The sequence below is a fragment of the Loxodonta africana genome, chromosome 18, assembly GCF_030014295.1.
Source record: "Loxodonta africana isolate mLoxAfr1 chromosome 18, mLoxAfr1.hap2, whole genome shotgun sequence".
In the NCBI taxonomy this organism is placed as follows: domain Eukaryota; kingdom Metazoa; phylum Chordata; class Mammalia; order Proboscidea; family Elephantidae; genus Loxodonta; species Loxodonta africana.
The window spans coordinates 34,690,550-34,760,002 of record NC_087359.1 but is presented as its reverse complement, the minus strand read 5'-3'; the positions used below and the strand labels follow the sequence as shown (position 1 = coordinate 34,760,002).

At 47.5% G+C, this 69,453-nt stretch overlaps 4 protein-coding genes across 4 annotated transcripts; all 4 read right to left on the bottom strand.

Annotated features, from left to right (window-relative positions):
- Window positions 1-10,132: 10,132 nt before the first annotated feature.
- Window positions 10,133-14,275, bottom strand: KRT38 (keratin 38). Its single transcript, XM_003414731.3, is given in 7 exon segments — window positions 10,133-10,265; window positions 11,044-11,264; window positions 11,695-11,820; window positions 11,909-12,070; window positions 12,415-12,569; window positions 13,493-13,577; window positions 13,772-14,275. Coding segments are annotated over 7 exon segments (1,359 nt in total). The 5' UTR covers window positions 14,249-14,275.
- Window positions 14,276-27,365: 13,090 nt separating this feature from the next.
- On the bottom strand, window positions 27,366-36,028 carry KRT32 (keratin 32). The gene is made up of 7 exons (XM_064270377.1): window positions 35,546-36,028; window positions 34,803-34,885; window positions 34,483-34,639; window positions 31,717-31,878; window positions 31,505-31,630; window positions 29,791-30,011; window positions 27,366-28,496 (listed from the first exon to the last, which is right to left on the bottom strand). The coding sequence occupies exons 1-7, from the start codon at window positions 36,026-36,028 to the stop codon at window positions 28,364-28,366; spliced, it is 1,365 nt and encodes a 454-aa protein (XP_064126447.1). The 3' UTR covers window positions 27,366-28,363.
- A 5,369-nt stretch (window positions 36,029-41,397) lies between these two features.
- On the bottom strand, window positions 41,398-45,380 carry KRT35 (keratin 35). The gene is made up of 7 exons (XM_003414732.3): window positions 44,873-45,380; window positions 43,973-44,055; window positions 43,601-43,757; window positions 43,096-43,257; window positions 42,679-42,804; window positions 41,955-42,175; window positions 41,398-41,675 (listed from the first exon to the last, which is right to left on the bottom strand). Exons 1-7 carry the CDS (start codon window positions 45,341-45,343, stop codon window positions 41,528-41,530), a joined length of 1,368 nt encoding a protein of 455 aa, XP_003414780.2. The 5' UTR covers window positions 45,344-45,380; the 3' UTR covers window positions 41,398-41,527.
- Window positions 45,381-51,631: 6,251 nt separating this feature from the next.
- On the bottom strand, window positions 51,632-55,216 carry KRT36 (keratin 36). Its single transcript, XM_003414733.3, has 7 exons — window positions 54,758-55,216; window positions 53,987-54,069; window positions 53,592-53,748; window positions 52,851-53,012; window positions 52,622-52,747; window positions 52,275-52,495; window positions 51,632-51,827 (listed from the first exon to the last, which is right to left on the bottom strand). The coding sequence occupies exons 1-7, from the start codon at window positions 55,214-55,216 to the stop codon at window positions 51,632-51,634; spliced, it is 1,404 nt and encodes a 467-aa protein (XP_003414781.1).
- Window positions 55,217-69,453: the final 14,237 nt, after the last annotated feature.

Below are 69,453 nucleotides of genomic sequence, written 5' to 3'. Positions count from 1 at the left end.
AAAAACTAGACAATGTCCAGCTACCACTATTGACCTTTCTGACAGGGACACAATAGAAGGTCCTGGATAGAATGGGAGAAAAATGTAGAAAAAAAACTCAAATGCCTAAAAAAGGCCAGACTTACTGCGTCGACAGAGACTGGAGGAACCCAAGACTCTCACCCTAAGATAATCTTCAAACTTGAATTTGAAGCTATTTCCATATATCACCTTTCAGCCAAATAATAGATACACTTATAAAATAAACAGTATCACCCATCAGTAATGTGCCCCCTCAAACAATTAACTACATGAGACCAAACAGACAACATTTACCCAAAACAAAGATGAGAAGGCAAGGAGGGGATGAGAAGCTAGATCAATGGAAACAGAACAAACAGAATGGAAATAATGAGAATCCTGACACATTGTAAGAATTGTAACCAATGGCTTAGAACAATTTGTATAAAAATTGTTAAAGGGGAAATAATTTTCTGTGTAAACTTTCACTTAATACACTATTAAATACTGTTTAAAAACAAAAATGGTTTCTGCAGTACATCGACAGGGAACTGCCAGAAATTCAAGCCAAGTTCATAAGAGGACGTGGAACAGGGGATATCATTGCTGATATCAGATGGATCTTGGCTGAGAAAAAAAGCAGAGAATAAAAAATGTTTACCTGTGTTTTACTGACTATGCAAAAACATTTGACTGTGTGGATCATAACAAATAATGGATAACATGGCAAAGAATGAGAATTCCAGAACACTTAATTGTACTCATGAGGAACCCGTACATAGACCAAGAGGCAGCCGTTCAAACAGAACAAGGAGATACCGCATGGTTTAAAATCAGGAAAGGTATGCATCAGGGTTGTAGCCTTTCACCATACTTATTCAATCTGCATGCTGAGCAAATAATCCAAGAAATTGGGCTATATGAAGAAGAACAGGGCATCGGGACTGGAAAAAGACTCATTAACAACCTGTGATATGCAGATGACACAACTTTGCATGCAGAAAGTGAAGAGGACTTGAAGCACTTACTGTTGAAGATCAAAGATCACAGCCTTCAGTATGGATTACAGGACAACATAAAACAAAAATCCTCACAACTGGACCAATAAGCGACATCACGAGAAACAGAGAAAAGGTTGAAGTTGTCAAGGATTTCATTTTACTTGGATCCACAATCAACAGCCATGGAAGCGGCAGTCAGGAAATCAAAAGACACATTGCACCTCGTATGCATACACCTCATATGCATAGAAAGCTGGACAATGAAAAAGGGAAACCAAAAAAGAGCCGAAGCCTTTGAGTTATGATGTTGGTGAAGAATACAGAATATACCGTGAATTGCCAGAAAAAGAAACAAACCTGTCTTGGAAGAAGTACAGCCAGAATGGTCCTTAGAAATGAGGATAGTGAGACGTCATCTCACATACTTTGGACATGTTAACAGAAGGGACCAGTCCCTGGATACAAACATCTTGCTTGGTAAAGTAGAGGGACAGCGAAAGAGAGGAAGACCCTCAGTGAGATGGACTGACACAGAGGCTGCAACAATGGGCTCAAACGATTGTAAGGGTGGCACAAGACCCAGCGCTGTTCCGTTCTGTTGTACACAGGGTCGCTATGAGTCAGAACCAACTCGACGGCACCTAACAACAACAAGGACTGAGGAAGATCACATGGGACAAGGCCTAGAAAGTACTAGTAGATCTTTGCTCTGAGCAAAGTTCAAGAACTAGCATCCCTGTGAAAACCAAATGAGAGGCAGTGGATGTTGAACACTGGCGAACCTTTCTCTTGGAATTCCTTTAGGAAGAAATAAAGGAATCTGAAATTCTTCCCAAGAGGAAAACCCACTCTGGGTCAGCTGTGGCTCTCATGGTTAAGCTGAGATTAGTGATGAATGACTCCTTACTGGGGCAATCCTCAGAAGGCATCTCCAGACCAGGCCATCCTTCAGAGGCTTCTGGGTGCAATCTGCGTATATGTTCCATCTTCATACACCCCTCCACCTCATCGTACAGCGTCACTATAAATCAGAAAATTAGACTATTAAGATTGTGTCCTTTGATTTGCTAAATAGGATTCATTTTTTGACCTTATTCCCAGGCAGGATTTGTTCCATTGGCTAAAATCAAAGCTCCTTCCACCTCAGAACACATGACACCTTAAGCATCACTGCTGAAGCTTGGCAACCCTGGCTGACACCCTCCCTTCTCAAGCTCGACCTGAGGCCCTAGCTTGGACTGCTGCACTGTTTTGCATAATGACACTGATGCTGCCTAGTTCTTTGTAAAGCAGTGAGTTCTGCTGATTTTCTTCTTCTTCAAAGGAACTGGAAGTGGAAAGCATGAGAACAGGGTTTGAGATGCACTCAGCTGTGTGGGTGGAGAGGAGCTATCCTTGACGCCAAATGCTGCCTCCTCTCGCTCTCCTTTAAAAACAGCTCCTGGCGCCTGAGAACAGCATTTGAGCCAGGTGGCGTGAAGGGAAGCATAGGAGATGAGGTGAACAGCATGGTAGTCCTGCAGCTCTTCTTTCTCCAGGAGTAAAAGTCCCCCAGCTGCAGTCCCTCTTCAGGAGGAGGTGGAACACTGGGGTCTACAACAGCCTCATTCAGGGCCATGACCTTGGGACATACTGATGCATCTTGGAGTAAGAGGGAAAGCAGTGGGGTTGGAGCTGCCCACAGGGTTTGAGCCTAATCAGCAGCTACCTTATCTGGCTGCTGGGGGAGATTGTTAAGATACCTAAGGAAACAGGGGCCACCCACTCACAGCCTCCACTCTGTGTATTGAAGCAGAAAAATGTTTCCAAACCCCAACTGACCCATCCTGGTATAGCTGTGTGTGTAAGGCTCTCAGACATGCTGCACAAGTTCGAGGGAGTTCAGGGGATGATACCCTGAAGAATCTTTAGGAAAGAAGACAAGCAGGAGATAAAATATATGACTTCAAGGCTTTGATAAAAGGAAAAGTCACCGTTTTCTTGCCTATTAAGTGGGATTTTATAATCTAGTTACTTGGGAACCTTGAGTTTGACTTTAAGTACTTTTTTTGTTATTCTGCTTTACTCTCATCCTAGATGCCAGGTCATTGGAGTCCAAATGATAAGAGAATTCTCTTTACTTCTCCTCTTCATTCCCCAATTTCAGAGTATCCGTTTCTATATTCTAAGACAGGATCTTTGCCCTTATTTATCTCATAGTAAGGCTCATTATAAACTCATTTAATGCAACATAGTAGAGTTGTTAAGGCCACAAACCCTACAGTCAGCCTAGCTAGATTCAGATTCTGCCCCTCTATTTACTAGCTGTGTGAACTTGAGCTAGTGACTTGACCTCTCTGTACCACTGTTTCTGCATATGCAAATTGCAGATAATAATAACGCCTAGCTCACTGATTTTTTTAAGTATTAAAGAAGTTGATATCCATAAAGCATTTAAGATAGGGTCTGGCACATAGTGCACAATAAGCCCTAAATAAATATTAGCAGTTTTTTTTTCTTAAATGGTTTATGAGTTTAGATGCTGACATCATTCATAATTTTAAAATGCTTATTAAAAACTAAATTGCCATGTTCTACACATTTAAGTTAATAAATATCAGAAAAGGTAATGTCACAATGTTGGCAATATATAGAAAAACAGACACCGTCATTCGCTGTTGGGGGAGGGAGAGAGTAAATTGTGTAACTTCTTTGCGAGGCAGTTCAGCAATATCTATTAAAACTACAAATGCACCTACCCTCTGACCCACCTATGATTCTACTTTTAGAAATTTATCCTATAGACATACTTGAATAGACACACACACAAGGTTAACAAGGATGTTCATTGCAGAAGCTTCACTGTCATTAGAAAGACTGGAAAGAAACTAAAAGCCCACCAACAGAGACTGGTTAGATGAATTGTAATACATCCATACAGCGAATATCTTGCAACCATTACAAATAACAAGTAGATCTACATATACTAAAATAGAAATGGCACCTAAGTGGGGGGGGGGCGGAGATCAAGTGAAGAACAGGATGCCCAGTACACTTCTTTTAAATTTTACAAAAAGGGGAACATACATAGGGTATTTCTAAAAAAAACGAAACTCAGTTCATAAATTCAGGCATGATAAATATATACCTTTATTTCCTTTTAATTGAACTAAACTGTAATTTTAGTCTCAATCCCCCATTATTTAAAAAAAAAAAAAACCCATTGCCGTCAAGTCAATTCTGACTCATAGCGACCCTGCAGAACAGAGTAGAACTGCCCCATCAGGTTTCCAAGGAGCACCTGGTAGATTCAAACTGCCAAACTTTTGGTTAACAGCCATAGCACTTAACCACTATGCCACCAGCATTTCCTGTCCCCCATTATATTAAGCAAGTTGCAAAACCTTAGTCTCGGTCACCTTGAGGGCCCCCTTTCCAAGGGGTCCCACCAAGTTTCAGAGACCTTTTTCCACTGTGTGGTGGGAAGAGGCGGGAAAGGATCTGTCCCTGGTGCTGTCGTCCATGCACACTCTAGCCAATGAAACCTATGGAAACCCCCTGCCTAGCTCCCAGGGTCAGGATACCCAGGTGCTGCCAGTTTATCCTCATTCTCACCATGGGCCCTGCAACTCTCAGGACTCCTTTACTACATCTGTGCTACTCTGATGCACTAGAGTATTTTTAACTTCTGTACCTTCTCTCTGAAGGATATTCAGATCCTTCCTGCCAGACACCTGTTACGTAAATGAGCCCAAGATGACCTCTGCATATGGGCCCCAAGTTGTTTCTTTATAGCAAACAGAGGCCTGTTAGCCCAAAAAGCCCACCAGCACCAAACTCAAATTTGTACATATCCAATTGTTTTAAAAACAGCCCAAATAAACAGCTTTTTAGCCACTTAGAGCCTGCCTGCTTTACATACCCTGCAAAACTGCACCCAACATCTGCTAGCCCCAGATAAGATCAAAACCTGTAGTTAAAAGGAACCTAAGATGTTACTGGGAGCCCTAATGGCACAGTGGTTAAGTGCTTGGCTGCAAACTGAAAGGTTGGCAGTTCGAACCCACCAGCCGCTCTGTGGGAGAAAGATATGACAGTCTGCTTCTGTAAAAATGTACAGCCTTGGAAACCCTGTGGGGCAGTTATACTCTGTCCTATAGGGTTGCTATGAGTCGGGATCGACTCGATGGCAGTGTGTCAGGTTTGGTTTTGGTAAGGTGCTGCTACCTTCAGAGACTCCCCACCTTGCTACAGGAGGGTGTCACCTAGGGACATGTAACCCTTCCCATCCTCCTTCATTCTCATCCCCAGGGTTTCATGCCGTCTTCCCCTTCTGGTGACGCCCTGCACCGCCCTTGCCTCTAGAAGACCTTCTGCTGTGGGGTACCACCCGTGCATGCAGCTGTCAATGCATCAGTCTCAATATACAGCTTGTTGTGCACAGCTGCTATCTCCTGGTCCCGTCTTTTTCCTTGATCACCCCAACCCCCCTCAGACCCACTAAAACACCCCTGGGTGTTTCTCATTTGAGATCTTGGTCCCTCTCCTTGGAGTCTGGGAATAGCCCTGCTCTACTAATGTCATATGCTCCCCTCAAGAATCACCCCTTACCCCTTCTCGCATACTGCTATTGGCCCATGAAATGTTCCACACAGACATGGCACTTAGCAAGAGGTACACAGCAATGAGCTGGGGGCAAAGTAGCTATGTCTTCATTATCTAGTGCTGCTGTAACAGAAATACCACAAGGAGATGGTATTAACAAACAAATTTATTCTCTCACAGTCTAGGGGTTAGAAGTCCAAATTCAGGGCACCAGCTCCTGGGGAAGGTTTTCTCTCTCTGTCAGCTCTAGGGAAAGGTCCTTTACATCAGTCTTCCCCTGGTCTAGGACCTTCTCAGTGCAGGGACCCTAGGGCCAAAGGACGCACTCCACTCCCAGCTCTTCTTTCTTGGTGGTATAAGGTCCTTATCTCTCTGCTTGATTCTCTCTCCTTTTATCTCTTGTAAGATAAAAAGTGGTACAGACCACACCCCAGGGAAACACCCCTTACATGGGATCAGGGTTGTGACCTGACTAGGGTATTGCATCCTACCCGAATCCTCTTCAACATAACCTAATCTTGCCTCATTAACCACAGGCAGAGATTAGGATTTACAACATAAAAAAATTACATCAAATCACAAAATGGAGGACAACCCCTCAATACTGGGAATCATGGCCTAGCCAAGTTGACACATATTTTGGGGGGACATGATTCAATCCATGACAAGCTGGTTCCAAGAACTCATTACTGTCCTCTATGAGGTTTGTGCTGAAGAAATCAAGGTTAGCCCCTTTCCAAAGTTTCATTGTGCCAGTGGCCCTGAGTATAAGAAACAGGGAAACCCAAGGTCCATATTGATGGGCCTCCCTTTAAAAGGCAGCTCAGAGCCACTCAGAGGAAGAGGAAATATCCAGGTGCTGTCATACAATGAGAGTTGCTTTGCAGCCAGAGCAATCTAGGTCCAAATCCTGGCTCAGCCACTGGCTGAATGCGTAAGCATGGTCAAGTTATTTAACCTCTGAAAGATTCAACTGCCTCATCTTTTAAAAGCAGTTATAATGTCTGCCCTACAAGAATGCTAGGAGCATTGTGTTCTTGGAGGGACAAGATAACATTTAACACAAGGTGGAAGGATACTGCTGATATATAAAACTTCATTTTAAAACTGAGAAGTTAGATTCAAATACTTATTTTAAAGATCAAAGAGGGGAAGAGCAAAAGCAGGCTCACTGTGATGTTGAGGTCCTTGTTCATAGTAATGTTGTTGTTGGGTGCCATCGAGTTTATTCAGACTCATAGCGACCCTATGCACAACAGAAGAAACACTGCCCAGTCCTGTGCCATACTCACAATTGTTGCTATGCTTGAGCCCATTGTTGCGGCCACTGTGTCAATCCATCTCATTGAGAGTCTTCCTCTTTTTTGCTGACCCTCTACTTTACCAAGCATGATGCCCTTCTCCAGTGGCTGATCCATCCTGATAACATGACCAAAGTACATGAGACATGGTCTCACCATCCTTGCTTCTAAGGAGCATTCTGGTTGTACTTCTTCCAAGACAGATTTGCTCTTTTGGGGGGCAGCCCATGGTATATTCAATATTCTTCGCCACCACCACAATTCAAAGGCATCAATTCTTCTTCGGTCCTCTTTAGCCATTGTCCAGCTTTCACATGCATATAAGGCAATTGAAAACACCATGGCTTGGGTTAGGTGCACGTTAGTCCTCAAGGTGACATCTTTGCTTTTTAACACTTTAAAGAAGTCTTTCGCAGCAGATTTGCCCAATGCAATGCGTCTTTTGATTTCTTGACTGCTGCTTCTATGGCTGTTGATTGTGAATCCAAGTAAAATGAAATCCTTGACAACCTCAATCTTTTCTCTGTTCATCATGATATTGCTTATTGGTCCGGTTGTGAGGATTTTTGTTTTATGTTAAGGTGTAATACATACTGAAGGCTGTGGTCTTTGATCTTCATCAGTAAGTGCTTCAAGCCCTCTTCACTTTCAACAAGCAAGGTTGTGTATTACACATAATGCAGGTCGTTAATGAATTTTCCTCCAATCCTGATACCCCATTGTTCTTCATATAGTCCAGCTTCTCAGATTATTTGTTCAGCATACAAATTGAATAGGTATGGTGAAAGGATACAACCCTGACGCACACCTTTCTGACTTTAAACCATGCAGTATCCCATTGTTCTGTTCGAACGGCTGCCTCTTAATCCATGTACAGATTCCTCATGAGCACAGTTAAGTGGTCTGGAATTCCCATTCTCCGCAATGTAACACATAATTTGTAATGGTCCACACAGTAGAATGCCTTAGCATAGCCAATAAAACACAGGTTCATAGCAATAGAGGAAGGAAATTCACCAGGCACAGAATCAGGGGATAAAGTTGGACTGAACAGGGGGCTGAGGCTTTCCTGAAGGGCATTGCCCCCAAGGCAGGGACCAACACAGCAGAAATTTCTCAAAATCCACCCCCCCCCACCACCACGCCTTTTTTCTTAGAAAAAGTCGACCCTACAAAGGGAACTTTCCAGCTGAGATCACGGGAAAAAACCAAGTCAATTTCTTGAAAAACTCATGTTCCTGTCCCCTAAGACAGCCCAGTCAATCAACTTCAGACAAAAAGGCAACTCGATATTATGAAGGGCTCTTCCAAAAAATAATTCTCACCACCAGGCCTACCCTCAGTACTAGAAGCTGAAGCCCCCAAATGTGGCCAGGCAGCCCCTTCACTATGACGACGAAGCTGACTTGGGCCATGCCAGCCTTTATTCCAACATTGGTGGTCATTGTCACTTCTCCGTTTCTCTATGTTGTTTTTTTCTCTTATGAAGCCACAAGATGTGACAAGCAATGAGGCTATTATGATCTATTTTTCCAGTCAGCTGATAACCACATTCAAAAATCAGGACCACAAATGGGTGTAAGCTGCATACCCCCTGAGTTTCCAAATTGAAGTCCATAGGAATCGTAGCAGCCCTTAAAATTACAGAGTGCTTTGCAGGAATTATGTTATCGTAAGAGTTTAGCTCTAATGGTCCCACAGAGGAAAAAAGAAAACGAGACCCATGGCATTTTTCTCCTCAGCTTGGATGGACTCAATATAAAGAAGTTACTAAGAAGGCCCTGTCCCCCAAAGCAAAGAAGCAAAGTTTTCTCATTTTTTGAACTAATGCAAATACTCAAATACAATTTGCCCTGGAGAGCAAGTTATTAAGGGCACCATTTTGTTTGCACTTAACTTTGGTGCATTTAGCTGCTAGAGGAAAAACCCCACGGCCATGGGTGGACTCTGAAATTGGCCAATCATCTTAGCACCTGCACACCTAACCACCACACACGATGCAGATTCTAGGTGAAGTTATCTGGTTCTTCACCCTTTTCAGAGTAGTTTCGTTTCTGTTACCTCATTTAGAATCCGTGACAGATCTGGGGTATGAGTAGGAAAGATCACATTATCCCCATTTTACAGCAGGAAAAAAAATACTGAGAGTTTAGATGTATTAAATGATATTAAAGCCCCACGGCAAACTGGAGATAAAATCAGGACTAGGAATATTCATTCTTTCAACAAGCATTTATTAATCATTGACTCTCTGCCAAGCAGTGAGCTAGGCTCTGAGAAAGCAATAGTGAACCAAATGGAAAATTTCTTAAGTAAGCATTGTAATCAGGAAAGTAAATGATAAATAAGCAATTTCAGCTGTTGAGAGATGCTTTGACAAAAATAAACAGGAGAGTGACAGCTTGTGAGTACTTTAGATTGATGGCCAGGGAGGGGCGCTCAGAGGAGATGATATTTCAACTGAGGGCTGAATTACAAGAAAGGGGGGAGCAATTCAAGGAGGAGGAATAACTGGGATAGGCCTCCTGGAATGGCCAAGAAAGAGACAGTCCAGTGTGGCTGGGTTGTGGTGAGGAAGGGGAGAGGGGGAAGAGAAGAGATGGTAGGATAGCCCTGTAGCCCAGGTAAGTGAGCATAAAATTTTTGAAAATATTGTATTCATATATTTTTTATTACTCTTAAATCATCATGCCCAGTAGCTCTCTACTCGTTGAATCAATAGGTTTCAATATTTCAGGGGGAAGTGCTAGAAAAAAAATGGAATCATTGTTGATATTTTACTATAAAATTAGGTGGGGAGAGGGACTGTAGCCAGATAATAGTTTTGAGAGTCAGTATTTATAGAGGGAGAGAAGTGAAATTGTTTCTCACTTCCCTGGTCACAAACTAAAAAAACTTCAAGTTAAAATTGGTGTCCTTGGAATACAAAAGCAACTTCAAGTCATGCCCAATCCCCACCCCAAGACACTTCTTCAACTTGACTTCCATCTCTAAGTCTCTCCTGCGTGGCTATCCTGAGCTTCCATTGGTGGTTGGGATCCGGCCACTGAGGCATGGAGCTTATCTGGGGAAAACCAGGAGCTAGGAAGGAAGGATCCCAACTAAGATTCTACTTTTCCTGGTGTCTTATAGCCTTTGGACAGGACTATCCGTACAGAAAGACAGCAAGAGCTAGAAGCCAGATTTTCTGAGGGTATGACAAGCATTTCTCTTTGGGTATCTCCTAGCCTTAACGACTACAGGAATTCAGAATTGGCTTCCAGTGCTGGCTCTACAGGCTGAACCAGGCCCACAAGAGGTGCGGGGGGCACAGCTTGGACGAGGGGCACAGGGTGGTGGCACACAAGAGACAGGGGTGGCACACAGATTGCAGGGAAATCTGCAGAGATGTAGAAAAAAAGGTGAGCAAAGTTAGGGAAGGGGAATGAATGGAGGTCTCAGTGTGAGTATGAGGAAGGACTCCCTGTTCCAGAAACAACAGGCCGTGGACCCAGCTGAAGCCCTTAGCCATTAACCCCTCCTGTGCACCCTTATTGTTAGACTGAAATAACTGCCGCTGTGGAGTCACCTTGGACTCACGGCAGCCCCATGGGTGTCAAAGTAGAACTGTGCTCCGCAGGATTTCCAATGGCTGGTTTTTCAGAAGTAGGTCACCAGGTCTTTCCTCCAAGGAGCCTCTGGGTGGATTCAAACTTTCAACCTTTTGGTTAGCAACCAGATGTATATTTATACCACCCAGGGTTAGGCTAGGTGATCTCTAAAATGCCTTCTATAATTAAGGTTTTCTAGGTGAGTCAGGTTCTATCCCAAAGGAAAGAAACTAATAGAATTTAAGAAAGGAGAAGCAAATCCAAAAACGTGTTGGACTTGAGTCACATCTCATGTTTGAAGAACAGCCACATTTCTACTCTCATCGGTCCCTGGCTACAGCAAGCAGCCCCAGGGGAAACCTGACAAATGACAGCCTCCTCTAAATGAACGGTCATTCCCTTCACACTGTCAATGACACAGAGGGCACAGTCTAGGTCAGGGCCATGAGTCACTGAGCAGGAGCATACTGAGAGCCTTGTTCTTTGTAGACAAGCACTTTGGTTACCCTGAGGACTCAGGAGGATTGAATAAATGATTCAGCCAGCAATTGCCTAGGTCACACATACTTGCAGCCCTTGGTCTCCAGAAGGTTCCGGTATGTGGCGATCTCACCCTCCAGCCAGGCCCTTCCGTCCAGCAGCGCCCGGTACTCCTGGTTCTGTGGCTCCAGGTCAGCCCAGATCTCAGACAGCTGCTCCTCCACATTGCTGATCAGGCTCCGCCTCTGGGCCAGCTCAGCGCTGTAGCAGGCCTCAGCTTCACCCAGAGAGTTTTGCAGGCAGTCTTTCTACAATGGAAAGTAATGGTCTAAGAGACCCAGGACCTCCAGGAAAACTCCTACTTGCCTCAAGTCTTAGCCAGAGCTGCCACAATATGGAAACTTACTAGGCACAGGGCAAATTCTAGAAACATATACTCCAGAACGTTATCTCAAATTGCCGGCAAACAAGACTTTTCTCAAAATAGCACTGCCTCCAAAGCTGAACAGATTGCATCTGCTTCATCCCTATGTCTGAGATACCTACAAAAATTAGAACTCAAATAAATCTTTGTGCAATGAACGCCTAAGCTTCAATATTGAAGGGAGGCTTTTTACGGTGTGTTCCTGGGTTTGACCTGACCTTGACAATAAATACAAAAAAGAAATCAATGGGTAGTGGAGGGACCTGGATAGTGAGATTACAAAATAAAAAATAAGGGTGAAGGAGGAGGCATACCAGAGCGTGCTGAGCTTAGCGCTCGACCTCCAGGGCATTCATCATGCATCTCAGCTCCAGGATCTCCGACTGGCAACACTGCAGCTCCTCAGAGCAGGACATGGCCTGCAGGCCGATGCCTTCAGACTGAAGCACATGGGGTCAGACAACATGATCAGCTCACTGACCCAGAACAGAAGGTGGGCCTCTCCCTGCTCTGCAGCACCATCCTCACCTGAGCTTGAACCCATTGCTCCACATCCTGGCAGCTGGTCTCCACCATGGCCTCGTACTGGCACCACATCTCCCCTAGTGCCATACCCAGGTCCACGGTGGGCTCACTGTCCACCTCAATCCAGAGCTTGACCCCTGTCTGATGCTTCAGAATGTTCACTTCCTGCAGGGACAGAGGAACCAACAACCAAAGTAAGAAATGAAACAGGTTGTTGACAGAGAAGACAGCACCCTGACCTTTTCCTGACAAACGGTACAAAATGTGGAAGATCTTGTCCAGGGTCACTAATGACAGGGGCCCGTTTGGAGATTCTCCTAAATTCAAAAGCAAATCTTTGGAGAGAAGCACCTCCCACTCTACCTCATTCCACAGACTCATTCTAGACATTCAGACCTAGATCAGCCCTTTATCCTGTTGCCATTTGAGTCCAGGCTCTAATCTAAGAGCAAGGGATGGAGGGGAGAGGCTCCCTTCTCTGCCCAACACGCTCCCCCATGAGCCTCAACCTGCTGGTGGTTGCTCTTGAGGCAAAGCTGCTCCTCCTTGAGGGACTCCGGCTGGACCTCCAGGTCAGCCTTGGCCAGGCTCAGGTCATCCAGGAGGTTGTGCATCCCGTACACATCCACCTCCACCAGCTGGCACAAGGAGAGCTCACTCTCGTGCCCTCCGTCACAAGAGATACAGTCAACAAGAGTGCTACCAAGAGCCCCCTCAGCTGTCCCTGGCTTCTACCTCCTTCACTGCATTGGATCCTCATTAATTCGCTGGGCTCCCTCCCCTGACCTCAGAGATGAATTAGACTCAGCCCCTCCTCTCAAAGAGCTCATGGTCTAGTGAAGCATTCAATACTTATCATTTTATCTTAGTACTTGCGGGCAACTGAGGTTCTGAAAGATTAACTGACTTGCCTAAGATCATGTATCTTAGGTACCCAGTACAGGACTCGTGCCATTACATGAGCTACTAAGTAACTAGGATAAGCAATAGTCGAGTGCCTCACCATTGATTTGCTCCCTTCTTCCTAATTTTGGGCTATTTTTCCATCTCTCACCTTTGTTTAGTGAAAACGCCTGGTACATGAGGGTTCCATGGGTAGATCTGAACACTGACTGGTCTGTAAGTGGCTCCCCTGACTTACATATGAAATTCGATGGCTGTCCTGCTCTTTTTTTTTTTTTTTTCTTTAACTCATTTCCCCCTCCCCCAGCCATGGTAACCACTAATGTACTTTTGTCTCTATGCATTTGCCATTCTAGATATTTCATGTAAGTGGGACTTACAATATCTGTCCTTCTGTGTCTGACTTGCTCAGTTCATCCTTGAAATCACCTTATTTTGCTTTTGGCTAATGAAGACAGGCTGCCTCATCTTCCATCTTATGAAAATCAATGGAGAAAAACAAAACGCACTAGGCTACACCATGCATGTGTGATTTAATGATTTTTTTACTCTTCCACCTTCTATAAGTTTCAGATTTAGTAAAAAGTTTAATTGGGGAATTTAGGAAGGAGGAAAACAGTAATTCTCTCCTTCAAGTGTTTAGACATTGGAGGAAGGAGCCACTCTGGGCCCTCTTCCAGACTTACTTGATTCTAAGGACATCAGTAGCCAGCTTGGCATTGTCAACTTGTGTGATCAGCCTAGCATTCTCAGCCTTGCTGCACAGGGTCTGAAGAAACCCAAGAAGAGAGTTCACATACCGATAAATCAAACCTGGGGCTCCAGCTGTATGTGTGGTATCCCCATTCACGCCTCAAAAGAACCCGAGAGCTCAAAGCTCTTAGAGCCCTAAGTGGTGTTTTTTACTGTCATGCCCTCTGCCCTCCTCAGACCCAGCATACTTCAGGCCACTTCAACACTCACCTTCTTCTGGAGCTCCTCAATGGTCCAGAAGTAGGGCTGGTAGTTCAGACACACTTCGGTCTCCTGGCATTTACTTGACTCTCAGATCTGGGTCTCCAGCTCTGCATTCTCCAACGCCAGCTGCCTCACTTTCTCCAGGTAGCTGGCCAGGCGGTCATTCAGGAACTTCATGGTCTCCTTCTCATGGTCGTTCAGGGTGCCTTCACCATAGGTCCCACAGCTTCCAATGTTGCCTGGAATATGGCAAGTCCCTGGCAAGGGGCAAGCGGTGTGGCAGCAGTGGGGCAGACAGAGGCTGGGTCGGCCCACATGGACTCGGTTGGCATGAGCCAGGGTGGCCAAGAGGCAGTGGGAGGCATCCTTGACCTCTACCCCAGGCTGGCCCCCAACATCAGTGGAGGAGATGGAGATACTGGTTGCTTCAGGAGCCTTGGTGCTACCCAAGGGGTAGAAGGAGCTGATGAAGGTAGAAGTCATGGTGTTAGGCTGAGGCTATGCAGGAGCTTCAGATCAGCTAAGAAGGCCAGGCCACTGAGTCTGGACACCTGCCTCCCTCCTAGCCCTTTTATACACCGTCCCGGACGGGTGTTGGCTCAAGGTTTTGACATCATACTTTGATTATCTACCTATTGTTCTACCATTATCCTGTTACTCAGTTGTTGAGTTTACCACTGAGTTCCTCATCTCATTAAAGGAGTTTTGATGAAACCAAGTTGCCTCTTAACTCTTTGATATCAGAGCTATTATTGGGAGGTCAGAAGTTTATATTACTTTTTTAGCCATCAAATGCTTGGACCTTGACTAGGTGGTCACCTTGATGTACCCACACTGAAAGCATTAATATTTCTGCTGGCCATTTGTGTAGTAGGAGGGACAAACCTTTGTGGCTACAGTGATGCTTACCTGGCTTAAGACTCAATCACCTTCCCTATAAAGGGAAGAAACTGATTCTTGGTACTGCTGGATATTATGGTATTTGGTTATCAAGAAGTTCTGCATTTCAGACCACAACTACCACAGCCTCCATCAAACTGAGTCCAGTACAACTAGATGGTGCCCAGCTACCAACACAGACTTCTCTGACAGGGATCAAAACAGAGGATCCCAGACAGAACAGGAGAAAAATGTAGAACAAAATTCTAACTCACAAAAAAAGACCAGACTTACTGACTGGGCAGAGACTGGAGAAAGCCCGAGAGTATGGCCCCCAGACACCCTTTTAGCTCAGTAATGAAGTCATGCCTGAGTTTCAACTTTCAACCAAAGATTGTACAGGCCCATAAAACAAAACAAGACTAAAGGGGCACACCAGCCTAGGGGGCCAGGACTAGAAGGCAGGAGTGGACAGGAAAGCTGGTAATAGGGAGCCCATGATGGAGAAGGGAGAGTGTTGACATGTCATGGGGTTGGTAACCAATGTCACAAAACAATATGTGTACTACTTGCTTAATGAGAAGCTAGTTTTTCTGTAAATTTTCATCTAAAGTACAATAATAAATTAAAAATAAATTTAAAAAATAAGCTCTATATTTCTTCTCTCTTCAGTTGTTTGCATTTCAGACTTACTTTGAGGGGCAATAAAATTTGGACAATTTCTTTCATTCAACACGCATCTCTTAGGCACGTCCTAGATGCCAGGCACTGTGCCACGTGGTTTACATGCAATTGCTTAAGCATGATACAGTTCCTGTCTACAGGAAACAACCGTACTTGGATGGCCATGGATGTTTTAAATAGGATGTTTGACACAAGGGTAACTCTGAAGATTATGGTTGATCTGAATGACGAAGGGTGAGCTCAAAATGCTAGAAAGAAACAAATGAACAGATACTGTTTTTTGAATCTCGAACAAGAACTTGACCATAAAACACAAAGCACATTTGGCTATCGAAAGCACTGTGAGCCTTCTTCCTGCCTTACTTCCTAAAGTAAGTAAACTGATTCTAAAGTCTGTGATAGAGCACCTACCATATCTGTTAGACTCCCTGAGTGGTGCAGTTAATGTACTTGGCTGCTAACTGGAAGGTCGGAGGTTCAAGTCCATCCAGAGGGGCCTTGGAAGGAAGGTCTGACAATCTACTTCCAAGAAATCAGCCACTGAAAACCCTACGGAGCATAGTTCTACTCCAACAGGCATGGGGTAGCCTTGATTCAGAATCCACTCAACAGCAACTGTAGTGGTACCACATGTGTGAAGGGATTGATCGGTGATCGCGTTTAATCCTCATTACCATCCTACGAAGTGGTATTTTTATCTTCATTTTACAAAAAGTAGCAATAATAACAATAATAATAAGGCATTGAGAATCAGAGATGTGAAGTATTTTTCTAAGCTCAAACCCATACTAAAGTGGCAAAGCTTGTTCTCAAAATCAGGTTCTTTCAGACTCTAGAACTTACTCTCATTCGTCTTCACCAAAACCACACCACGCCCCCACTCCTACCCTTTAACCCCAAGGAGAATAATCTGTCATTTCTGGAACTAAGAAGAATTAAAAAACCTAGAAACTGGGCAAGAAGTTGAAATTAAGAGATTTTTTAAAAAGCCTAACACTCTATATTATTCTCTTTGTGTCTCAGAAAATATTAACTTTGGGATACCAAAACAATAGGGCAGTGTTTCTCCAAGGGCTATGTAGGAAGACGCCCAGAGGAAAGCTCGGTCTCCAAAATGGCTCTACATCCCGTACCTCAATAGCTCTTGGTACCAGGGAGCCAAGATAGCTGATTGCTAAGGTCCCAAAAGTTTTCTCTCAAAATTTGTGTCAGGAGATAGATTAACTACTAGGACTGAGAGAAACCAAATGTAAGCAAGACTCCCAAAGTGCTTAAAAATAGACCTTTGAGAAAATGAATATTTTCCAGTGCTCTGAGCATTGAAAAAAATATGAACAGACATGTCTATAGGGACCAGACGTGTGTATGTGAAACACAGGCTGTCGGAGCACTTTCAAGAAAAAAATACAAAGCTTGAAAATTCTGTTCAGATTGAGTTTCCCCAGAAAGCTAAGGAATGGTGAGCTCTGGCCTAAGGGTGACCCAGAGCTCACCAAGGAATAACACTTTACAGCCACTATCTTTAGGTGACATCACCCTGCCAAGCCATCCCATCACTGAGAGGCCCCTGGGTAAAATCTGCATGTTACTCTTCAGACACTCCTTTTGTTACTCTTCTTTGCCTCATCACATAGCAACCAGGTTCTCTATAAACCAGAGAACCAGACTTTTCAAGTCATTTTCTTTGATTTGCTAAATAGAATCTCTTTTGACTTTATTCTCTGGCAGAATTCACTCCATTGGCTAAAAAGCGTGATTCTTTGCACTTCACAATACACAATACTTGTCACTTCATAACATCGCTGCCGAAGCTTGGCATGTCCAGTGACGTTCCTCTCTGCTAAAGGTTGACCTGTGATCCTGGCTTGTGCTACTACTGTGTGTGCTGTTTTGAATAACCACACTGATTGCTGCATGCCCCTTTGTAAGGTCACTTGTTTCTCTGATTTACATTTTTTCAAAGGAACTGGCAGTGAGTGAGGAGGTTAATACGGGAAAAGGACACCCACCCTCATGCCTAAGGCTGCCTTCCTTCTCAACCCTCTAAAAAGAGTCCCTGTGGCCTCTGGTAATGAGGTATGAGCCAGGCTCAGTGACGAGAAGTGCTGGAGACAGAGCCGTGAGAAACGGGTCCCTGCAGCCCTCCTTCATTCACCTATGAGCACAGAGGTCTGCACTGACTCTGACTTTAGAAATACCTATCTCCAGAGGCAGGGAGCCTACTATGGGACAGAGGTGGGGGCTGTGGTCTTGGAATTCTATTTTCAAACATAGTGTTGGAACATATGGGTGCATGTCAACCAGTGACAGAAAGGCATGGAGTTGCAGGCTAGCACACTGGAAATCATGCCTAACCCACAGCCTACCTTTTCTATGCAAGGCTCCTACTGCAGGAAGAGGAGGGAGATGCAGGGGAACCCTGATTTGTAGCACGTGCCGATTTCTGTGGTGTAAATACACCCACAGAGGCCCATTTCAAGCTACCAACATGAGATCCCTGAATGTGGAGTTGGGAAGAAAGGCACAAAATCAGATCCTGCAAGCCAGTAAGAGCTCCAGCACACCACTCAATGCCACTTTCCAGATCTAAGTTCGTGATAATATTTCTTACATATTAAATCGTTTTATAAATCCTACACAGAAGCCAAAGGTAGACCACATTTAACTACACATTCAACAGACCTGCTCTTAGAAGGAATCGCTCCATCTTCCCCCCTCACTGAGATGCTCTGCTTCCTCTCCGAGCCCCAAAGTCCCAGCTGGGTTTGGGTCTAAGGAAACTCAGGCAACCTCTGGAAAGGGCAGAGCCGGTTTGTTTGAGAATGATGTACCCCCTCAAGAGTCATCCTGTACCCCTTCTCAGATACTGACACTGATCTAGGAAATGCTTAATCCAACTAAGGCATTTAGCAAGGGTTAGACAGAGATGATACAGCACCGAGGAAATGCCTTTTTTGACAAGGAAAACCATATAGGCTTATGATTGGTTTTCTGCTGTGCTGAAGAAGATAGTGTCTGCGTCCCTTCCTAAGCCAGCTTTGTCAGCCTTTAGGGCTGGGGTTCTCAGAAAGTTTGGTTCTCTAACCAGCAGCATCAGTACCACCTGGAAACCATTAGAAATACACATTTTCAGACCCCACTCCACCAAAAACCAAAACCAAACCCATTGCCAACAAGTTGATTCCGACTCGTAGCGACTCTATAGGACTGGGTAGAACTGCCCCATAGGGTTTGCTGACCTTTTGGTTAGCATCCATAGCTCTTAACCGCTACACCACCAGGGTTTCCAGACCCCACTCCAGACCTACTGAATAAGAAAGTTCTAGAGGTGGGACCCAGCAGCCTGTTGTTCAACAAGCCCTCCACATGATCCTGATGAATGCTCAAGTCGGAGAACAACTGCTGCAAGGAAAGGGAGCAGCCCTGAGTGTGGTAATTAGAAACATGCTCTCCCCCTCCTCCCGCCCCACCCCCTTCCAGTGAACGCCCATTGACAACGGATTCTAACCTTGGCCTCACATTAGAATTCCCTGGGGAGCTTTTAAAAAGTCTGGTACCCAGGCCACACTCAGACCAACGACACCAGAACCCCGGAGGTGGGACCCAGACATCAGTAATTTTAAAAGCTGCCCAGGTGAGTCCAATGTGCAGCTGAGGTTGAGAAGCAGTGACTTGGAAGAGAAGAAGAGAGAATAGGAGAGGTGGCAGAGTGGAAAGCACCGCTCTGGAGTCAGACAGGGGTGCAGATTCTGGCTTTCCTAAGCTTTCTAAGCCATAGAGCTTTTATTTTCTCTTGTGTGAGATGAGGATTATAGAACCTGCCCTGGGAGTTCCTTGGTAGGATGCACATCCCAGAAGGCAGAGCCAGCAGCTGCTAGGGAAATAACAATAATTATAAAGCAGTACAGGGGCCACAAACCTTACCTGCAATTCTGAAATCCAAAATAAAATTCTGACAACCAAAAATTTTCTTGTAACTCATTTGTCTTTGTGTAACGTTTACTTATCCATCAATAGACTGCAAAACTAGTAACGCATTTGCTTACCAGGTCTTCCCAGACTTTGTCTTCCCCAGAGGTCTGGAAGAAAAAGCACTGGATGGGAGCCCAGATGGGAACCCAGGTATTTGGGCTCTGCTAGGACTCGACCTCTCTCACTGCTGTTCATGGATCTTTCATAGAAATGCCGGGATTAGAGAGTTGTATCTTGATGTGTGGGTGAGATGGTGAGGGTATAGCCACAGCCCTGTGGTATGTAGGGACCTATCTAACATGTTGGTCACCTGGAGAAAAGGGGTGTTCACAGAGAGGAAAGAAGCACTTTGAGGTCTCTACTCCTCCTGGGTCCGGAAGCTCAGAAGTCTAGAGGGACCCTGGGAGCACAGGGGCTGGGTATAGTGTCAGCATATAGAGGGAATGGAAGCTAGAAGGAGAGGTTCTCATGCAAGATCGTTCTCGTGGTAGAACCATGAGATCAGGACAGGTCTGTATGTGTCCCATGAGCAGGTTGTGAGCCAGACTTTCAAGACTCACTGTCCGTAGATCCCCTTGTTAGGCCTCATTTGTGAGTTGAGTCTCATCTGAACCACCCACCCTCCACCCAGCAACAGGGCATGTACGGTCATTTGTCCTACACTTGGGCAGTGTTAGACCAGTGAGTCCTGGTCATGGTACTCAGTGACAGTCCCCAAGTGCAGGTGACCCAGGCAGGCAGGACTGAATTATTTCATTCTTTCTCTCCACCGAGATAGTTTTCTTTCAGGGCTGACTAGGCAGAATTGAGGCTTTATTCTTTTTTTTTTTTATTTATTAACTTTTATTAAGCTTCAAGTGAACATTTACAAATCCAATCAGTCTGTCACATATAAGTTTACATACATCTCACTCCCTACTCCCACTTGCTCTCCCCCTCTTGAGTCAGCCCTTTCAGTCTCTCCTTTCGTGACAATTTTGCCGGCTTCTCTCTCTCTCTATCCTCCCATCCCCCCTCCAGACAAGAGTTGCCAACACAATCTCAAGTGTCCACCTGATATAATTAGCTCACTCTTCATCATCGTCTCTCTCCTCCACCGCTGACCAGTCCCTTTCATGTCTGATGAGTTGTCTTCGGGGATGGTTCCTGTCCTGTGCCAACGGAAGGTCTGGGGACCATGGCCGCCGGGATTCCTCTAGTCTCAGTCAGACCATTAAGTCTGGTCTTTTTATGAGAATTTGGGGTCTGTATCCCACTGATCTCCTGGTCCCTCAGGGGTCCTCTGCTGTGCTCCCTGTCAGAAAAGTCATCGATTGTGGCCGGGCACCAACTAGTTCTTCTGGTCTCAGGATGATGTAGGTCTCTGGTTCATGTGGCCCTTTCTGTCTCTTGGGCTCTTAGTTGTCGTGTGGTGAGGCTTTATTCTCATTAAAACCAAAAAACCAAACCCATTGCCATCGAGTCGATTCCGACTCATAGCAATCCGATAAAGGAGGGTCCATTTCTCTTCAGGCTGTGCTCTCAGCTCTGCCACTCACTAGCTGTGCACCCAGAATAAGTCAGCTGCCTCTCTGGTCCCTGGTTCTTCATCTGAAAAAGCAAGCTCTGGAACAGCCCATGTGCTCAAACTTTTTTGACTACAACCTAAGTGAGAATTACATTTTGCATTGCAATCCAGGACACAGATGCATAAATGCTGAGACCCAAATTTCATATAAAAATACTTATGTTTTCTATTGTGTTTCTTTCTCACAATCTCTAATGCTGGTCAAAGCCCACTAATAGGAGTGGGAAAAAAAAAAAAAACTAAACTCATGGCTGTCGAGTCGATTCTGACTCATTAAAAAAAAGAAAAAACTTTTTTTTAATGACTCATTACGACCCTATAAACGTAAAATTTAAATGTAAAATGACTTTACAGACCATTAATGAGTCATAGCCATCATTTTGAAAACTCTGGACCAGATGCTTCCTGTAACTCAGTGAAATAACCTGACAACAGTATGATCCACACTCAATACGCAACTTCATTTCACTTATTGACCAAGAACCAAGAGAGAGAGTTGTGGTTTCTCAAGTGCTAAAGAAGGAAAGTGACCTCACCCAGAAAACTCCTTGAAAATCAAAACACAGGCCAAGGTCATGTGAAGCTGCAGAGCCACAAAAGCACCCAGCTTGATGAGACCGATGAGCCATTTGCAAGGAGGGCATGAGAAGAATGCCCCACCCTCAGCATAGGTGAGTCTCTCGTGTCCCACCTTCTCACCTGCATGGACAGGAGGGTCCATACCGACCCAGTGTGCAGGATCCACTGCTGCTCTAGGAGCCCGTTATGCACCAGCAATGGGAACAGGTGCAATACACAAGCTTTCCCCCATGAATCCTCATTTCTGCCACCATCAGAACACCCCATTAGTCAGTTATTCAGTCTCATCGGTAGGGCCTACCTCATCAAACACAGGACTAACTGCCTCTGGACTCCTTTTGTTGCTAAAAGAAATGCTTTATGTTATCTCTTTAAGAATACCTTACTGAGAAGTTAAGCTCTGTTCCCCGAGTGACCATCTGGTGTCTCTCTAGAAGTGGCGTTGCCATTAAGATAAATGGTTCGCTCAGCCATTCCCTTGTCAGAGAGAGCGAGCAGACTTCACTGAGTGTGGAGACCCTAGTCCCAGGGCAGGAGCCTCCAGTGAGATTGAGCAGTGGAATCAAGGGGGGTTAACTTATTAGAATGGAGTCCCTGGATGGCACACATGGTTAATTGCTTGACTACGGGCCAAAAGGTTGGTGGTTCGAGCCCGTTCAAAGGTGCATCAGGAAAAAGGCCTGCCAATCTGCTTCTGAAAGGTCATAGCCTAGAAAACACTGTGGAGCAGTTCTATTCTGCACACATGGGGTCACCATGAGTCAGAATCAACTTGATGGCAACACCAACCACCACCGTTTATTAGACCAGAAGGAAACTTAGCTAATCCTTCCTCATGCATGCTTCCACTGGGGATGAGAGAGGAGCTGTAAGTCCCTCAGGGGCACAGAGCAAGTCAGAACAGAGCTGGAACCCCTGATTAGGAGGGCTCCTGACTTCAGCGCATTCTCTTTCCTCTACACCAGGATCAGCAAACTTTTTCTATGAAGGGCTAGTGGTAAATATTTCAAGCTTCGTGGGCCATACAGTCTCTGTCACACCTACCCAACTCTGCCACTGTAGTGTAAAAGCAGATATAGCCAATATATAAACAAATGACCTTAGCTATGTTCCAATAAAACTTTATTTACCAAAACAGACAGCAGCTGGATTTGACCGATGAGCCTAGTTTGCTGGCACCTGCTCTGCAAAGCACAAATGAATGAGGACTAAAAACTGGACCTCCTCAGACCAGGTCTGCTCTGGAGCTGGGGGGCTAGGGCAGAGGGAGAATACCAGGAATACTAGGCAAGGGAGATCCAGAAGGCCTGGACGTGGCCTCAGACATTGTACCTGCTGCTTTGCCAAGACATTAAGACCAAGACTGGAAGGCCATCCAGGTGTTCCTCAGGCCTGGAGCAAAACTGCACTGTCTGTGTTTTGTTGTTGTTTCTGAAACTTGGGCTTCAGTGTGACTTAGAGAAGTGACTCAGCTGCCATTGTTATGGGAAAAAAAAAAAATCTGAAGAAAGGGGGGAACTTGTTGCCAAAGCAGATTTTCTGTGACCGACATTTATCAGGCACTTATCATCTGCCAGGGATCATGATACGCACCTTCACTTGCCTGATGCCCCCACCACATTGAGGGGCAGGTTAAATTCTCCCTATTTCTACAGCGATGGCAACTGAGCCACACAGAGATTAAGACGCTTGGCTAAATTACACAGCATGTTAGTAGCAGAACTGAGATTCTAGCCCAGGCTCCTTGAAGTGAAAGCCACTAACCTTTCCCATTACTCTAAGATGCTCGTTTGTATGTTTGTTTGCTTGTTTCTGGCTAAAAAAAAAAAAACAACAACCAAACCCCTTGCCAGAGTCGATTCCGACTCATAGCAACCCTAAAGGACAGGGTAGAACTGCCCCATAGAGTTTCCAAGGAGCACCTGGTGGATTCGAACTGCCGACCTTTTGGTTAGTAGCCATAGTACTTAACCGTTACACCACCAGGGTTTCCGTTTCTGGTGAAAGGAGATGACTATTTGGAAATAAACCTATCTTGGCCAGTTGTTCAAAAAGATAGACATCAGATGGTCTTAGGAACTTTCTGTTTAGCAAAATTGAGATCATTGCATTCATGTGTTAAAATTTGCAAACACAGAAAGAGAATTATTCTATTATTAACAATTTCCACACTTACAGCCTGGAAGTAGCATATCCTTTTTTTTTGATGATGTCGTAAGAAGCTTTCCCAATAATGGAGAGGAAAAGATTCATTCAGCACTATTCAGAGTCTACTCATTGCCCCCATCTCCCAGCCACTGAGCCCGACTCCTAGACCTTTCTCTCTAGAAGCCATTGCCCTCTGGCCACGCTTCCCTGGAAGCCAGTTCTGCCCAGGTACCCCCTCATTCCCAGAAAGGTAGGCCGAGGTGCCTTGCTCTAGGGCCATGAGTGGCAGGCCCCAGGCCCAGACTCTTCCATATTCTTGGGGAAAGTGGTATCTTTGCAATCCTGGTCCCTTCTTTCCCAATCCCCGTGTGGAGAGCACCCCTGCTACCTGTAGGAGTTTCTCCCAAACATCAAACACATCAGAGGTTGTATTGGATTTCAATGACCCTGCCTGTGTTTCCCTATAAACAGGAGACAATTAAATCCAAATGCTTTGGCAGAGGATGGGGTTCCTGTGAGAATCCTCATGTGTGGAGCACTAGGTCCAGATCCCGGGAGGTGCTGGTGCTGGTGGGACATAAATATCTTCTTTACTCCTGTGGCTCCCTTGTCCATCAAATAAGAGAGACAGGCTAGGCAGGATGATAGCTCCAGGCTCCTCTAGCTCGGAAGTACCGGTAAGTCTAGACTCAGAAGATAGTGGCCATCCATTGCCAGAAGGGCGTGGCACTCCTGGCCTGGAGCAGTGGGGTTTGATTTCCTACAAAATGCCTTAACAAGCATTTGGGTGGTCAGACAAGTCTAGGCAAGCCGGAGTGACACACAGGTGTGGAAACGGAGTTGGAATGCTGGGGAAAGAAGAGCCTGAGGAAGGCCCCAGAGGGCCCAGGGGCCTGGTCTCCTGGCCTGTACCGCCTGCGTGACTGCTCAGTGTCTGCTTGGCTCTCAGTCACAGCCTGAGGTTTGGGCTCTTACTGAGCCAGCTGCCTGAAGGATGAGGAGAATCTGAGTGTGGTAGTTGCTGGTTCTTTTTTAAAGGGGAACTATATCCCCAGGAAAGAGTATCAGCATCTCCAAGAAAACGTCTGTAAGAAAAATGGAAGAGGAAGATGGGAGGGAAATATTTATTAGCCTGAAATAATAATAAACCTTGGGTGCTTGGGAAAAGCCTACAGAGCTCAGAGACATCCACTGGGCTTGGAGTCAGAACACTTGGCTTCAACTTGCATCTGTTTGTTGCGTGTCTGTGAGCAGCTCTTTCCATCTCCCTGGGCCTTAGACAGAAACCCTGGTGGTGTAGTGGTTAGAGCTATGGCTGCTAACCAAAAGGTTGTCAGTTCAAATCCACCAGACGCTCCTTGGAAACTCTATGGGGCAGTTCTACTCTGTCCTATAGGGTTGCTATAAGTTAGAATCTACTTGACTGCAATGCATTTGATTTGGGTTTTGCGGGGGGGGGAGGCGGTGGGCAGCCTTAGACTTCTAGTCTGTAAGATGGAGGGAGGAGGAGGAGATGGGAGAGCCCTGAGCCAGATCATCTGTAAGGCTCCCTCTGGTTCTGACAGGGTAGGACAGCACTGACCAATATGCTTTTCTGCAGTGATGGAAATATTCTATATCTGTATTGTCCAGCATGGTACCACCAGCCACATGCGGCTGTTGAGCACTTGAAATGTGGCTAGTGCAACTGAGGAACTAAATGTTTTAATTTCATTTCGTTTTACTTCATTAAAAATTAAATAGCCACATGTAGTTAGTGGCTACCATATTGGACGGAACAGGTCTACAGTTCTAGAACCAAAGATTCAGTTCCGTTCAGTCTTCTGTGTTTATCAGACTGAACACATTCTAGAAAAAAATTTGCACAGGTGTTGAATTTAAGAAGGATTCTTGGTTGGCACTCAGCTGTTAGAAAATCCAGTTAGCCAGAAGCCCCTCTCTTTTGGCATTCCAGCTCACTGAAGTTTCAACACCCCTCCACACCCACCCCAGAAGCACAGTTTGCTGAGCGGAGTGTATTTGTGTCTCCTCCATCAGACTAATGACCTTGTCTGCCAGACAGGCATGTGGGATCGTGTCCGGAGAGCCTCCAGGCAGCTTCAGGATCTGATCCATTTTTCATCACTTCTTGGCAAAGCCAGAGGGCAGATACTTAATAGAAACATCACTTCAGCTCATTAAGAACTATGTGTTTGGAGGGTGAGGTTCAGAAAGGCGTACAAGATTCCCGTTCTTGTCTCTCACCTCTTTCCCACCATGTCCTGTCAGCTGCCAAGTCAGGTCAGGTCCTTCACCATGTCTCTCAAACCGACCTCTTATTTTTCCATTCTCATTGTCATTGCTTTAGTTCAGGCCTCCGTTAGCTTCTTCCAAAGACTCTTCAATAGCTTTCTCTCTAGTTCACAGCCATCGTGTTGATGCTCCTTGGTTAAACTTCCTAAAATATCACTCTGATCATGTCATTCTTCGGCTCAAATCCTCCAGCAACCCTCCCGCCACCTTCTGGATGGAGTCAGGCTCTTCATCTTGGTACCCGAGGCCCCCCACAGTCTGATGCTTCCTACCGTTTGAGCTTTGTTTCCCGCCAGTCTTTCACAGGAGTCTGCTGCTCTAGCCAGGAGGACCACACAGGCCTCCTAGCTATAACTTCTGCTTCCCCTTCAAATATCTCTGTCTCCCCACAGCTTGTATTTTCCTCCATTGACATCCTATTCAACTTTCAAGGCCCATCTCAAATGCCACCATGTATATGAATTCTCTTCTGATCCCTCCAAGCTAATACTTTCTCCCAATCTTCGTTAGCGTGTGCTATCGATAGGTAGGAATTTGGCAGGATAGCAGGGTAGTTGAAATAATGCTAGACCCAGCTAGACCTGGGTTCAAATCTGTGTCCTTGCATGTAACCTTGGACAACTGACTTAACTACTCTCTGTGTCTCAGTTGCCACATCTCTAAATGGACATGATGCCTACAATACAAGGTGGTCATGAGAATTGCATATGTTAATTTATGTAACATGCTCACCACAGTACCTTGTGCATTATAAGCACTCATTAGTGGTAGAATTTTCATTATTGTTATTTTTATTATATGCCCCTTTATTGAGAAAGGAATTAGTCTTAGCTCCTTCTCTGATAGTAAGCATCTGAGGAGGGACCCAGCTATAGTTTGCTAATAGTAAGGACTCTGAAAATGAATTGGCTAAACATCTCTAGAGCTTGAAGGCCTGGATTTGAATCCTGGCTCCACCTTTGGTAGCCGTATGACCTTGGAAAGTTTCTTAACCTCTCTGGGCCTTAATTCCCTCATTTGTAAAGTGGAGAAAATAATGGTACCTTTGACATAGATGGAAACCCTGTTGGTGAAGTGGTTAAGAGCTATGGCTGCTAACCAAAAGGTCAGAAGTTTGAATCCACCACTGCTCCTTGGAAACACTATTGGGCAGTTCTATTCTGTCCTATAGGGTCACCATGAGTCAGAATCAACTTGGCTGCAATGAGTTTTTATCGACATAGATTGTGAAAGGATTAAATGAGGCATTATTAACAGGGTGTGTACATCAGGTAAATCTGCTACAAAAGACCACCTTAAAGTTTTAAAAAGCAAAGCTATCACTTTGATGACTAAGGTGTGCCTGACCCAAACCATGGTCTTTTCAATCACCTCGTATGCATGTGAAAAGCGGACAATGAAAAAGGAAGGCAAAAGAATTGATGTATTCGAATTGTGATGTTAGAGGAGAATTTTGAATATGGTATGGACTGCCGGAAGAATAAATTATTCTGTGTACTGCCGGAAGAATAAATCAATCAATCTTAGGAGAAATACAACCAGAATGCACCGTAGAAGTGAGGATGGCAAGACTTCAGCTCACTTACTTTGGACACGCCATCAGGAAACACCAATCACTAAAAACGAACATCACGTTTGGTAGAGGGTCAGGAAAACGAGGGAAACTCCCAGTGAGATGGATTGACACGATAGCCACAACGGTGGACTCAAACATACCAACAACCATGAGGGTGGCACAGTATTGGGCAACATTTTGTTCTCTATACGCAAGGTTGCCATGAGTCAGAGTCGACTGGATGGCAACTGACAACAACAACAAATGCAGAGCCTGGCACCTAGTAGGTGAAGATTTTTGAGTGAATGAATGATCCCATTGTACCAGCTGTAATGAGGTTTAAGGGTGGGTTTTATTCTCAGTTACAGTGGTTTGGCCTAAGTTTCTGGCATTATTATCTCCCTTTATTCTTTTATTACTTGGCTCTGGACCAATTACCTGGTTTTAACTGGTTTATGGCATGTGGGCCTTTTTAATGAAAGCCTCTCAAGCCTATGGAAGCAAAAGGGACATAAAAAATAAATCTAGAATTTGGCCACATTCCTCTTGATCCCACCTGAGTAGAATTGGCTTGAGGATACAGCAGCATAAGTGACAAAACAAGAGAAAGCCGTATTTGCAGGGCCACTGAATAAGGCTTTATTTGCCAATTGACTTAGAGCACATGCTCTTTGAGGCAGAACAACCAACCAGAAACATCCCCAGAGAGCAGTTCACCCATGGGAACAGAAGAGAGGAAGGTTCTAAGTGATGAGGGCTAGTGCACCCTGGAGCATCAGGGCACCTTGCAGGCATCCACTTCCTGCTTCCTGCCCGAGGTCTTCCTTGCTGGTGGGAAATGGCCCTGCTCTGTTGGTGGCCCCAGAACTGTGGTCAGGCCCAGCCTGAGGAGGCACCAGTTCTTCTGAAGCGCTAAGGAACTTCAGTAGTGGCCTTGGGGACCAGGCATGCAAGGCACACAGACGGTGCGAGGCACACAGATGGTGCGGGGCACACAAGGCTGGCAGGGTGCACAAGGAGGACAGGAAGGAGTGGAGCATGGGTTACAGGGCAACCTGTGGAAGAAAGCCACATTTGGGGCAGAATTAGAAGAGAAGCCCAACTCCACAATTCTACCCCTGGGTGCCTCTCAAACCCATTCCCTGCACGCCTTCTCCACCTAGCTTCCCTGGTCCCAGCCTCCGTCATCTTTGTCTGTGCTGCCCCAACGGCCTCCTCACTAGTCTCTCCAACCCCACGGTTGCCCCTCGTAACTGTTGTCAACATAATGACCAGAGTGATCTTCTACAAACATACATCTAATCATGTCCCTCCCCTGCTTAAAATCTTCCATGGTTCTCATTTTCACCTGGGATAAAGAGACGTTTCCTTAACACAACCTGCATGGTTCTGCATCACCCTGCTACCATCTCTGGCCCCAGCCTTACCTCATAGCTCTGTTGCTGTCTGAGTTTCAGGCAGTCTGACCTTCTTCTAGTTCCTCCGTAGACCATACTGCTCAGATCACAGGGCGTATGCCCTGTTTCCTATTTCTAGAACACCCTTCCCTCCCCACTCACCTAATCGATTTCTTCTCTTTCTTCAGAGCTCAACTCAACTGTTACATCCTCCTTGAAGCTTTCCCTGATTTCTCTACATCAAATCCCTCTGGTAGCACTCCTGGTACCATCTACCTCCTTCCATAGCAGTTCTGGTTACTCTCTTCTGGTCTGTCTCACCTACTAAGGAGTGAGGTCCAAGCAGGGCTTCAGAGCCAATTGTTCATGGGGCCAAACCTCTGCTGAGAATTTGCGTTCTGAGAATTTGCATTTCTAACAAGTTCCCAAGTGATGTAAATGCTGCTGGTTAGGGACCAATTCTGAGAGCCACTAGTAGAGCAAACCCACCCAAACCCATTGCCATCGTGTTGATTCTGACTTACAGCGACCCTATAGGACAGAGTAGAACTACCCCATAGGGTTTCTGAGGAGCAGCTGGTGGATTTGAACTGTTGAGTTTTTGGTTAGCAGCCAAGTTCTTAACCACTACGCCACCAGGGCCCGGACTAGTAGAGCAGTGCTTCTCAAAGTTTACTTTACATAAGAATCCCCTGGGGATCTTGTTAAAGTATAGATTCTGATTCAGTATATCTGGAGTGGAAATGCAAATTCTCAGCAAGGGTTCCAACCAGAATGAGCCTGTTTGAAACCCTGGATCCAAGAGGGGAGCAGCCATGTCTGTGAGCCCACCCTGTGCCCTGACACTGTTAGGCATATAGTAGGCACTTGATAAGAATGGCACTAGGTTTTGATAAGGATGTGTCCATCCTCGCAAACATCTCTCCGTACAGCCTCAGCTGAGCCCACGTACTTGCAGTCCTCACTCTCCAGCAGACCCCGGTATGTGTTGATCTCACACTCCAGCCGGGCCTTGACATCCAGCAGCACCTTGTACTCCTGGTTCTGACGCTCCAGGTCACAGCGGATGTCAGCCAGCTGGGTCTCCACATTGGTGATCACGCACTGCATCTGGGACAGCTGAGAGCTGCAGCGGGCCTCCGTCTCGGTCAGCATATTTTCCAGAGAGCCCCTCTACAGCAAAGGAAAGACAGGCAGGCTCCAGGTTATGGGCGAGACCCATTCCTAAGTCTGTCTTCAAGTTGAATTTGTAGGTAAGTTGAAACAGGTATATATGGTTCTTATTTAGCGTCAGTCAAATGTCTGTCTTAGTATATATTTTACCTTTCTATGCACATAAACTCAAACTCACCAGCTGCTCCATGGGAGAAAGATGTGGCAGTCTGCTTCCATAAAGATTTACAGCCTTAGAAACCCTATGGGGCAGTTCTACCCTGTCCTATAGGTTCATTATAAGTTAGCATCGACTTGACAGCAATAGGTTTGGTCTGTTTTGGGGGTTTGTTTTTTTTAATGCATATAAAACCCTTAAGAAACACTTCCAAACCATGCCAGTGTTTTCATGAGCATCATGAAGTAATACATGTGTTTGTTATCACAAACATTGTATTTGACTCAAATTTTTAATATAATAGGCTTTTTTTAGCAGTCCATTCTTAAGTGCAAGTTGTCCTTAAGTCGGGTGTTGGTAACCCAGGGACTGCCTGTACGTAACTCTGAGAGGTGGAGCTGTTTTCCATGGCCTAATTCTGACAGGATCTGCAAGAGCCAAGTCTTTCTTTGAAGCTGGGAATGACCCTTCCCTACCTAAGTGACTGTAGAAACTGAAGCCCAGCAAGGTTAAGTGACTCGTTCAAGGCAGGGCTTTGAATGGTTCATTCAATTTGAACCCCTGCTGAGAATTTGCATTTCTACTCCAGATATACTGAATCAGAAGCTACCTTTTAATAAGATCCCTAGGTGATTCTTAAGTACTCATAAAAGAGTTGTGACTGGTGAGTCTTATATACTAATAAGAATCACCTGGGGATCTTGTTAAATTCTCAGCAGAAGTTCAAAGTGGAATGAACCAGTTGGAAACCTTGGTTCAACGTTAAACAGCTGGTAACAAACAGAGCCAGGGTTTGACCCCAAATCAAATACTAAATCCCTTATTCCTTCTACAGCCTTAGTCTGACTCAGGCTTTGGATCTGAGGTTCAGCAAATATACCTGCCCCACAGCATCACTTAGGACAATGGTTCTCAACCCTGGCTGCACATTAGAGTTACCTGTGAGCTTTTTTAAAAAATATCCCATGCCCAAGCCCACTTTCAGAGATTCAATTGGTCTAGAGAGGAACCTGGGCTTCGGGAGTTTTAAAAGCTCCACAGGTGAGTTTGAGAACTACAGGTTTAGGGCAGGCTAAGCAGAGAACAAGTCTTCTTGGGGGGCTGAGTTTGGCAATAACGGCAGTGTCCCCCTAACCCAGGTCAGATTTGAAGCATGCCCCTTTTATCTCTGAGCTGGATGTTGGGAGAAAACTGCCTCCAGGAAAGACCATCTGGGTGAGCATTCATGGTGGCTGAAATCTGGGCCTCCTCTTCCTCCTTCATAGGTGCCTGCACCTACACTCAGAGCCACCTGACTCCGGAGCTGGGGCAGAGGGGCCCACCGAGCAGCACTCACCAGGCTCTGCTGGGCCTGTAGCTCGATCTCCAGTGTGTTGACCGTCCGCCTCAGATCAATGACGTCCGACTGGTAGCTCTGAAGCTGCTCGCAGCTCGTGGCCACCTGCTGGTTAAGCTCCTCCATCTGCAATGGGGAGGGGCGATGGACAGGAGAAGTTGGGGTGCCCTCTCAGGGACACTGGGAAACCAGCCCACCTGCAAGAGGCCCACCTGTGTGTTGAACCATTCCTCCACGCCCTTGCGGTTGGTCTCCACCACGGTCTCGTACTGACACCGCATCTCTTCCAGCATCCTGTTCAGATCCACTGGGGGTACAGCATCAACCTCAATGTTAAGGCGGTCCCCAAGCTGACATCGAAGGGTACTGACTTCCTGAAAATGTACAAGAGCCCCAGGCAGATGTGAAAGTCACACAATCCCAGGCCATCTCCCAGGAAGACATAAAAAGATGGAAGAGGGATGGCTAGAGAATCTTAGCATTAGAGGGAAGCTTCGAGGACTCCAGACCACTGTCTTACAGTGTCTCAATGGTCTACCAGTTTGGAAAGTGCTTCCCAACAGAAACACCTCCTGTTGCTTTGGCAGAAGCCAAGAGCAGCGTCAGGGTGCTTGTTTGACCCATTTGAGCTAAAATAAGAAGTCTGTGCCCTAGTTTAAAGTCAGGAAAGGTGTGCACCAGGATTGTACTCTTACACCTTACCTATTCAATCTGTATGCTGGGCAAATAATACGAGAAGCTGAACTATATGAAGAAGAACGGGACATCAGGACTGGAGGAAGACTCATTAACAACCTGCATTATGCACATGACACAACCTTCCTTCCTGAAAGTAAAGAGGACTTGAAGCACTTACTAATGAAGATCAAAGACCACAGCCTCAACATAAAGAAAACGAAAGTCCTCACAACTGGACCAATGAGCAACATCATGATAAACGAAGAAAAGGTTGAAGTTGTCAAGGATTTCATTTTACTTGGATCCACAATCAACAGCCACGGAAGCAGCAGTCAAGAAGTCAAAAGACACATTGCATTGGGTAAATCTGCTGCAAAGGACCTCTTTAAAGTATTGAAGAGCAAAGATGTCATGTTGAAGACTAGGGTGCACCTGACCCAAGCCATAGTATTTTCAATCGCATCATATGCATGTGAAAGCTGGACAATGAATAAGGAAGACCAAAGAATTGATGGCTTTGAATTGTGGTGTTGGTGAATAATATTGAATACACCATGGACTGCCAGAAGAACGAATAAATCTGTCTTGGAAGAAGTACAACCAGAATGCTCTTTAGAAGCAAGGATGGTGCAACCGCATCTTAGATACTTTAGACATGTTGTCAGAAGGGATCAGTCTCTGGAGAAGGACATCATGCTTGGCAGGTACAAGATCAGCAGAAAAGAGGAAGACCCTCAACGAGGTGGATTGACACAGTGGCTGCAACAATGGGCTCAAGCATAACAACGATTGTAAGGATGGCACAGGACCAAGCAGTGTTTCGTTCTCTGTTGTGCATGGGGTCGCTATGAGTCAGAACTGACTCGACGGAACCTAACAACAACAACATGCCCTGGCATTCCCAGCGCACCCTCCCAGCCTGTGTCCATCTGGGGAAAGAGGGCAATGGGAACTTGTCTTTACTTAGTTCAAGGCCCAAGTTAGAGCGGGCACCTCCCCAGGCTTGGCTGCCAAAGAGAGAACATTGTCACTGAGATTACAGAGTGTGTGATAATGCCTTCTTGGTGCGGTTCCCAGTTCTCTGACTGAAGTAGGATGAGTCAGGCTACTGCCCTGCTGGGTGCCTTAGGGTGCTCAGTGAGGACGTGGCGACTGACTATCACTCTACACTTAAGTTTAAGGAAACTCAGCCAGGAGTCCAAGGCACTTGCTCATTCAAACCCCAACTCAAGAGGATGAGAATCAACTCAGGGAAGGAAAAAAAAAATACTATGGTTCAGGTGGGCTTGGCAGCACACAGGTGTCCAAGGCAGAGAGCTTTCCCTCCAAAGAAGAATCAGAAAGTAAAGGGCTTGCCTGTGATTTTCAATTTAAGTATGTAACATACAGAAGTGAGGAAGCAGGAGAAGGATGGAGACAGAAAGAAGAAAACTACTGCAGTTCAACTCTCCCTTAGAGATGAGGTTCCCGCCCCACCCCCACCCTGGCAATCTAGCCTGGCAGAGATGGACAGCCCATTCCATTTGAGTTCCAGAACACAACCTACCTCTGACTCTAGAGTACGTACAACCTTACCTCTAGTATGAGGTTTTCATGAGAAAAGCAAACGTAGTCACTGTGATCACTTGGCAATCATGTTCACCCAGGAAATGCAGAAGGGAAAGGAGCTAGCATTTCTGAGCCCCAACCAAATGACAGGTGTTTCATAACCATGACCTCATTTAATTTTCACGACGACCACATACGATAGTGTTCACGTTTTACAGATGAGCAAACACCTCAGAAATACCTCTGCCAGCCCATGACATGCATGCCTTCCTCCTGCATGCCAACCACCTACTGGCCATCCAGCTGCCTCTCCAAGACCTATCTGCCCAGCTCCTGCCGGCCCAGCAGCTGCTGGCCAACTGGTAACATCTCCAGCTCCATGGGTACCTGTGGCTGGTATTGTGAAGGGTCTTTCAATGGCAATGAGAAGGAGACCATGCAGTTCCTGAACGACCGCCTGGCCAACTACCTGGAGAAGGTGAGGCAGCTGGAGCAGGAGAACGCCAACCTGGAGAACAAGATCCAAGAGGCCTGCCAGTCTCAGGTGCCCACCTTGTGTCCAGACTACCAGTCCTACTTCCAAACCATTGAAGAGCTCCAGCAGAAGGCATTATCACATGTTAAATACATTGGGCAAAGTCACAGAAATAACATCAGGCCTGGGAATTTCAACCTCTGTCTATCCAGCCCCAAAACCCCCACATTCTTTCCACTTTGTTTCCCAGGGCCTTCAGCTTGACTTCAGGGCTCACCTCTTCGTGGTTCTTCTTGAGGCACAGCAGCTCCTCCTTCAAGAACTCCACCTGGGCCTCCAAGTCGGCCTTGCACAGGGTCAGATCATCCAGGATCCTGCGCAGGCCATTGATGTCAGCCTCCACCAGCTGCCGCATGGACAGCTCCGTCTCATACCTACACAAGAACAGGGTCAGGGACTGAGAGGGTAGAGCCAAATACAGCATCTCAGGGAAGGCCTTCAACTGCCAGCACTTTCCAACACTCTGTGAAATGACTGGAAAGCTGCCTCATGTGTGTGCCAGGAGAGAGGCTCCCTCCAGCCCCTGGCCAAACTCACTTGGTCCTGAAGTCGTCCGCAGCCAGCTTGGCATTATCAATGTGCACAACCATCCTGGCATTCTCTGCCCTGGTGCACAGAACCTGTCCAGGATGAGAGGAAGGAAAAGGAACTCAACTAAGACGACAGTAGCAAGGATAGGGTTCTGCCCTGCAGCCATCCTGCAGAACCCCTCTTCCCTGGAACTCTGGCGGCGGATGTTAAGTGAACTGCTAGTCCTGGGAGAACTTCAGTTTTTTGTTTTTTTTAAGCACCTGGGTCTTCATAAATTCAATGCCCATTTTTGGATGCAATGAGCAATATGCAAGAGAAAGAGTTTTGTTTAAGTCTGAGGTTATTCACATGACAGAAGAGTCCTTGACACACCCTAACATTTGCTGAAAGCTCACCCCATACCAGGGGATGTTCCAAACACTTCACTTACATCATCTCATTGAATCCTCTTGACAATCCTATTGGGTAAGGACCATTATTATCCCCATTTTGCAAATGAAGAAACTGAGACCTGGAGAAAGGAAGGGACCTTCCAAAGTCACCCAATGAATCTATGGTGGAACTGAGGTTAGAATTCAGGCTTCTTTTCAATGTCAAGGGCTCTGGCTGAGCCCTCAAATTATGAGATTAATCCTATGTCCTAGGGAGGTCGCTTTTCCCTGAATATGGTTTAACAAACAGATCAAAATTGGGAATTCTGGCTATTCTGGATGTCTTCCCAGTGAGTCTGTTCACCTGTTTTCCTTTACCTTCTGCTGGAGCTCTTCAATGGTTTGGAAGTAGGACTGGTAGTCTGGACACAAGGTGGGCACCTGAGACTGGCAGGCCTCTTGGATCTTGTTCTCCAGGTTGGCGTTCTCCTGCTCCAGCTGCCTCACCTTCTCCAGGTAGTTGGCCAGGCGGTCGTTCAGGAACTGCATGGTCTCCTTCTCATTGCCATTGAAAGACCCTTCACAATACCAGCCACACGTACCCATGGAGCTGGAGATGCTACCAGTTGGCCAGCAGCTGCTGGGCCGGCAGGAGCTGGGCAGATAGGTCTTGGAGAGGCAGCTGGATGGCCAGTAGGTGGTTGGCATGCCGGAGGAAGGCATGCATGTCATGGGCTGGCAGATATAACCCAGGTAGAGCTCAGGCCGGCAGCTCACACTGCTGGAGCAGACAGAGGAGGGTCGGGGGCAGCTTTTGACAGAGGCAGGTGAGCTATTGGTGACACAGCAGTTGGATGTCATGTTGAGAGTCCCTCTTCTCCTCAGCTGAGCCTACCTGGATCACCAGTGTCTACAGACCACATCCTGCCTGGGCCTCTTTATACCCTTGCAGTGAGGGGGCTCATGATAGAAAGTCTTCGTGGGGTGGTGTTGATGTTTACACTTAGCCTCAGAGGAAGCTAATTAATTTGTAATTTGGTATCCTATAAGGGGTTCCTTTCCTCATAAAAGTGGCCAAGCTTGTCATTTGGCTAAAGCAGGACACTGAGTTTCTGTTATTGATGTCTAGGGCAGAGCTTCAGGACACATCTTCAAAGGACCAACTCCAGCCTGGGCTCTCATTACTAAGGCTGGGCTGCCAGCCAACCTCAGTGGCCTGGCCTACCGCGCCCCCATCTGTTCCAGCCCTGAGAAAGGCCACAGTTCTGTGGGGTAGCAACTGCTCCTTTTAACGAGAACATTCCCTGTGAGAAGAGACCTGGCCCCTTTAATAAGGAAATGTGTAGGTGGCAGAAGCTACACCGATACTAGAAGTAGTATAAATCCAGGGAGATGGGCGAGATTGTATCCACCCAGGGAGATGGAAAAGAGCCTCTGAGTCTTCCTAACATGCAACGTCTACCCGGCAAGGGGCAGAAAGCAGTATCAGGGAGGAGAGAATAAACTCAAAACACAAACAGGAAGCAAGAGCATCAGGAACCCACTGAGAAAGGGAGAGATGAGAAGCTCACTCCTGGAAAAGCAGAGCAACGTCACAAGCCTCTCTGTGAGGCAGATGCTCTATCTTGACCATCTCTGGCTCCTCACCTGCGATTACCGCAGCACCTCACACACAGTTGCCAGGTATTCGGTTATTGTTTGCTGAACAGACTGGGGTTGAACAAGCTGGAACAAGCTCAACTTTTACTTTCTGAGCTGGCAGTCAGACAGGACTCACTTCAGGACCTTAGAGACTGCAAGCGACACGACTCAGCTCCCTTGAGAAGCCATACTTGCAGTTCTGGGCAGTCCTAAGCCAGGAAATCCAGAGCAAGTGTCTCCAATTATACAAGAAAGTAACATGCTAAACCAGCGATTCTCAGTCCTGGCTGCAATAGTTGTGAGTTCCCACGCTTCATGTTTAATGTGTGTTCGTTATATAGACATTAATTCCTTAATCTCAATACAAGGTCCCTGGGTGGTACAAACAATTTGCACTCTGCTGGTAAATGAGAGGTTGGTAGTTCGAACCCACCCAGCAACAATGCAGAAGAAAAGTTCTGACAATGCGCTTCTATAAAGATTACAGCCAATAAAACCTTATGCAGCAGTTCTACTCTGCAACACATGGGGTCACCATCAGTCTGAATCGACTCAACAGCACAAGACAACAACAACAACAATCTTCTCAGTATAATATTGAGTATAAGTGCTTGTCTTATTTTTTGTGTATTCCCAGAAGTGTTGGTAAAGGGGCAGGAAGGGGAAATTTTCATCCATCACTATTCCCTGACTAAGAAAAGTCAAGATAGAGGTGCTACCTTCTAATTTGCTATGTAAGGAGCCCTGGTGGTGCAATGGTTAAGTGCTCAGCTGCTAATCACAAGGTCGGCAGTACAAACTCACCCAGTGGCATCATGAAAGAAAAGACCTGATGATCTGCTCCTGTAAAGATTACAGCCTAGGAGGCCCTATGGGGCAGTTCTACTCTGTCTATAGGGTTGCTTTGAGTCTGAATCAACTAGACAGCATGCAACAACAACAACAATTTCCTATGTGACCTTGGGAAAGTCACTTTGCCTCTCTGGGCCTCAGTCTCACATGAACTGAAAGAGTGATATTAAGTAACCTCTCAGTTCACTTTGCTTGCAACACCCATTATTCCATAAATTCCAGTACCTTCATTGAGATTAACTGTTTAGAGAAGATGGTGGCATTGGATGGAAGGAGGAGCCTAGCTACTCCTTCTTTCAAACATTTCTAGCAATCCAAAGCAACTGAGGAAGAAAAAAGCCCTAATGCCACGACAGGAACAGTTTAAAACCCACAACAAATGAGAGTTGTGGTATTGGTAATAACAATACCAAGTATGTGGAATGATACTTATTGGAATATACTTCAAAATTATAATGAGCACTGATTAAATGTCTGTAAGTGTCAAGCACTATGCTGCATCCTTGGCATTAATTTATCCATTTATTCCTCACAAAAATCTCCTAAGATAGCTCTTATTGTAACAGAGTATAGAGTGATTCTCAAAAGTGTGTTCCTCAGCCCAACAGCATCTTCGTCACCCCGGAACAGGTTAGAAATGCAGTTTCGCAGGCCCACCCAAGACCTACTGAACCAGAAACTCTGAAGATGGGGCTTAGCAATCTGTATTTAACAAGTCCTCCAGGTGGTTTGGAGAACCACTGAGGTATGGGAACATATACTTCTTAAAAGCTGCCCCCAGAACTCCTCTTAAGAACAGTCTTTACTTGAAAAAGATCTTAATGAGGACATGGCATGAAAGGTAGGACCCCAAGCGCCTTGAGGAGGAAATTATTCTACATGCTAGAGGGAAAAGAAGTTGAACTTCAAAGGAATGAGATGAAGAGAAAGACAGGAAGGTGGTGAGAGATTGATGGTCCCCAAGGAATCTTCAGCAAAGTCCGCTAAATTCAAAAGCTTGGCATGAGCGGTGTTTTCCATTATGAAGAAAGGACTGAGTTTCACATCAGAGTTGGTGTGATGAAGAAGATCAGCAGTGTTTGAAGCCACAGAAGACCATGGTTCAAGCCAGTATTCCAGGTCGGGAGTGCAGTGACAGATGAAGAAGTGGGTCTGGGAAAGGCAGTAACAGAGCAAGTGGGTACAGTCAGCTTCCGAGTCTGGTACTCTTTAGAATCACCTGGAGAGCTTTTTAGGATTCTGACTCCAGGCCATATCCAAGACCAATTAAATCAGAATTTCTAGAGGCTGAGGACCTCTGACTGAATGGTAACAGTATGATAATTAAAAAGCACAAGCAAATGAAGTAAATAATAATTAAAGGCAGGGCCACACATGATCTGATTGGGGCCATCTTGGAGGGATTTAGCATGGGCTTGGAAGTTTTTTTTTTTTTTTTTGGAAGGGGCTTGTGCCACAATTTTGTTAGCAGTTCAAATCTGCCAGGTGCTCCTTGGAAACTCTATGGGGCAGTTCTACTCTGTCCTCTAGGGTTGTTATGATTCGGAATCGACTCAACGGCAGTGGGTTTGGTTTGGTTTTTGTGCCACAAAGAATGCCATAAAGAGGAAGAGTGAGTTTTATGTTAAACAGAATTAACTACAGTTCATGTGCTCATCCATGTACTGCTAACTGAGGCTTCCCCCACTGACTTTGGTCAGTGTCAGAATTGAATAATATATCAAAACCCAACCAGTTTCTCTCAAATTGATTCTGAATCTTGGTGACCCCATGTGTCATCAGGCCTTTGATAATTAAAAAGCATAAGCTTCCAAGGCATCTCTTAGTGGACAGGAACTACTAACCATTCAGTTAGCAGCTGAGCACATTAACTGTTTGTACCACCCAGGGACTCCTGATAATTCATCACGTACTATATATCCACTTTGGCTGTCCCAGTCTACCCTGGCATTACTGCTTGGAAAGAAATCTCAGAAATGAAACCAAGAGCTGGCAAAAGGTGGATGCCTACCTTCAGGGCAATCCAGGCAGCCAGCTAGGATAGAGAGTCAACAATATAGACCAGGTTTCAAATGCCCAGCATATGCTCCGCAAAGCATTAGAGGCTTTATAGCACAAGAAGTGTCACGTTCTCTATTTTACTGATGAGGAAACTGAGATTGAGAAAGGAACTATGACCTACTAAAACTCCCACAGGCAGTCAGTGGCGAGGCCAGGATTTGGACCCAGATTGGTCTGATTCCAAAGCCCATGTTCACTGCACTAACATCATGGTCTCCTTTACCTGGCCTTCTCCCACCACTGAGGTAAAAAGGAAAAAAGAAGTAGTGAGTGGGTATTCTTCCTGTCCCATCCCATGCCTCCCTCGAGCAATCCTGCCTTGGTACCAACACTTCCTGGAGGCATTAGGTAAGGGTTTTTTGAGTGAAGTGAATGATCCTGAGGCTATCCTTCCCTTGAATGACTAAGCCTCAGCAAACTACCCAAGGTGTTCCAAGAAGGCTGAAGCTGAGGTTTTACAGAATGCCAGGAGCAAGAGGGCTGAGAAAAACCAAAGACCCAAAGGCCCTCCTTTATGGGGCATTAGAAAGTAGAGCGTTCTAAAATTGAATCAGGGTGAGCTATACTGGGCATCCACCTGAAGGCTGAGGGGGTCTCAAGCCTACCTTTGTCGGTATCTCTCACCGATCTGCTCAGCTTCCATGCTGTTACCACTCTCTCGACATCACTGACATTTCTCAGCAATTACTCTGCGTGTCTTATGAAGAGCACCTAGCCATCTAGGGATAATCTGCCTTCCTTTCTGTCTTAGGAAGTTTTACTTTTACCCTTCTCTGTTTTGCATGCGGGATTGATGGAATTTAGTAGGAGGACATCCTGGACCCAAATGATAATCTTTAGGACAAGACGCTGGGGGATCCCACATCCATGTGGAAATGCCTTGGGACCCAAAGGCACTGTGTGTCTCATCAGATGCCAAGAGCACACAAGAACAGGCATGAGCCTCGGAATCTCTATGATAGAAGTCACAGTGGTAGGCTCACTCCCCCATCTCCTACTTGTGACAGGATATGGACTGTGAAGGGGGTTGCTGAATGACCACAAGAAAGGGCCACACCGGAAGAGGGTTTGTTTAAAAGTACCCTGGGCATGGGACACCATATTGCTGCTTTTATAAGGTCATGAGGCAAAACATGTCCTAAAATGCTTCAAATTATATTGCTTTCAGTTTTATCTACATATGGGATACCAGGGTGACCATGTATACTAAGAGGGATGGGAAAAGAAGTCTGATAACACCTGTCACCGTATTGGAACCTTGAAGAAAGATCTTCATCAGGAAAGCCAAGCAAAAATTACAGTTATTGGGAAAACCTCACTATAGGCCTCTAATCATCCCATCCCCTAAACAGGGGCACAGTGACCCTATCATCCCAAGTCACACTTGGTAGAAGATCTTTCATTCATCTGCACAAGAGTCATTCCTCTGAACCCAGTAGAGACACAAACCAACAATGCTAGGATGAGGCAAATGAGGCATCGAGAGCCAGAGCAAATGTGGTTTATTGTTCCATCAACAGAAGCCCTCTATTGCATTTCAGAACCCACTGGAACAACACCCAAAAGGAAAACCTGACCCAGGATGCAGCTTGAGAACAGAGGCCCAGCACCCATTGAAATGATAAGGAGTTGAGGCCTTCAGAGGTAGCCAGGCTTAGTGACTGGCTTTGAGAAATTTCTGTGAGCCCTCTCAGGGCCAGGTCTTGAGCTCTGCCCAAAGAGAGAGGGGATTGGGCTGTTAGGGTTGAATAGACACCAGGCCCAAGCCTTGGAGACAATGGCCTTGGCCTTCTGGGTCAGTCATTCTCAGAACCGACCCCCTGGGCAGGGCACACAAATGGGGCGGGGACTGCAGCTCATTCGGATGGTGCCAGGACTACAGGAGGCCGCCGGGAGACAGGGGAGTCCCGACTTGGAAGGTGAATAGTTGGAGGCACATGGGTTACAGGGGAGCCTAGGAGAAAGAAAATGTTCAGATTACCCTGGTCTCCCAGGTACAAACTGGAAGGCACCTTGAAGACCACCCAGCAGTCCTACTCCCTCATTTTACTCATGGGAAAACAGACCCAGAGAGGAGAAGGGGCTTGCTAGGATCACATGATAAATTTGTAATAAGACCAAAACTAGCAGCCAGGACAGTGGCCCCCTAATGCTGGCCTCTTCCCAGGCACCAGGCTGACTCCCCAGAATTTTGTGGACTGCGGAAGTCGAGGGAATGTGCAGTGATACTCACTTGCTGTCCTCGCTCTCCAGCAGGCCCCGGTAGGTATTGATCTCACACTCCAGCCGGGCCCTGACATCCAGCAGCACCTGGTACTCCTGGTTCTGCCGCTCCAGGTCAGCCCGGATCTCAGCCAGCTGGGCCTCCACATTGCTGATCAGGTGCTGCATCTGGGCCAGCTGGGCGCTGTAGCGGGCCTCGGTCTCAGCCAGGGTGGAATCCAAAGCATCTCTCTGTGAGGGGTGAGGTTGTGTAGGGAGGAGGAAAGTTAGAGGTCAGAGGAGTGAGAATGATGCACTTAATCCACCTGGATCTCAGCCTCAGAAGCCAAGAGCAGAAGCTCAGAGAATTACTTTGAACTAGGACGAGCCACTGTAGTTCCCCAATCAGACATCTCATTTGAGATGAGCCAATTAGCCCCCGTGACCTCCTAGAGAGTATCTCCCCACTCAGTGACATCTCTGAGTAACTGATAATTACTCAGAAGGTACACCTGCTTACACAAATACCAGAGCTACTGCCAGGACATGCCAGGTGCTCTAGGTCTTCTGTCTTTATCACTGGGGGTCTGTGCCTCGGGGCTGGGCCTTCATTCCCTCTTTTCTGCACAGAAAAGCCCTGATTCTCAAGAAAGTAAGCCCTGAAGCCTGCCTGTGTGGTCAGGGCATGGACGCTGGGGGCTTGTGTGCTGCTAGGCTTGGTCCAGCAGCAACTCTGCTCAAGCCTCAGGGCTCACCAAGCTGTGCTGGGCCTGCAGCTCGATCTCCAGGGCATTGACTGTGCGCCTCAGCTCGATGATCTCTGCCTGGCAGGACTGCAGCTTCTCCGAGCTGGACACCACCTGCTGGTTCAGCTCCTCAGTCTGAAACACACACAAGACCTGGTTAGGAACCCTGGGCACTCGGCTTCAGAGGTCTGCAAAGGCCACTAAGAATCACAAGCCAGAAAGGACCTTTCAGATCACCCAGCCCAGCACATTCATTTCTCACTTGGGGACACGGATGCACAGAGGACAGCAACCTGCCCAAGGTTGCACAGCAAGATCAAAGCAGAGCTGGGACTCAGACTCAGGTTCCTTGATTCAGCACCCCAGGGTTACTTCTGTGTTTCTTACCATGGGTCCCTGCCGCCCTGACTGGCTACAGGTACCCACCTGGGTGATGAACCAGTCTTCAGCATCCCAGCGGTTATTCTCCACCAGGGTCTCATATTGGCACCTCATTTCATCCAGTACACGGTTCAGATCAACAGGTGGGGCAGCGTCCACCTCAACATTGAGCCGGTCACCAAGCTGGCAGCGCAGTGAGTTCGCTTCCTATGATACGAACCAGGGTCGGTGCCAGCTTCCTAGCTGTCTTGCCCACCTCCTCCCCCGCGCCCACCTCCTCCCCCGCGCCCACCTCCTCCCCCGCGCCCACCTCCTCCCCCGCGCCCACCTCCTCCCCCATGCCTACCTGTTTGCAATGCTCACTTGCTTCCCCCATGCTTACCTCCTCTCCCATACTCACCTGTTCCCAGTGCTCACCTGCTCTTTCATGGTCATCTCCTCCCCCGCTCTTTCATGGTCATCTCCTCCCCCATGCCCACCTCCTCCCCCATACTCGCCTGTTCCCAATGCTCATCTGCTCCCTCATGCTCACCCACTCCCCCATGCTTACCTCCTCATGGTTCTTCTTGAGGCACAGCAGCTCCTCCTTCAGGGACTCCACCTGGGCCTCTAGGTCAGCCTTGCAAAGGGTCAGGTCATCCAGAATCCTGCGCAGGCCGTTGATGTCAGCCTCCACCAGCTGCCGCATGGACAGCTCTATCTCATACCTGCAGTCACAGAACAGGGTACCTGACCCCACATTTCTTTTTTGTACCTAAGTCAGCTCCCACCCTAGACTGGCCTGGTGCTGTGAGTCCTGTGTTAGTGACTTGGTGCAGCCAAAACCCTGAGTCTGGGCATCACCAATAACCAGTTCTATCAGTGTCTGACCAAGGGGCAGACAGGAGGGAGGACATCAGTCCTTTCCCCTCAGACAACTCACTTGGTCCTGAAGTCGTCTGCAGCCAGTTTGGCATTGTCAATCTGCACCACCAGCCTGGCGTTCTCGGCCTTGGTGCTCAGGGTCTGGGGAAATAAAGGAGTTCAGTGAAAGAAAGCATGTTCTGCTGGTCAGAGCTGGTACAGGCTGCCTCTGGAAGCAGGGAGTCACCCATTCCCAGATTCTCGGCAGCTGAGGCCTCATGGGTATTCCATAGGTTGAATGAGAAAGCAGTCAGACTAGAAAACTTCTAAGGTCTCTTCCAATACCATGCATCTGTGACCTGTAACCTGGGATCAGAGAAGGGAGGCATGGAAATGCTGCAGCAAAGTCTCAGTACAACGGGACAAGGCTCCTTCCTGTCTCCTGGCCTACTGGGAGGCCCAGGGCAGGTCACTAACATTGGAGAACTCTGTGTTTCTCTGGTCATAAATGATCCCTCCCAGGAGCCAGCCGTGACTTTCAGGGACTATGGGCTGGGCAAGACGGAAACTTCTCTGACAAGCTTTTCATATCTGGCCTGAGTTAGTTATGAGAACCTGGTCTGTACCAAACACATCAAATCTAACTCCCTCACCTTGAAAAAAAAAAAAAAAAGGAAAAATTAAAGCTCAATACTAAAGGTCACAGGGACCCATTAGTATGTAGATCCTGTGTTCAAATTCTGGCTCTACCAACTGCCAGCTAGGTTGCCTTGAGTAAGTACTTAACCAGCATAAGCCTCAGTGTTCTCATCTGTAAAATGGGCTAATGATACCTCTCTCATAAGATTATTGGAAGGAACAAATGAGGCCCCACATGTGAACGTGCTCTGTGACCTACAAAGTGCCCTATGGGGACAGGGCTACCATCACAAATGATCACCGGTCTTCCAGACAGCCAAAGCCACCCTGGACCTCTTACCTTCTTCTGAAGCTCCTCGATGGTTCGGAAGTAGAACTGGTAGTCCGGGCACATGTAGGGCACCTGCTGCTCACACCACTCACGGATGCGGCCCTCCAGGCTGGTGTTCTCCTGCTCAAGCTGGCGCACCTTCTCCAGGTAGTTGGCCAGGCGGTCGTTCAGGACCTGCATTGTCTCCTTCTCGTTGCTGTTGAGGACACCCTCCCCGAACCAGCTCCCACCCAGGCTGTAGCTAGTGGCAAAGCCTCCAATGGGGAGGCCAAGAGTAGGCAGGCAGCTAGCGGCCCTGCAGCTGCTTCTGCCCAGCCCAGTCGAACATGCAGAGAAACTCCGGGCCCCCCAGGAGAGGCTCGGGAGCTGGCAGGAGCTGCTGGAGTACATCGTGGACACAGGGGTAGAGACCCCAATGGCCCCTCCTGGGCCCTTAAGAGACCCGGAAGAGAAGCTGGCCTTGAGACATTTGGAAGCCATGGCCTCACAGCTGGGCAGTCACAAGTGATAGACCTGGGTCCAGGAACCCCCAATACAGAGAAACAGCTTCCGACCCCAGGTTTATATCTCTGCCCCAGTGGGTGTTGGCCTTTACAAAGTGTTTTCTCCTCATTAAAGTTAATACCACTTTCTATCAGAACCCCTCATTAACCTGTTCTTTAGCTTCGTACGAACATTTCCTGGCCTTGTAAAAAAGGAGCCCCGATGGGTTTGTGGCTACGTCAAGACTCATCTCCACCACCCCATGTCGCCCAGAAGACCAAGTCTATGTCAGTTCTTCAAAGGGTCCTGTCATCAGGGCCCAAACCTCAGCCTCATTAAGCAGGCGTGGGAGTCCAGCCACTGTCTTGACTTTCTCCAGCTTTTTCTCCTTTTATGGGCCCAAGGGCATAGAGGAGGCCTCTGGGTTGTCTCCTGGGGATGGGAGAGCCAGCCTGGTTGTTTTAGGAAGGTAGGGGCCTCTTATCCCAGGAGATGGGACACAGAAGGCTCTCAAATGACCCAGAAAGTACTCTTAGGATGACCAACTATTCCATTTTGTCTGGGACTGCCCTGGTTTTAGTGTCGAAAGTCCCATATCCCAGGCAACTACTCAATCATGGGCAAAATGAGACAGTTGGTCACCCTAGATATGGCAGAGCCTCGATGGCCACATGCCCACTCCCCTTCTTGCTAGTGAAGCTGTTCTGGCTGTATAGCCCTCAGCTACAGCCAAAAAGACCATAGGACGGTTAATTGGTCACCTGCCTGTGACAAGGCCTACAGCCGTGTTTTCCTGGCCCTTCTGGTCACCTTTGGGTGGTGGGAGAAGAGAAGTGGCCTTGATTCACAGGTACAAAGAGCCTGACCTTCAGAGTTTTGTCTGTGCTACAGGAGTTGGGTGAAACCAGAAAACTTCACAAGGATGGGTTGTGTTTCCAGAAAATTCACTCTGCCAAGCAAGTGAGGGCCGGTGCTGCAGAGCTGAGAGAAAAGGGAGGGTGGAGCTAGGGATGGGGCCACACCAGGTAGAACCCTGCGGACCTTGCCTTCAGATCTGGCCTGTGGTTTGGAATCTTGCTTACTCTTTTAGGGGCATCAATCACCTTCCCATCAGGAGAACAACCATGTGCTGAGCACCACCAGTGTACCAGGTGCCACGTTCAGTGCTTCCCCATCCGTAGCCTCACTTCATCCTCAGAATCACTCTGTGAGACCAGGGCTTCAAACCTGTTCTTCCTGGTCTGATCCCCTGCTGGGAATTTTCATTTCCCTCCCCAATATACTGAATCAGAATCTACATTTTTACAAGATCCCCAGGTGATTCTGTGGAACTGCAATGAACCAGTTCAAAGCCCCGTGCGAGGCTAAGTTTATTATCCACTTCTTGAAGCTGAGCCCTGGTGGCACAGTGGCTAAAGCACTCAAATGTGAACCAAAGAGTCAGCAGTTTGAACCCACCAGCCACTCCGCAGGAGAAAGATGTGGCAGTCTTCTTCCGTAAAGATTTCCAGCCTTGGAAACCTTATGGAGCAGGTCTTCTCTCTCCTACAGGGTCACCACGAGTCGGAATCAACTCCACAGCACTTGATTCGGTTGAAGTTGAGGAAACCAAGACTCAGAGAAGATAAAAGTTTGTTTAAGTGCCCCCAGCACGTGAGTGGCAGAGCCAAGATGCCATCCCAAATCTGGCCTCACCCTGTCCACTACAGCACCCTGCCTCATCCACTGCTCCAGGATCCCATCACAGGCTGCTGGACATGATCAGGCTCTCTGGAAAACAGAAAGGGGAGAATTTGGGTGGGCTCCACAAGCGATGACTAATACCCTCCAGTGTCCCAGGAGACCTAGCACAGTTGGTAAGTGGCACCCACCGCTTACCAACCGTGTGATATAATTTCTCTGTATCCTCCTTTGTAAAATGAGGAGAGGATAATAGTACCCACTTCTAGGGCCGCTATAGGGAGTGAATGCGTTTGAAGCATCTATGACAGCACCTGCTCACGTTAAGTGCTCACCAGTGGCAGCTGTTTTGTTTGCCAGTCCCCACACGAGTGGGGTCTTGTTGTACTGAGACTGGCAATGCTGAGCAGCTGTCACTCAGGAGCATGGACAGGCTCTGAGAACAGAGGCCACCATCCCACGGCCAGGAGTGTGTGTTCCGGACCCTCAGATACAGAGCTCCCATGAGCCACCATGCCCTTCCCATACCCAGGGGCCTGGTGTCAGGGCACTCACCCGGTGCAATCCCAGGGTTGCATTGGCTGCCTCGGCCTCTCCTCCCTGGAAATTCATGCTCTAGTGCAAAGGACGCAGCTGAGCCGAGATCCTGGCTGAGCCTCCCTGAGTGTTTGCGTTCCCCACCCATGTGGGTACAGGGCTCCGCCCCAGCCCTGAAGACCCACAGCTTCTGGGCATGTGTTACAGGGCCCAGAGAAGCCACAGCAGGGAAGGTCTGGGAAGCCCCATCCTGTTCGCACAATCCGAGGGCTCACACGGTCTCCCAGGGAAGGTTCCACACCTGAGCTGCCTGGAAGGGATTTTGAGCACTGTTCAGCTTTGAAGGCTCTCCCCACACAGTGCTGATAGTAAGGAGGCGAATGGTACCAGCCACCATTCACTGAGCGCTTAGTACCTACCTATCAGGCCCTGGCTGAGCCCTTTCCATGATTATCTCGTTTAATCCTCACAACAACCGTATGAGATTGGCATTATCAATATTGCCATTTAATAGCTGAGTAAACTGAGCCTTACAATGTTCCAGTAGCTTGCCCGAGGTGTCACAGCTAATAAGCTGGGAGTAGAGTTGGCAGAACTAGCATTTGTACAACTGTTCAAGGAGCACTATCTCCTTTAAGCCCCTCACACATTCTGTAACATGTGGATAAAAGGGTGCTGACTCCCACAAGAGGACCTGTGATCAAGGTGGTGAATGACTTACCCAAGGTCTTCACAGTCTTCCCACGGAGACAAAAGACCAGGTCTTCTAGCCCCAGACCTTGGGCCTGCCCCACTGCACCTTGGGGCCCAGGCTGAGCCAGGTCTTCTCCCTGGAGCCCACCCCACTGCCCCAGCCCCACAGTGCCCTCCCAACTCTGAATGCACGTAGCAGTGAGCGTGGCTGATTCATTCACCTGCAATTAACTGCTGTTCTCCAACTGACTTGTGTTTTGGCCCTATCTTCCCAGGAAGACTAAGTTTTGGGGGGCAAGGACTAGCCTTATGCTTCTTTTGCAGCCTCCATGATGTCCATGATAGTGCTAGACTTCTAGAAAGCCCATTACGAATAATGAGTAGATGAGTTAATGGATGCATAAATGCTTTGCTCATGGTAAAGTGTGCTGATGCCCGTGAGGAAGCAAAGAAAGAAATTTGAGAGGAAGGAACAGTAGAAGGGAGGGAAAGACACTTAACAAAGTGAGTCTTATTACTCCTACTCCTACAGATGAGGAAACTGAGGCAGAGAGAACTGAAAGGGATTAGGCATATTAATGCCTTATTAGGAGCCCTGGTGGTGCAGTGTTTAAGCACTCAGCTGCTAACTGAGAGGATTGCCACATCTTTCTCCCAAGGAGCGGCTGGTAGATTCAAACCACTGACCTTCCGGTTAGTACCCCAGGACTTAATCCTGTAAAATTACAACCTAGGAATCCCTATGAGGCAGTTCTACTCTGTCCTATAGGGTCACTATGAGTTGGAATTGATTCAATGGCACACAACAACAAGAATGCCTAGTTAGCAGCATCTGCCCAGATTAATCAGCTCCTGTGTGAAACAGCAGTGTTCTCTGGGCCAAAAGCCGTTCTGCCCAAAGGGAAACAGGGCTCACAAGCCAATTCAGTGCCAAAGGTATGGCTAGAATACTCTTGGTAAGATTTTTAAGATAATTTTATAGAACGTGTAAGTAATATTTTTAAAGCTACGATGTACCCTGTAAGTCTTTTTAAAGGTATAAAGTAACTTATAAATTGCCCTGGCCTATTTCGATACTTTCTCAGCATTCTTTTTAATAGAATGAAATAGCTACCTAAAGCCACTTATTAGCAAGAACTAACACTGGTTAGCAAGTATCCTAGAAACTTCCCTACAGCTCAGATGGGGTCCATGCTGCCCCCAGAACATACCATGGGTACATGTGGCCATGCCCGAAAATGCCCTTTGCCCTCCTTCTTCTCTGCTTTGCCAAACCTGGTGTCTTAGTTATCTGGTGCTGCTATAACAGAAATATCACAAGTGGATGGCTTTTACAAAAAGAAATTTATTCTTTCACAGTTTAGGAGGCCAGAAGTCCAAATTCAGGGCACCAGCTCCAGGGGAAGGCTTTCTCTCGCTGGGGAAAGACCCTTGTCATCAATCTTCCCTTGATCTTAGGAGCTTCTCAGCAAAGGACTCCAAGTCCAAAGGACTTGCTCCACTCCTGGCTCTTCTTGCTTGATTATAATGAGGTCCCTGTCTTCTCTGCTCAATTCTCTCTTTTATAGCTCAAAAGAGATTGACTCAAGATACAACCTAATCCTATGGATTGAGTCCTGCCTCATTAACATAACTGCCCCTAATCCTGCCTCATTAACATCATAGAGGTTAGGATTTACAACACATAGGATAATCACCTCAGATCACAAAATGGTAGACATCCATACAATACTGGGAATTATAGCCTAGCCAAGTTGATACACATTTTGGGGGGAACACAATTCAATCCATAATACCTGATGACCCATTCTTCTGGGCTTGCATCAAATCCAAGTCTCCCCTAAAGCCTTCCCTGGTCATTCCAACTCTCAATGATCTCCCTCTCCTTAGAACCCCAAAGCTTGCCCTGCACCCACTCCTGCTATTCCTGGTGCTGTTCCTAATACCGTGTGCATGCACTTGTCTCTAAGCAGAAGTGAGCTCCTTGGCAACTGTGCCCACTATCGACTATTTGTACCCAGCTATTGCCCACCCCTGCTTCTCCCTAGACGCGCCCCTGCATGAGCACTGGGTTTCCCATACAGGTGGTGTTCAGTACATACCTGTTGACTGGTTAATTGATGTGTGAGTATGTGTGACTGAGAGAGACAGCAAGATATCATATCTGGAAAGTACAAAAAAGATCAGACCTTAAAATAAAGTATCGTATTCACTCCAGGGAAACATTACAAAATAATGATGTTTTATGTAATCTCTTTCTTGAAGTCATGGAAAGAGCAATGAAATAGGAGTCAAAAGTCCTGAGATGGCATCGTTAGTCTGCTGCATGCTGTGGGACTTTGGACCAGCCGATGCCTACCCCACAACCTTGTTGAATTCTGGCTTGCACATCAGTTAGTGGAATAAATTGGAAGGGTGCAGGTAAGGTGGAAATTCAGGGGGCTTCTTTAGCTCATGCCGATGCTCTGGACAATTCAATGGACAGCTAAGTGGAAACGCATAAATAAATGCCTACAACCACACAGGGCTGGTTGTGTGCATGAGAAGAGGCTGCGAATGCACCCTGTGAACTGTAGAGTGCTCATAAAACGCGAAGGCACCTCACAGTGTGAGGAGTTGATGGCGTGGTTCGCTGTTAGATCATCACCCTGTGCATTTGGTTGGCCTGCTCTGACGCAGTGGCATGTCAGCTTGAGCTGTGTCCACCTCTGGCTGCTCCATGCACATGCCACCAAATGGGGATGTGATGAGGCTCTGTGCATGCCTACTCCCCACCTCTCTTCTCCCCAGTCTTGGGCAGCTGGCCACAGTTGGGAGTTGTGGGCCTCAGACTCCAGAGCAGGGGTGGGAATCAGAGAGAGGGCCTGGAAAGGGCAGAGGTGAGAGCCATGTGGACTGGCCTCCCACCTGGGCTCTTGGTTAAGGCCAGCCTCCATCTGGATTGTCAGTGTTTGTTGTCATGGACCACAGCCTGGGCCGCCCCGGCTGTGCAATATTCTGGACCATCCCCATGCGTCCCTCCACTCAGAGCCAGAGAAGACGGGCCTGAAACCCAAATCCACAACGTTATCACAACCCCTTACCAAACACTCCACCAACTCACCACATGAGAATAAACAGACTCAGCCAGGATTGAGTTTGCTATGCCAAGAGAACACACTTTATTGGGCAAATTTCTTGGTGAAACCTGGTTATATTTTGCATGGCGTAAAAGCAGAGTTAAGTCCAGAAACACAATACAAGAAGAATTTTAGTAGAAAAATTTGCAGAGCAGGGGACCCTCTAGGAAAGTGTGGGGTCGTTTAGCAGCCAGGAGCCACAGGGGTGTCCTCTTTCCTGTGGTCTAGGCCTGCCCTGGGGGGCCAGACGTGCTGTTTACAACGGGCGGGACTGCACTTGCTCCCGGGAGGAAATGACTTTGCCATCGCGGATCTCCTCAGTGATGGTGCGGATCTGGGTGCTGATCTGGGGACCTGAGGTGCAGGGCACACTCGTGGCACAGGACATGCTCGGGAGGTAAGGAACTCTAATGGCAGGCTTGCATTCCGTGGCACAAGGGTGGGCAGGAAGCCTGAGGAAATGGAATCATTTCAGGGTGCATTTGGCATCAAGGTATTGGACTGAGATTTGTGCTAAACCGATTTGGGGAGTCAATGGGGACAGATGGGTAATGACAAAGAATGGCCTCAGATTCCCATTGCCATTGAGTTAATTCTGACCCTTGGTGACCTCTAAAATACCCAAGGCGGGGAGACTAGGGTTGCAGAAACGAAGACCAGAAACTCTCAGACAGATGTTTGTTGGAGGACGCTGTGTCTGTTGGGTTGGCTTGTCCCCTGAGAATTACCAAAACCCAGACTAGAAGGACTCTCAAGAGGGCTTTGATTGAGCCCTCTTCACCTGTGCAGTACTGCATAGGGATTGACTTCAGGTTTTGTTGCCCTTGCTGTGGCCTTACGACTGGGTCTAGGTGAGCCCTTCCTCCAAGCCTGGCTCCCCAGTGCCATGGGCCACTCACTTGCAGTCTTCTCCCTCCAGCAGGCGGCGGTAGGTGGCGATTTCTGACTCCAGCCGGGCCTTGACATCTAGGAGGACCTGGTATTCGTGGTTCTGCCGCTCCAAGTCGCAGCGGATCTCCGCCAGTTGGGCCTCCACATTGGTGATCAGGCACTGCATCTGGGCCAGCTGGGAGCTGTAGCGAGCCTCCGTCTCAGCTAGGGTGGATTCCAGGGAATTCCGCTGCAGTGAGAAAGAGAAAGCTGTCAATGGGATCCCAAAAACTCACAGCTCTGGATGTCTGTATACATGGCTTGTGATAGAAACTGCCCCATGAAAGCCCCAGTCACTCAGGCAGAGGCCACCCACCGTGCTGTGTTGGGCCTGCAGCTCAATCTCCAGGGCATTGACCGTGCGTCTCAGCTCAATGATGTCCGTCTGGTAGCACTGCAGCTGCTCTGAGCTGGACACCACTTGCTGGTTCAGCTCCTGGGTCTAAAGCACATGACATGGAGCAGAGCATGGTCAGAACAAGTGAAGCCACACCACAGGTTAGCCCCCACGCCCAAAAGCTTGTGGTCCTGGTGCCCCAGCCCACCTGGGTGTTGAACCAGGCCTCCACGTCTCTGCGGTTATTCTCCACCAGGGCCTCATACTGACATCTCATGTCATCCAGGACCTTGTTGAGGTCCACTGGTGGGGCAGCATCTACCTCCACATTCAGTCGGTCCCCAAGTTGGCAGCGGAGTGTATTGACTTCCTGCAGAGAGAAGACAAGAGGGCACAGGTGGTGAAAAAGATGCTAGATGTAGGGTTCAATGAGCTGGGTTCAAACCCTCCTCCCTCAGCAGCCAGCTGTGTAACATTACACAGGAGACTTAACCTCTCTCAGCCTCGGTCTCCTCATGAGCATATACCCACTACTCCTGGGGATTTGGAGAAGTTAAACAAGATAATATAAAACACCAGACAAACAGAATTGTTGTTACTAAGCCCTGTGAGTGGTGGCCCAAATGGAGATTTACTGTCATGGGCAGGAATGTGGGCTCTGTGTGATCTTTGGCAAGTGACTTGACCATTCTGAGCTTCAGTTTCCTCACCTGTAAAATGGATCTTGTAATAGTATATGCCTCCCGGGGTTGTTGAGAGGATGAAATGAGATATGAAATGAAACGAGGATAGAATACAAAGTACACCATATAGTTCCTGGCACACAGCAAGCCATCAATAAATGCCAGCTGGTGTTACTATGGAAGTGGTTGTCACTGTTTAACGCCCAAGGGCTGGCAGTGGCTCCCTATACTGGATGGGGAACTGTGGAAGGTGCCACCAGCCTCACCTCCTCGTGGTTCTTCTTGAGGCACATAAGCTCCTCCTTCAGGGATTCCACCTGCATCTCCAGGTCGGCCTTGCACAGGGTCAGCTCGTCCAGGATCCTGCGCAGGCCGTTGATGTCGGCCTCCACCACCTGCCTCATGGACAGCTCCGTCTCGTATCTGCACACACAGAACCCTGCCAAGTCTGCACAAAGGAAGCCCGCAACGGGCAGGGCCGGGGCTTCCAGCCAGGTAGGGGTGGGGAGCACTACATGCCTTTGCCCTTGCCCTAGTGCCAGATTTCCTGCTTGGAGCTCAGTGTGACCTTATTCCACCTCACCAGCTCCCCAGCTCCCCAAGGTAAGGGACAGAGGCAAGGGAGCGGCACAGCAAACCCTCCCTGATCAGGCCCACTTACTTGGTCCGGAAGTCATCAGCAGCCAGCTTGACATTGTCAATTTGCAGGACCAGCCTGGCATTCTCAGACTTGGTCATCAGGATCTGGAGAACAAGAGGCTCCCAATGAGCTGGGGAAGGCCCGGCAGTAGGGGGGTGGATGGGGAGGAGATGGCCCATCTCACAGAGGTCATGCTTCCAAATACAATCAACAGCTTTCAGCACTTCCAACCCTGAGCCCTGACCCAAGTTGTGCAGGGGAGCATCAGCCCTAGGGCAGAGGCATCACAAGGGTGCCAGTGGCCATCAGCCCTGCATCTGTAGCCCCCAGAGAGGCAGAGGGTGAGGTGGACAGAACTGGGCAGACCTGGGTTCAGGCTCTGCATCCAATGCTCACAGCCTGTGTGATCTTGGGCAAGTCACTGAACATCTCTAAAGTTCAACTTCTGCATCTGTTAAATGGGCCCAGTAATACCCCAAGATGAATAATAAATCAACCAACAGACAGGAAAGCATCAGGCCCAGGGCCTGTATCAAGTAGGGGCTTGGTAAATGTAACTTCTCTTCTTAAAGGTGAAGCCAAGAGGGGCAGTGAGGGTTGGTTGGCAAGTACAAGCAAGAAACTAGCAGAGATGCCTGGGTCCCTCAGGAAACCAAGACCCCAGACAGAAAAACATACCCTACTGGGAGAATTCCCTAAAAACTGCAGTCCTATCTAGGAAGACCTTATAATGAGACAGACCCCACCCAGAGGTTGGGTTGCCCAACTGGAGAGGGCCCAGGTCCCCTTCACCTTTTGCTGCAGCTCCTCGATGGTCTTGAAGTAGGACTGGTAGTTTGGGCACACGTAGGGTTCCTGCTGCTGGCACCACTCTCGGATGCGGCACTCCAGCTCAGCGTTGTCCCGCTCCAGCTGGCGCACCTTTTCCAGGTAGTTGGCCAGGCGGTCGTTCAGGAACTGCATGGTCTCCTTCTCGTTGCCATTGAAGGAACCCTCATAGAACCAGCCCCCAGTCCCAACAAAGCCAGAGGAATGGTACCCAGCGGGCAAGCAGGAGCTAGGCAAGCAGCTTCCAAGACCTGAAAGGCCCAGCCTAACAGAAGAGACAGACCCTGCAACCCCAGCAAGACTGGGGACCCTGCAGGAGCCCACAGAACGGATGGAGGACACCCGACAGATGCTGCCTGCTGGGCCGCAAAGGCCCTTGACAGACCCAGAAGAGAAGGTTGGGGTGCAGATCTGGGTGGCCATGATGCTAGCAGAGGAAGGGCACAGCTGACAAGGAGCTCAGGTTCTGGGTTCTCAAGACCTCTCTGTGGAGTTTATATACACTCTCCGTGGGGTGTTGGCATGTTACACATCTTTGACTCTTGGGAAAGCCTATTCCTATTCTGGAAAGTTAATCTCATTAGAATGTGAGTTTTTCCTACCCATCTAGAATTCCTTGCCTCGTAAAAAAAAAAGTCAAATTTAGTTTGCTAAGTCAGGACTCTCAGCTGTTGTCATTCCTAGCAGAATATGCATTTTATTGCCTCTTCAAAGAGTCAGATCCCATAAATTGGGAGTGTCTTTATGAATGACATTTGGCTCCTGCACTCTCTGCCTACCCTCCCCTGAGGAACCCAGTCTGGCCACTTGTCATCCCACCCACTACCCCATCCCTCATAGCTGCTCATGTATGCCTGGACCACTGAGGTGGTAAAAGGGAGTGAAGGGAACTAAAATTCATGGAGCTTCAATCATACGCTAGGCTCAGAGTTGTTTCACCTTCCACTTCACAACAATCCTGGGAGGTGGCTGATATTACCTCCATTTTACAGATGTGGAAACTGAGGCTCAAAATGGTTAAAAAGTGAACAGGCAGTGAGTAGCAGAGCTTGAATCTGCAACCAGGGTTCCCGGACCCATGCCTTTGTCCTGCTGCTTCCACATGCTACCAAAGTCAAGTCCAGGTACCCAGAATTTAGGTTAAAATCCTGGATCTACTGATAATTTTTCCTGTGATATTGAGCAGTCACTTCCCTCTGGAAACCTCATGGTCCTCGTCGGAACAGTAGAGATCATCTCCCTGTCCTGCCTGCTTCACACACGTACGAGGAGGATCAAACAGAAGTAAAAGTGACTTGAAAACCATCAGGTATTTTAGAAATATTGACTAGGCTAATAGGACAATCTTTGATGATGGTTTATGGCTATGACTAGCAAAGAATCCTGGGACTCTCTCAATGGGGCTGCTAAGGATAAGACCTGCCTGCCCACTGTGCACAACTTGGTGGCCATGGGGGTAGAAGGTGTCCCACAGCCAATGCCTCAGGCGATTGGTGACCACATCATTATGAAGTGTCTCCTGCCAGTATGGGTCCACGAGCTCGGGATCCATGGGTGGAGCTGAAGGGCCATTCCTTTTGTAGCCACAGCTCTTTGAACCTAGGAGGGTAGCACAGGACCCAGGGACAGCCCATTCTGACCCTCTGATTCCTAAACAGGTTCCAGGTGGTCAATAGCAAACTCTGTGGACAGGGAAGGGTTAAAAAGAACAAAAAGAAAAATTGCCAGATAGTTAGCAAGCTGAGAGGAGAATCTGAAAATTAAGGACCAAAGGTGAGCTCGGTCCTTCCCCCACGCAACTTGGGCTTTCCGGGGCGAGGACAGCCTATAAACAGTCCCGCGCTGACTGGGTTTACAAGGCCCGTGTTTATGAAAGTATTTATGTGCTTCTGAAGTTGTCATTTACCAAACTCTTCAAACGCTTTATAAGCTTCTCTCTGAAATTGCTCAAGGAGGATCAGCTGTTAGGAACACACCTCACCCAGGGTAGGAGCCAGCATGACAAGATGCTCAGAACATCTCAAGTTGGGCTACTGGGAGGCACTCTACACAGCCCCTCCTGGGAGTGGAGGGCAGGGGCATCCACCCGCCAAAGTTCTGGCGGCCTCAGCAGTGAGCCGGTGTTTGCTCAGCTGCCCCGCCCTCCCTCGCCTTGGGTGTGTGCTCACAGTTTCTGCACCTCAGCACTATTGACATTTGGGGTCGAATAATCCCTTGTTGTGAGGGGCTGTCCTGTGCGTTATAGGATGTTTAGCAGCCTACCAGGCTTCTACCGCTGGATGCTAGCAGCAGCCCCTCCCCCCATTGTGACAGCCAAAAAAGGTCTCCTGACATTGTCAAATATCCCTGGGGGTGAAAATCATCTCCATTTGAGGACTACTGAGCTATCAGGATAGGGACAGGGACTCTGGCCAGACCTCCTATAAGTGTCCCCTCCCCCTTTCTTTTCTAGAACGATTAGTGCAGAGACCAGGTGCCACTCTTGGGCAGATTCAGGCAAGCCCTTAACACACCCAAACCTCAGTTTACCTCATTTGTGTCACACAGGGTTCATCCTGCAATACAGGCCGTGATGGCTGTCCTCACCAAGCCATTTGCACAGCTCTCCTCTGTTTGGGGTCTCTGGCTGTTGGCCATCTGAAGTTAACTTTCTTTTTTTTTTTTCCTTTTAATTCTTCCACTGTGGGATCCTTATCTGAAGCTGTCCCTGTGTGTTCTTTCAGGTGTCCGCTGCTCTGGATGGTCCCACCACTCTCGGCCTGGGCACTCAGGAAGGCCACTATGGCCACTGTGGGCCAGAGTCCAGGCAGGTATCTCCAGGGCTGTGGGACAGCCATATACCTCTCCCAGAGCAGGGCAAGCTGATCAAAGGAGAAAGTCTGTCAGCCACTTTCAGTCCCCTGCCTTTATCCATGTTGTAGATGGCAGGGCCACCTCTCAGAGAAAGTATGGTGGGGACTCATGGGAGGAATTCCTCAGGACTTCCGTCTCAGGAGCCTGGACCATCACAGGATGGATGAAGCCAAGAGGAACAAGTGCTCATCCTACATCAGAGGAGAGAGCCCAGGGTTCACAGAGCTGCGGCTCCAGGTGAGCCACCCCCTGTGGTCCAGCTCTAGAGAACATCCAGCTGCTCAGTGTTAAGTAAACCAAGGCTTCCTTTTCCCATTCACCAGGCTCCATTTTAGAATAGAATCCTGTTCTGACCATTCTTTTTAACATCAGTCAAAAGTGCACTGGACTAAGAGTCCGGAGATCTGAACTCCAGCAGAGTCCTGCCCCCAAACTCCCTGTGGGAACACTGTCCACTCTCAGAGCCCCATCCTGAACAAGGAAGGGCATGGATAAGACAAGCTCCTCGTCTCTTCCAGGTTGGACATTATAGGATGAGATACCCAAGCGTATCTTCTGGAGCTGGCAGGAGTTGCCTAGGAGTTCCTGTGACTTGGTCACCCTCCACCCTACCCCGGTCCCTTCTCTGTTACTAGTCCACAGGAGAAAGCAGAGTTAAGGAGGCTTAAGCCATATAGGGCTAGATAGCCAGGGCAAGGGACTGGGCCAGACCTGGATTTGAGCAACTCAATCCTTCTAAGCCTCAAGTTTTCCAAGAGAAGGTCGGAAAGCATAATATTCCATTCATAGGATTATGAAAATTAAATTAAAATGTGTTTGATAAACAGGAAACCATTTCATAGACTTAAGGGCTCAGAACTGTTCCTAGAGCCCATATAGCTTAAGCCCCTGTCTAATGCTCTTTCTAGCACACAAACCACTTGCCCTGGTTTAATGGGATGCTGATTTTGAGGCCTGACCTGGCTGCTCCAAGAGGAACTGCCTAGGACTGTGTCCAGAGCTGCAGGGACTCCTCATGGTCAAGGCTCTCTATCTGGCCTCTGATACTTACTTTAGAAGCTCTCAAAAGCCCCGACCCCACCCACAGGCACAGGTGCTGGGTATAGGGCTCAAGTGCTGACAGAAGGCTCTCTGTCCACCATATTCTGGACTTTGGTGGGGAGGGGGGATGGGAGGCGGGGATGCAGCTGTGAGAACAGAAAACACCCTTGCTTTTCCCATCCTGGAAAGTCACCAAGTTCAAGCTCAGCTGCTGATTTTGTGGCTCTTTCTTTACTAAAGTCTCCAGCCTCAACTGAGCTTGCACCTGAAAGCCAAGCTTCTCCATGGGCAAAGACCCAAGCAATCAAGCCTGAGTCTCCTTCTGTCCAGCTCTGAGCAGTCCCTTTAATACACAGGGCACAAGGCTCAGCCCAAGGGGGAAATGAGTTCTCAAAGCAAATTCTGTCTTTCCTTCTGGGTGCCAGCCCCCACCACCATGACAGTACCCTAAAGACAGAGGAGGAAACAGTCTAGACAGTGGCCCATAGGACAGACAGGTCCTACCAATGGGCACCAATGGAAGTAAATCATTCAAGAAGTTCAATGGCAGTGTCTCTTCAATTTAGGCTCCACCTTCCTGGTTTTCTCCTACGGCTTGTTCCAACTTTGAGCCCTATACACACAGGTCCTGGAGAATTTCCCGTTATAAGAGGCATTAAGAAATATAGATTTTGTGTCTTAAGCTCTTCAGACCCTACCCAGTACCCACCCAGGACGCTGGAGCCCACAACTGATCTCCATTGCCCCCACACAACTGCTTTTGCCTTCTAACAAAGAATTTGCTCAAGGAGCAAAGCACCTGGGATTCCTGGCCCGTCACTGAAAAGCCTGTTACTATATTCTGTCAAATCACCTCGTGCCAAATCTGCTTGCTGCCAGCTTATGTTAGATCCTAGTACAGGCATGCAGTAACAGGTACACAAAATGGAAGGAAGCATTATGGGACGAAAAAAAAAGCCTTACAAGTAAGACATTTCTAACCACCAATTTAATTTTTCCAGCGAATTGGGGAAAGGTTGCACTTATTCAGCTTTGATGTTGGGAGACTCAGGGCTGTTTGCAGACCTGGTAAGGACAGGGTTGCCAGATTCAGCAAATAAATATACATGTAATGTTTGGGACATATTTATACTAAAAAATTATTTGTATTTACTTGAAATTCAAACTTAACTGGACAACGTTTATTTTACCTGGCAACCCCTAGGTAAGGAGCAACTGGTTGAAAGCCTTGGCCAAATAAGACACAGCTGTACCTTCTTACCTCTCACTGTGGGCCGTCACCACGACTGGCAATTCTCAGAGACAGGCTGCCTTTGGAAAACCACACCTTTCTGTGCTTATGTGGCTGTACTCAGTGGCTGCCATTTTTACCCTCACAGGTCCAGCAAGCAGCACTCTAAGGTGTGGTGCTAGGTTGCCCTCTTCTTGTCCTGGCCATTTCGGTGACATTCTGCCATGAACACAGCTGCCTCCAGCAAAGTGACTCAGACCTTGCCAAGCAAGACTTAGCAAGTCTGTTTCTGCTCCATTTCCCTGTCCTCCAGCCTGTGCCCCAAACTTCGACCTACCTCCCTGCCATCACCAGGTTCACCAGGCTAAGGGCAATCTGGACACACACTAAATGACCAAGGAAGTCTTTCTCCACTCCCTGGCTGAGTAATTAATGGTCATGGGCAGTGCCTCCTCCTGAGATTCTATAGCCCATGAGCATCCAGCTTCCCTGCATGCTTTTCCTTGCATGACCTGAACTCCCAGTGGGCCTCTAAAATCCAAACCAATTGCCGTGGGGTCAATTCTGACTCATGGTGACCCCATGTGTGTCAGAGTAGAGCTGTGCTCCATAGGGTTTTCATGACTGTGACCTTTCGGAAGCAGATCACCAAGCCTTTCTCTCAAGGCTATTAGGCCTTGAAACTCCCACTTAGCCCAGACCAGAATTGCCCCAAAAATCTCATCTCCCCCAAAATACAAAGGTATTGCTCTCCCCCTGGGGCATGGTTTTGGCAATTGCCCAGGGCTTCAGGATTCTGCTCCAAGGCACTCTGGGTATGGCGGATACCTAGAGAGCCACCCTGACCCCAATCTTTTTTTTTTAATAATTTTTATTGTGCTTTAAGTGAAAGTTTACAAATCAAGTCAGCCTCTCACACAAAAACCCATATACACCTTGCTACACACTCCCAATTACTCTCCCCCTAATGAGACAGCCCGCTCTCTCCCTCCACTCTCTCTTTTCATGTCCTTTTCGCCAGCTTCTAACCCCCTCCACCCTCTCATCTCCCCTCCAGGCAGGAGATGCCAACATAGTCTCACGTGTCCACCTGATCCAAGAAGCTCACTCCTCACCAGCAACCCTCTCCAACCCATTTTCCAGTCCAATCCCTGTCTGAAGAGTTGGCTTCAGGAATGGTTCCTGTCCTGAGGCAACAGAAGGTCTGGGGGCCATGATCACTGGGGTCCTTCCAGTCTCAGTCAGACCATTAAGTCTAGTCTTATGAGAATTTGGGCTCTGCATCCCACTGCTCTCCTGTTCCTTCAGGGGTTCTCTGTTGTGTTCCCTGTCAGGGCAGTCATCGGTTGTAGCTGGACGCCATCTAGTTCTTCTGCTGACCCCAATCTTAAGCCATACCTCTCCAGTCCTCTCACACCAAGCTCGGCCTTCCATGTTCCCGGGCACACTGCCTGCTGGCTCTTCCTGCACAGCTGCGCTTGCGGACAGCTCCCATCTGAAGAGTTCAGGGCTTCCTGCTCAGATCCCCTGACTCCCCTCATCCAGCTTTTATGGCCCAGAGAATTCCAGAGCTGTCATTTCCCTCCCTGATGTGCTTAGACAGCCTGTGGTTTGTGGGAGACGCACAGTGAGGCCCACTGGGAGAGAGAAGCTGATCCCGCAGGCACTTGCTGGTACCCAGGTACCACTTAGCTGAACCAGAAAGCAAATTTCCCAAGCACCCTGTTTGATGGGATTCAATGGTCTGTGTTTACAGGTTCTGGTGTGCAGCTGACCCAACTTCTTCCCACTAATGACAGAGTATCTGCAAACCAGACACTGGGCTCCAGACAGTAATTACCATGCTTGACACCATGGATTTTACTTTCTAACTGGTCTGAGATCCTTGGATGAAAGAAGCCACAAAGTTATTATGACGGATCATAAAAATGGGCCAGAAGGGTGAATACCAGCTCTTTGCTAACTCCCCTGAAATACCCACCCTAACAAGTGCCTGTACAAGTCTCAGCAGCACCCACCCACTGTCCTGACAACTCCCAATCCCTGTTGGAGGATGGAGAGTCTGAAGTGTGCCCAGCTCTTTCAGAGCTCCCAGAGCAACTGCTCCAAGGGGCACAACCCACATATCCGGGTCTGTTCCAGCCACTAACAGCCCCAGGAATGCCTTCAAAAAGGGGGCAGGTCCCAGGTAGCCCCTGAGATGCACTGAGCCAGACAGACAGGGAAAAAGGGCCAGTGGCTGGTGTGGGAGCAGCTGGAATGGTACATCAGTGCACCCATCAACCCATACCCCGTCTATGACACCTCTTCCTTCTCTTCCCCAGGTTTTCCCTCAGAGGGACAGTGAGATTACCCCTGCCAGGAAGGCCTGAGCACCCTTATCTTAAACTCTGGATCTTCTGTGGATCCCCACAGCAATTGCCCCAAAACAGGGGGACAAACATTTCACCAGAGAAGATATACAGGTGGCCAATGAGCACATGAAAAATGCTCAACATCATTAGTCATTAACCTGTTGCAATCGAGTTGATTCCGACTCATAGTGACCCTATAGGACAGAGTAGAACTGCCCCATAGGGTTTCCCACGAGCACCTGGTAGATTGGAACTGCCAACCTTTTGGTTAGCAGCCGAGTTCTTAACCACTGTACCACCAGGGCTTCAGTTATTCACTAGGGAAATGCAAATTAAAACCACAATGAGATGCTTAAACAACATGATGAACATAGTTACTATCACTGAACTGCACATGTGAAGATTGTTGAAATGGCAAATGGTTTGTTACATACATATTTACCACAATTTAAAAAAGGAAAACGACATTATGAAATCAAATACAACACCTTCCTTAATATGAGTAAAGCAAACATAGTGGTTACAAAAAAAAATACACAATAAGACCACTTCACCCCCACTTGAATAGATATTATACTTAAAAAAAAAAAAGTGGAAAACAACAAGTGTTGACAAGGCTGTGGAGAAACTGGAACTCTCTCCCATTGTTGGTAAGAAGGTAAAATGGAGCAGCAAATGTGGAAAACAGTTTGGCAGTTCCTGAGAAAGTTAAACACAGTATTACCATATGACATAGCAATTTCACTCCTAGCAGTACGCCCAAAAGCCTTGCCAGCAGGAACACAAACAGATACTTGTACTTCAGTGTTTCCACCTTTACACAATAGTGAAAAGGTGGAAACCACCCAAGTGTCCATCAACAGATGAATGGTTACACAAAATGCTATATATCCATACAATGGAATGTTATCCAGCTGTAAGGAGAAATGAAGTTCTGATACATGCTATGACATAGATGAATCTGAAAAATATTATGCTGAGTGAAAGAAGTCAGACACTAAAGGGTGTCATTCCACTTACATGAAATATCCAGAATAGGCAAACACATGGAGACCAAAGTTTATTAGTGGTCACCGAAAGCAGGTAGGAGGGGGAAGAGGGAAGCTTTTGATTAACACTGTTTTTGATTAACACTGTTGCACAGTGGTTAAGCAATCAGCTGCTGATTAGTTCAGCGGTTCAAAACCACCAATTGTTCCAAAGGAGAAAGATGTGGCAGTCTGCATTCCTAAAGATCTACAGCTTTGGAAATCCTATGAGGCAGTTCTACTCTGTCCTGTAAGGTTGTTATGAGTTGGAATTCTACTCAATGGCAATGGGTTTGGTTTTCGGTTTGCTGAGTCTGTTAAGGGTGATGAAAAAGTTTGTAAACGGATAGTGGTGATGGTTGCCCAATGTGGTGGACCTAATTAATATCACCAAATGGTACACATAAAAATGGTTGAACAGGTAAATGTTTTGTTATACATATTTTTTCACACACACACACACACACACAAAGAATATCATGTATCTTAAAGTTGTCTTATTTGGAACAAGCATTTGTATAAAAAACCAAACCAAATCGATTGTCGTCAAGTCAATTCCAACTCGTAGGGACCCTATAGGACAGAGTAGAACTGCCCCACAGAGTTTCCAAGGAGCGCCTGGTGGATTCGAACTGCCAACCTTTTGGTTAGCAGCCGTAGCACTTAGCCGCTACACCACTAGGGTTTCCAAGCATTTGTATATTCATCACTAGATATCCTCAATTACAAATAATCTTAATATCATCTCATATATAAGGATTTACAATGTGCCAGGTATTGTACAAAAAATAAATAAAAACCGGGAGGGCCACAGGCACCAAATGGGTCTGGTGGCCAGAATTCTGCCCTCAGCCCTTCTCTGCTGGCCAGAGTGCTCACTTGGCCAGCACAACACTGGGGACTGGACAGGATCCTGTGACGGACCCAGGTCTGGGAGGGAACAAGACTGGGACCCTGCCCTCTTCCCTCTATCCCAGCAGGTGGCCAAAGAGGCCCTAATCTGCTTTCTGGTGTGAGTCTGCCCCCTGCAGGGCCCGAGCCAGATACACAGCCCAGTGGGAGGGCAGAGAGCCCGGGGAGAGGGAGGCGTCCTTCGCACACTGTGAAGAGGAGAAAGGGTGAAGCAACCTGGAGTCACACAAGCAGCAAAGCATTTATCCACTAAAAAAAAAAAAAATTTTTTTTTTTTTTTTTTTGGTAGGGCACCTGAAGCCCTGGTGGCCCAGTGGTTAAGAGTCTGGCTGCAAACCAAAAGGTCAGCAGTTCAAATCTACCAACTATTCCTTGGAAACTCTGTGGGGCAGTTCTACTCTGTCCTATAGGGCCACTATGAGTTGAAATTGACTCTGTGGCAAAGGACTTTTTGGTGAGACACCTGCTGTGTGCCAGGCTCTTCCCTCCAGAGCTCAACCTAGTACAAAGCACTGGAACGCCATGGGAACATTCCACGGTTGATTTGTCTCCTGAGGTAGGGCCTGGGAAAGAGCCTCTTTTGTTACCTCAGATTCCAAGAGCTGAATGTTTGACCCTCAGCAAAGGCCCAGCCTGTCTTGGAAAGCACGTGGGAACTCTGGATCCCAGCTATCACACTAGGCAGGTCACTTAACCAGCTTGTGCCTCAAGTCTTTTCATCTGTAAAATGAGCACAATAGTACCAGCTCATGGGATTGTTGTGAAGATGAAATAAGAGATGAAAAGGTGCTTAGTAAAGTGTAAAGTGCTAAAAAAAAACTATTATTTTCCCTCTTTAATATTAGCCCCTTTATTTTGGCATCTCTTGCATTAACATGCATTCATTCTGCTAACAGTCACTGAGGTAGAGATTAGTCAGACAGGCATCCATGGGGCAGGGCTGGTTCTCATACCAGAAGCTCCAGGAAGCAGTGCTGTGAGACTCAGGTTGGGCTGGGGACCTAGGCCAAACCACCTCTTGAGGGGATAGCAGAGTGGGCGGTATTTACCACGCAGGTCTGATAAATCTGCCCTCCCTTTAATAGCTGCCCCATGCAGATGACTAAGGGGATAAAACTGAGTCCTAGATGGAAAGGCAGGTTCCCCACCTCCTGCCTCTCCACCACTCAGATCAGCGTGCTGGAGCAACCACCTTCTCCTAGCTCAGGAAGGCTCCCGGGTTGGCTTTGACCAAAATGCCTCCTTCTGGGCTGCCCTCCCAGCCTCCCAGGATTCTGGATGGGGCCACAGATCTTCAACGTGGCCCAGGTTCTCAGCCTCCTCCCTGGGATCTGGTGAGAGACTTCCAAGCCAGAATCTCCTGCTGCTCCACCTGAGCAGCTAACCTCACACCCCAACGTACTCCCCAACACAAGCTCAGAAAAGGAGGAGGTTGGGTCCCAGGAAAGGGGCTGTCCCATGCCCAGCAAGGCCCCAGGTCCGGTCCCTAGAGTGTCTTGGACAAGCCACAGGCAGCTCAGCTTTGAAGACCCCTCTCTGACCCAGCCCCTCCCTCAGTCCCTTCTCCTTGCACCCTCAGCACAGTGTGCTTACTCGCCTCTCTCATTTCCCATAACCTGTTACATTTATTCAGACATTCATTCCTCCACCCAATGTATCAATTGAGCACCTATGATATTCTAGGTATTAGGATGACTAGAAACTACCCTTATGGTAGCTCACAGGTTAGAAAAGAAAACTGGAAAGGTCACCATCGACTTGTTCTGACAAGGATCACAGCAGAGGGTCCTGGACACAGCTGGAGAAAAATGTAGAACAGAATCCTAACTCACAAAAAAAAGACCAGACTTACTGGTCTGACAGAGACTGGAGAAACCCTGACAGTATGGCCCCTGGACACCCTGATAGCTCAGTAATGAAGTCATTCCTGAGTTTCACCCTTCAACCAAAGATTAGACAGGCCCATAAAACAAAACTAGACCAAATGGCCACACCAGCCCAGGAGCAAAGACAAGAAGGCAGGAGGGGACACGAAAGCTGGTAATGGGAAACCCAAGGTCAAGAAAGGGAGAGTGTTGACATGCAGTGGGGTTGGCAACCAAGGTCACAAAGCAATGTGTGTATTAATTGTTTAATAAGAAACTAGATTGCTCTGTAAATCTTCATCTAAAGTACAATTCAAAAAATCAAAAAATAAATAAATCTTACACTAAAAAAAAAAAAAGAAAGAAAATCAGAAAGGTAATAACAAACGCCATTGCTTATTGAGCACTTTTACTAGTGCCAGGAACTGTCCTATGCACTTTACTTGTAATAACCTTACAAGGCAGGCAGTACTGAGCAGGTGCAGAAACTGAGGCCAGGAGGGTAAAGTGACGTCACCCAGGGGTGTATGTTGACAAAGTGGCAGAGTCAAAATGCAAACCAGACAATCCAGCTGCAGAGCCAGTGTGCCCTCAGCAGCACACTGCCCAGTAGTTGCTGTGATGGCCACCAGCCCCCGGGTTCAGGACACGAAGTGGTGGAGGAAGATCAGAGAAGGCCTATTGTAAAAGGTGAAACCTGAGCTGAGTCTTGAGAGTTGTAATAACTTATTGTCGTAGGTGTCTCTTCCTCCCCCCTCCTCTTCAGTCCAAAGACAGAGGCTGCCTTTTATTTTTTATGTCTTTTTCTTATTTTTTTTTCTTATGGTGCTTAAATATATATAACATAAAATTTGCCATCTTAACCACTTCTAAGTGTACAATTCAGTGGTATTCATTACATTGACAATATCGTGCAATCATCACCACTCTCTAGTCCCAAACCTTTTTCATCACCCAAACAGAAACTCTGTGCCCTTCAGGGAATAAGTCCCTATCCCACCCACCCCATCTAATCTACTTTCTGTCTCTATGAATATGCCTGTTCTCGATATTTCATATAAGTGGAATCATACAATGTGTGTCCTTTTGTAACTGGCCTATTTCGATCAGCATGATGTTTTCGAAGTCGTCCATGTGGTTGCATGTATCAGTACTTCATTTCTTTTTATGGCTTTGTAATATTCCATTACCTGGGTGTACCACATTTTGTTTTATTCATCAGTTGATGGACACTTGGGTTGTTTCCACCTTTTGGCTGTTGTGAACGATGCTGTTATGCACACTGGAGTACAAGTGTTTGTTTGAGTTCCTATTTTTAATTCTTTGAGGTCTATACCAGAGACTGCCTTTCATTTGTTTCTTTCTCTCTGAGATCTAGTACAGTACCTGGTATACAGTAGACATTCAATAAACAGTTGCTGACTAAATAGACTAACCAAAAAGCTAAAAAGGTTTTGGACTTAAGGACCATGTCTTGTTTCTCATTGCCTCCTTGGCTCCTAGCACAGTTCTGGGGGTAAAAATTGAATTGAGCGTCACCTCGTTCTGTAGTGGAGGATGTGCACAATGTGGAATCTCTTTCTTCTGGCTTAGAGAGCTGGGTCGGCCATGTCTGAGCGACCCCTGTGAGAGCAAGCTGGCCGACCGCCTGGAGCCCACAGTTGGCTTAGGTGGCAGAAGAGAAGGAAGATAATGGAGGAGGAAATAAATGAAGCAGGAGGGCTGGAGAGGTGAAGGGAGGGGGAAATGAGGAGGCGGACAAAAAAAAAAAAAAAAAGGCGGCAGATGGCTTTTAGGCCTGCCCTCTGGGCTAAAACCCTGTGACAAAATCAAATGGCATCTGAGAGGAATTTCCTCAATCTGAAAGGAAATCTTTTCATTTAAGCATTTACTGAGCTCCTCCTGTATACCAGCAGTATGCTAGGCTAGGCCGTTAGGATAACAAAGGTAAAGAAGACATAGGTACTCTTGGTCAACTCTGGGGCCATGGACACAGGCACGTGAACACCTAAGAGTGCCCATACTCACTAGACGCCATGGTGGGCGTCTGTGCAGAGCCCAGGGGCCACACAAGAGAGTGTCAACCTCACTCTTGGAGGCCACAGCAGGCTTCCCTGATGAGCAAACATTTCAGCTCAGTTTTGAACAGATTAAATAAATCTGGGAGTCTCCAATAAAACCACGATGGGAGTGGGAAGAGAAAGAAGAGGAGGAAGGTTGGTTCGAGCTGAGGCCACACTTCGAAAAAGGGCCCTGAGGTGTCCAAACCACCAATAACCATTTACAGCAGCAAGACTTGGGATGGCCAGTGGGAAGCTACTGAGAGAGGTTTTGGAGAAAGATTTGTGGTTCCAGGCAATCACCCTGGCTGGAGTGCAGAGCGAGAATGAAGGGAAAGCTAAATTGGAGGTGAGGAGGCTGTGGTCACACACCCAGAAAGTTAGGACCAGGGAGGTGGGGAAGAAGTTACAGGTAAAACAAACTCCACAGGAGGGATTTGTGAAGAGAGGAGAGAGATAGGGGAGCCTAAGATGGCTCCCTGGCTCCTGCCTGGCTTGAATTTCCAGGTTCTCTGAGGTGGGGCAGAAAGAAGGAGGTCTGAAAGAAAAAGGAGCCTCCTGCAACGTGTCATTTTGAAGTGGAGATGTCCAGTGCACAGCCACCATGTGTGTCTGAAGTGAGAAGTGGGACCTCAACTGGAGATCCAGGTTTGGGAGTCATCAGAACATACCAGTCGTGGTAACCATGGACCTGTCCTAGACAGCCCAAAGGGAGAGTAAACAGAAAAAAGAGAAGAATGCCTACGCTGAAACCCAAAGAAACAAGCCAACAGGTAAGAAGTGAGCAGAGCAAGAGGAGGCCCCAAATCCAAGTGGGACATCCAAAGAGGTGGGGAGAGAGAACAGGGTGTGCAGAGAGAATAGGAAGGAGAAGAGCCTGTTCAGGCTGGAATTACTCACTGAACAAGGAAGGGCACCAAGACTTCCAGCCTTATAGTTTGGAAAGGCAGAACCTTGGGGTGAGAGGCAGGACTGGATGCCACAGGACAAAATGGAGCCTGCTGGCCTGAAAGGAAGCATTCTCTGCGGGAAGCAGGGAGCAGCAGGTTGGGGCTGAGATCATTGTCCTGGACCTCATACATCAAGGCTCCTTCCCGAATCCTCTCTTAGCCAACCCCTAGCAGCCTGCCCCAAAAGCCACTTATATCTCTTTCCCATCCTGGCCCCGTCACTTGACTCCACTACAACCTCATGTTGCCTTGATTGTTGCCTATACTATAGGGTGTTGACCTGGTTCACCCACCCCTCCATGTGTCCGGTTTGGGACATTGGTCCATGTTTGCTGGGAGCCATTGTCTATGGGTTACTGTGTCTGT

What these genes read in the sequence shown, in the direction of transcription:
- KRT35 (XM_003414732.3), bottom strand. Translation starts at nt 45,343, where the DNA reads ATGGCTTCCAAATGTCTCAAGGCCAGCTTCTCTTCCGGGTCTCTTAAG. An exon ending in GCAGACGACTTCAGGACCAA is followed by an intron (nt 43,758 to 43,972) that starts GTGAGTTGTCTG and finishes CTGTGACTGCAG; the next exon opens with GTATGAGATAGAGCTGTCCA. An exon ending in TGCAGGCCCAGCACAGCTTG is followed by an intron (nt 42,176 to 42,678) that starts GTGAGCCCTGAG and finishes CACCCCTCACAG; the next exon opens with AGAGATGCTTTGGATTCCAC.
- KRT32 (XM_064270377.1), bottom strand. Translation starts at nt 36,028, where the DNA reads ATGACATCCAACTGCTGTGTCACCAATAGCTCACCTGCCTCTGTCAAA. An exon ending in TCAAGAAGAACCACGAAGAG is followed by an intron (nt 31,879 to 34,482) that starts GTGAGCCCTGAA and finishes GTACATTTTCAG; the next exon opens with GAAGTCAGTACCCTTCGATG. An exon ending in TACAGGCCCAGCAGAGCCTG is followed by an intron (nt 30,012 to 31,504) that starts GTGAGTGCTGCT and finishes CCTTTGCTGTAG; the next exon opens with AGGGGCTCTCTGGAAAATAT.
- KRT36 (XM_003414733.3), bottom strand. Translation starts at nt 55,216, where the DNA reads ATGGCCACCCAGATCTGCACCCCAACCTTCTCTTCTGGGTCTGTCAAG. An exon ending in TCAAGAAGAACCACGAGGAG is followed by an intron (nt 53,013 to 53,591) that starts GTGAGGCTGGTG and finishes TTCTCTCTGCAG; the next exon opens with GAAGTCAATACACTCCGCTG. An exon ending in CTGGAGGGAGAAGACTGCAA is followed by an intron (nt 51,828 to 52,274) that starts GTGAGTGGCCCA and finishes CCATTTCCTCAG; the next exon opens with GCTTCCTGCCCACCCTTGTG.